This window comes from Astatotilapia calliptera, unplaced genomic scaffold (genome assembly GCF_900246225.1).
Source record: "Astatotilapia calliptera unplaced genomic scaffold, fAstCal1.2 U_scaffold_11, whole genome shotgun sequence".
Taxonomy (NCBI): domain Eukaryota; kingdom Metazoa; phylum Chordata; class Actinopteri; order Cichliformes; family Cichlidae; genus Astatotilapia; species Astatotilapia calliptera.
Window position 1 is genome coordinate 397,763 of NW_020535630.1, and position 72,089 is coordinate 469,851.

Sequence of the window (72,089 nt, forward strand, 5' to 3'; positions counted from 1 at the left end):
GTTTTTTTACAGTAAAAAATACTGCTAGGATTTTAGGTTCTTTGTGTGATTTCAGATCAGTAATAGTTACATTAATAGTAATAGTAATACTAATGCAGTATGTCAGTGAAAAAACAACTAAATTCAGTTGAGCTGAAAAGATACCAAACAAAGCAAGAGGAGGAAAAAATAAAATTAAACAATCTGAGGGTGAAATACAAACGTAAACTCAAAGGAGTCACAAATGTCCGGTTGTATTTCAGACCTCAGAGGGTGAATCCAACAAATCATGAAAAATGAGGTTTACATGTTTGTTCATGACAGTGCAGATTTCTGACATTTTGTGTAATTTAAGCTGCAACAATGTGACTGTTTTCTAACAAAAACAGTGAAACTTAAGTTAGACTTGTGTTTGTAAATGAAGCGCCCCATGTTGTGTAGCTTTCTGGAGTTTATACTTATTGGGCTACATATGTATTTAATATACAGGCTGTACAGTACATAACATCAAAACTCACATGTTTCATGTAACTAAAGTGTGTAATCATGTGGGTACAGACAATAATTAAGTTATAGACTATATTTATATGAAAAACGTGCATACTTACTGCATTTGAATCATTTTAACCACATGTAACCACCTGCATATGTGTTTGGGGGAAAAAGGCTTTGATTTTGCCACCCTAAGAAAATTTCTCTAGAGCCGCCCCTGACCGTTTCACAGGATTTGCATTTAAAGATGCAACAAGACTAAAATGGTTAGGGTCAGGAGGTCAAAGGTCAGAGCTCCTGTGGGTCTGAGGGTGGCCTCACGCTGGAGAAGGATGAAGGAATCTGACCTGAGCCAGTGTTTGACATGAACACATCAGCACTGCTGTCAGTGAGCCTAACGACAGCCGTTAGCATCATTTCAGTGTTTCAGTCATAAAAACACTTCCTGTCACTGTGGTGGTTACAGTGACATCATGCAGTTTGTGCTTTGACCTCCAGAGGGCGACAAATCAGCACAGACAGAGAGCTCCATTCAAACTTTGCTGCCATCAGGAATAATTCTTCAAATATAATCATCAGTGTTTGAGCAGTTATGATATCAGGGACAATCTAGACATGTGTGACAATACTGAACATGTCACATGACACACCTCAAACATCATGTGATCCACTCTCAGTCTGCACTTTCATTCATGACTTCAACAGGTTGAAATGAGCTTTGAAGAAACATTCAGTGAAATAAATCTTTCATGGATTCATGTGAGCAGCAGATGAACTTTGTACCAACAACATCTTCAATAACAGAGTCTGAATGAAGCTCAGGTGTTGATGCTGCTCCCTGATTGGACGCTTGGTTTCAGCTCTGCTCTCAGTCTTTACTGCACAGGTGAAGGTAGAAAGTGTGACTGGATCTATAGACTGGAAACAGAGAAACATGCTGAACATTTGAAGCTTTGCAGCAGAAATGTTCATGTTACAAATACAGCAGAGCTGATCTGGGATCAGTGTGTTCACACCTGCAGCTACAACAAGGTTTCATGTCTCCACACGTCAGCATGTGAACTTTACTCTGACTCAGTCTGAGCAGTCAGACGGCATATTTTTAAAGTTAACACATCAGCACACACAGAGCTGAGCCCCTCCCACCTGTGCTGAGTTTCAGGTGGAGTCCCGCCTCCTTCCAGGAAGCAGCTCACCTGTGTGTCCGTGTTTAGTGTCCAGGTGTGGAGTGGAGCTTGTTGTTGGTGTGAAGAAACTGTAAGTTTGCTTTGTTTCCTCCTTTAACAGTTTGTCTTTAGGAACTTTACTGTTTGTTCAGCTCGTGTTTGATTTCTTCACACAACAAACTGTGTGTGTTTGTATTTCCGGTCTCTCCATTAAAGTCAGTGTGTAGTGTTTCCTGGCTAACATCAGCTGTGTGCAGCTTAGTTCAGCACAAATCTGCCGCTCCATAGTTCACGGTAACGGACTCACAGCTGGACCAACGAGGCCGAGTGTGTCCGCCACTCTGAGCTACGTTCGTGTTTGTGTACTTGTAGTTTGTACTTTGAGTTCAGTCAGAGCCCACAGAGGACGCAGCGTACGTGATGACGTCACAGCCCTTTACCTCCTTTACTGTCACTGTGATTAATATTTACACACGAGACACCTGCAGAGCTCTGACGCTAAGCTAGCCACACAGCATGTTAATGCTAAGCTAACGCTAAGCTAGCCAAGAACCCAGAGTGAGTTAAAGCTGAGTAAACACTGACCCCAGACCAGCACCGTGATAAAGTGAGCTGCTGCTGCTGAACTTGAACAGGTAACAAAGTGATGAGCAGTCAGGCTGCAGGTTTCTACCTGTTCATGTTTCTACAGTAGAATCACTTTGAAGTGTCTTTGTGCTGTTTCATCTTTGATTTGTGTTCATAAACACTCAGAGAAACATCACGTGACCTCATCAGGATCTGTGTTGGTGTGTGGGGCTGTACCTCAGCTTTATGTTGTTACATGCTCATTTGTTCATTTTAACATCAAAGTAATGTTATGAGGAGTAATGAAGTAACGTACTCCATTACTTTTAATCAAAGTGTTCTGTGTAATATGTGTAATAATGACTGTTTTGAGTAATGACCAACACTGATCACAACAAAGAGGAAATGCCTCCAACATGCACAAACATTTGAGCCACAACATGCAGTTAATGTGCACAAATGTCTTTGATATGCTGCTCAGTGATGGTGGTGACTGTCAGAGCAGAGCTACTGAGAATCAATAAGTAATATCAATGATGGGATCAGAATCACTAAATTCTTCTCATCCCTGTCAGTATCATACATGTGCTGTATAATGTGATAAATGTAGAGGTGCTGGCTGTTCTCTCACTCTGCTGTTTAGCTGTAAAGGACGCCTCCCTGCCTTTGTCTCATTCATGACCTTTAATAGTCTCTTCTAACATGCAGAGATCTGTATGATCTGTTTCATAGAGTCTAACCAGCCTGTACAGGTAACAACAACAGTCACTGCATCACTGACACACAAACGTCATCTCTGTCAATAACAACATTCATACATGGAATAAAAACACATCAGTGGATCATTGCTGGAGCTGATGTTTGTGCTCCTGGTGCAAAGGCTCTCAGTTTGCTCCTTGAAATAACATCAGTGGTGGGTCAGCGACATGCTTTCTTTCCCTCTCAGGTTTAAATATCTGGGACTCTCCACCGTTTGGTTTTAGAGCTGAAGAAGCTTCTCAGATGAAACGTCTTCCAGAAACTTAAAGACGTCTCTTTTCTCTCCAAGCTCCTTAGATCACATGACCTGGATGACTGAACCTACAGACACATTGACCTGGTTTCATGGTCACATGACAGGTCAGAGGTCAGCGACTGTAACTCAGTTCCTCCTGTTAATGTGAACTCACTCCAGGACAATGACAGAATGAAATTCCCTCTTATTGTTACATTGCGTTTCCACCGTTTCCCCAAAAATTGCAACAGTAAGCATGAACATATCATCACAACATGAAAACAGTGCCAACATGAATCGTAGAAAACTCAAACAACGGTCCTGTGACAACAGTAGACCACATGAAACACATCAGAAAGCAAGCAAGGTCACTTTATGTCAAATCTGTCAGTATGAAAAGGGTTGGTCCACCTATTGACCGACCAGTCAGCGGTGACCCTAGGAACTCGTCTTGGTCTGAGGTCATAAGAACCTCTAACAGCACACCCATCGGCAGCAGGAGGTGAACTGTTAACCTCTGTCTCCAGAGCAACATCAGCAGTCTCTTGGAAAGAGTTCTGGTCCATGACAAGCGGGGCAGCGTCAGCACAGTCAAAGTCAGTCTCAGCAGGGGCGTTGCTAAAGACCGCGGGAGTTGCGTCAACCGCGTCACAGTCAATGCGGCCCGGGACTGAAAGAGCAGGAGGCAAACTGCTGTCCGGGACACTGAGATCCAAAGCTGCTGTAGCATTTAGCTTCGCACGCTGGCTAGACAAAGCTGAGTCCCAGGTATGGAATGGTTGCATGTTCGCAACATGAAAAACTCCCACTCTCTCCCCAGTGTCCACTGTGGTGAGAGAGTAATTCACATCCGACATCCTCTTGGAGATGCAGTAGGGACCCGTGTAAAGCGGGGCCAACTTAGCAGAGAAGCTGGACGATGCATCTGATTTTGGGTGTGACTTTACCCTGACGAGGTCCCCAACTTCATAAGAAACCGTGCGACGTCTCAGATCATAGTAGCGCTTTTGCCTTTCATGACTCTCTCCGAGCACCAAGCGAGCATGTTCGTGAGCATCCCGAAGCGAAGCTCTCAGGTTATCTGAGTGGGATGTTTCCGGGTCGCTCAGTCCCTCCCAGGAGGGTTGAGTGACAAGGTCCAAGGGCGTGTCCAACTCTCGCCCATACAGCATCATGGACGGACTCAGGCCTGTGCTCTCGTGAGGCGCAGTGCGCAGTGCAAAACAGATCTGGGGAAGATACTTGTCCCAAGAGGTGTGTTTATCCCCAACATAGGCTCGAATGGCCGTTTTCAAAGTGCGATTTACACGCTCAGTTGCATTCGTTTGAGGATGGTATGCAGTTGTTAGTCTGTGTTCAGTCCCAAGAGTCAACAAAACATGCTCAAAGAGTTCACTGACGAAAGGCGTTCCCCTATCAGAAATAAGGTGTGAGGGAGAACCATGTCGGGCAAAAATGTCAGTAATGAAATTGTTCGCAGCAACTTGAGCAGTGGCTTCTCTCACAGCACTCACCTCGACCCATTTTGAGAAATAGTCCACAAAAACAAGGATATAAGCATTCCCCCTTTGTGTGCGGGGCAGTGGGCCAACATAGTCCACCCCTGCGTACTCCCATGGTCTTTGTGGCTGGATAGGGACCATAAGGCCTGCTGTTTTTCTTTGACTCGGCTTAGTGGTTTGACACAAACAACATGAGACCACATACTTTTTCACGTCAGAGTTCATGTGTGGCCAGAAGAATCTGAGACGCAAGCGTGCCAGCGTTTTTGCAATGCCCAGGTGTCCAGCTGTGGGATGATCGTGGTAATATTTGAGCAGATAACCACGGAGGGCAGTAGGAGCAAACAGTTTAAGCTGCTTGAGTGGGTGGAGACCACACTTTGTCTTTGGGTCGAGGAAATAGAGGAGACTGTCATGGACAACGTACTGTTCCAGATCTTGATTATTCTCCCCCGTTTGTTGGTCAGTTTCCAGTTGATTGAGCAACGGGCCTGTGACTGGGTCCTCAAGCTGCAGCTGACGAACATGCAGGCGGTCCGAAACAATCACAGAAGGTAGAGCACGAAGGTCCACGCTCCCAATCACGGCATAGGGAGGGAGAAGATCAATGGGGGCATCCACATCTGGTAGAGGATTACGGGAAAGGGCATCGGGCACCTTATTACGTTCTCCAGGTTTGTGGATGATGCTGAAGTCAAAGTCTTGAAGGCGCAGAGACCACCGAGCAAGCCTGCCAGAGGGATTCGGTCGAGACATCAACCACTTGAGGCTGCTGTGGTCGGTGTAAATGGTGACGTGCAAGCCTTCGACATAGGGTCGGAAATGTTCCAAGGCCCAGATCACGGCCAGACACTCCTTCTCTGGAGTTGAGTAGGGCTTTTCCGATTTGTGCATAGCCCGGCTAGCAAAAGCTACAGCAACGTCTTTGTCATCCTCATCTTTTTGCATTAATGCTGCCCCAAGACCAGCATCGCATGCATCAGTGTGAATGAAGAATGGACGCGAAAAATCTGGGAACCTGAGGACCGGCGCTGAGGTTATTGAATGTTTCAGAAAGTCCACAGCTGCCTGGCACTTGTCATCCCAGTGAAACTGTACGTCCTTTTTAGTGAGGGCGAAGAGTGGCTCTGCATGGCGGGCATAGTCCTGCACAAAGCGGCGATAGTAGCCAGTCAGGCCAAGGAACTGTCGCACCTGCTTTGTTGTGGTCGGCACTCTGAAGTCAGTCACAGCTCTCACCTTGTCAGGGTCAGGATGAATGCCAGCCGGCGTAACCCGATAACCAAGGAAGGTGAGTTCTGAAAGGCAGAATTGGCATTTGCTCAGCTTTAAAGAGAGGCCAGCGGACTGAAGCCTACCAAGGACCTCTTTTAAGTCAAGCAGGTGTTGCTCAAAGGTCGGTGATGCGACAACAATGTCATCTAGATACACCGCGCAGGACTTATAAATCAGGCCAGCTAGAACATTGTTCATAAGCCGCTGAAAAGTCGCAGGGGTGTTACACAGGCCGAAAGGAAGGACTCTGAACTGAAACAGGCCACAGTGCGTGATAAAAGCAGTCTTTGGTTTAGCTTCTTCAGCAATGGGGACCTGCCAGTAACCTCGAGCGAGGTCTAGTGTTGTGAGAAACTTCCCTCTCGACAGAAAGTCCAGTGATTCATCCACTCGCGGGAGTGGGTAAGAATCCTTCACGGTCAGCTGATTCAGACCACGGAAGTCAACACAGAACCGTGGTTCGCGGGGGGGTTTGTTCACAATGACCACGGGGGCTGCCCATGGTCCTGATGCAGGTTCGATGATGTTATCCTGTAGCATTTTTTCCACTTGCTCTTCTATGATCTGCTTTTTAGCTGGTGAGGTGCGGTATGGTGGCAAGTTAACAGGCTTTGCATCCCCAGTTACAATGACATGTTCTGCCAGAGAAGTGCGACCAAGGTGGCCATCAAACAGGTCACCAAAACTATTTAACAACTCCAACAGTTCTTCCCGTTCCTCAGAATCCAAGTTAGCTTCTCCAGCCTTATCATGGAGTTGCGGGGTGTTCTGCAGGGTCATAGTTCCACACTCAAGATCAGCTTCCACAAAGCCATTTTCACAGAGTTCATCAAGACATGGGGGATTATCATCCATAATTACAGTTCTTGTTGGGACATGTATTGTCAGTGAAGTGCGAGTCATGAAGTCCATCCCAAGAACAAAGGGGGATGACAGGTCCTGCACTATCACAAACCGCTGATAGACTCGCTTGCCCATAAATCCAATGGTCAGCCAGGTTATTCCTAATGGACTGCAGTTGGTGCCATTGGCCAGTCTTATTGGGGGAGAATCCCACGGATTCTCTAATGACTGGTTTCGGTGTCTCTTAGATAACAGGTCTGCATTTACTGCTGAAAGAGATGCTCCTGTATCTAGTGTGGCATCCAGAGCCGCCCCATTAAAGTTCACTTTAACTCTGAGAGGGGTGTTCCACGATGCTTGCGAAGGTCCATCTTCAACGTGATTGAGCACTGGTGGCACACTTTGATTTGACAAAGGCGATGAGGGCTGAGTTATTGGTTGGGGGGAGGGTTGCCCCTGTGAAACACTCTCCCCCCCCTGAAGTTTCCCGGCCTCCTGCCCGTTGCTCTCGTCTCCCTGACCCCGCCAGTTTCATCTGGATCGGCAGGCTGAGTTACTGGATGTTGGTCAGGAGACAGCGTTTGGGGAAGCTCCGGAGCCATCCTGGGAGAGTGTCGAGCTCCCTGAAAATCAGTGGAACAGTTAGGGCACGAACGAGAGGTAACACCAGGCATGGCACATTTGAAACAGCGGGGTCCTCCCTCAGCTCTGTTTTTTGGCTGAGCTCGGGAGGGCCGTGAAAGGTTAGTGCCAAGAACAGAATGCAGCTCGTGGGCACGCAGCACTAGATCAATTACTGACTTTACAGGCGTTCCGTACAGCGCTACTCTGTACTTCTCCACTGCGTGTTTACAGATGAGCTCAATTTGCTCCAGTTCAGATGGTGGGTTCCTCAGTCTCCTAAATTCACTGAGCATGTGGGCAACAAACGTTGGCAGAGGTTCTTCGGGGTGCTGGAAACAGTCCAGGATGCCTCTCAAAATCTGCTCCTGGTTGTCAGCAGGCAAGAAGACGGTTCTGAAAAGTTCACAAAACTTAGCCCATGTAGATACGTGAGGAATGAGCACATTAGACCACTTTCTTGGTTCCTTAGCTAGGAAGTGTGGCAGCTCTCTGAGGATTTGGGCATCTGTTAGGTCTAAGGAGGTTTTATAAGCAGCAACAGACTGCAGCCATTCTTCCGGGTGAAGGCTGCCGTCATTAGCGAACACCTTGGGCTCCAATTTAGCTTGGTGCAATGCCGCAGCAAGGACTCTGGTTGTATTAATTAGCTCCAGTGAATCTGAGTGAGATTGTGACAAGGCTCTGGCGGGCTGCGTGGGGCCAGGTGTTGAGATAGATTGCTGCGTTTCCCTGGTTGGCAGGCCTGGCACATATGGGGTAGAGGAGGCCTGAGGAAAAGGGTGAGTAATCTGGGCAGCTGGCACTTTTGGGACTGGTCGTTTTTGTTGAGTCCACTGCTCCAGAATATTCCTCTGGAGGTCCAAAGAGTCATGAAGACACTGCTGAAGCATATCAACCTCTGCTTGCAAACTTTGCACTTTATGCCCAAGGTCAGCAGTACTATGTCTGGCAGTAAGTCGGTTGGGGTGTAATATAAAGTCTATATCATCACACATGTCATTCAAGTCAGGATGAGTAGCCATAATACACACTTATCAAAGACCCAAATCTATACAAGGTAGCAGTTAAGCAGAAATCAACTTCAGTTCTGGTCACACAAAAGTATATGAAACATGTGAATTCTGAAGTTTAGCTACACATGTCTTATCTGACTTTGAAACGTGGAGGTGGAAGGAGCAAACACCCTGGATCAAAAGCATTTAGGTGTAAAATAGATCCAAACTTACGAGTAACTGAGTATGAGCAACACCTTTTCAAGTCAGATGCACTTAAAACAGCATTTCAATAAGGACAGATAAGCCAGTGAGAATCAATAGCAAATCAGTTTGAAATATAGACAGCGGTCTTTTTTTTTTTTTTTTTTAAATACACTCACTACATCAGTTCGGCGATTTTCCAGAGGACACCAGACTTGTCCAGTCCTGACGCGGTATAGAGGTTTGTCCCGTGGAAAAGTTCCCACTTGCAGAGACCATACGAACGAAGCAAAGTCTGCAGCGTGAGCTCAGCTGGCGAGGAAGAAAAAAAAATCCGGTGCGCTTTACTCCGCTTACGTGTACTTCAGAAACTATGAAGAAACGGCATCCATCTCGCGTCCAAGTAGCGTGAATCCACGTTAATCCAAAAATGTCGCAGTAAAGGCGTTCGGCAGATGACGATAATACATCCCGAAAACAGCGCTGCGGCGGCTCCACTCGTTGCCGTAGAAACACACTTCCGTGATCCGGCGAATCGGACGTCCGCGTCGAGGCCAGCCTGGTCTGTCTCCGCGAAGTATGGCAGGCTACTACTAGCTCTACTTTGCCGCTATGTACCTTTCAGTGTATCAATCATCCGCTGCTTGAAGATACTGCATACTGAGGTCCAAGAGAAGATGTTCGGGCGCCATTTTGTAACGTCGGGTTGCGTTTAGTGGTTGAGAGGAGGCGGCAAAACACCTAGCAGGGTAGCCAAAAGAATACACACTCACGCTGGCGTTGGGGATTCCACAGTGTGTTCTTTAATATACCTTCTCTTCATCAACCATATAAGCCCGGTTGAACGGCTGCAGCTTAACAAACATAGCGCACAGGGTTCGTACAACCCATAACGTTGCAAACAAAGGTGTCTGGAGAGGTAAAACATAAAATCCGTCCCTCCTCATGTACTAGCGTGCAAGCACATGTCCACACCATCACAGAGAGAGAGAGCAGAGAGCAGTGGCACAAACTGATGACACCATCAACCCTCGACTTGGGTGTCTTAAAGGGACACCACACCATAGTGGCTGTTACAAGCTCCATTCAAACTTTGCTGCCATCAGGAATAATTCTTCAAATATAATCATCAGTGTTTGAGCAGCTATGATATCAGGGACAATCTAGACATGTGTGACAATACTGAACATGTCACATGACACACCTCAAACATCATGTGATCCACTCTCAGTCTGCACTTTCATTCATGACTTCAACAGGTTGAAACGAGCTTTGAAGAAACATTCAGTGAAATAAATCTTTCATGGATTCATGTGAGCAGCAGATGAACTTTGTACCAACAACATCTTCAATAACAGAGTCTGAATGAAGCTCAGGTGTTGATGCTGCTCACTGATTGGACGCTTGGTTTCAGCTCTGCTCTCAGTCTTTACTGCACAGGTGAAGGTAGAAAGTGTGACTGGATCTATAGACTGGAAACAGAGAAACATGCTGAACATTTGAAGCTTTGCAGCAGAAATGTTCATGTTACAAATACAGCAGAGCTGATCTGGGATCAGTGTGTTCACACCTGCAGCTACAACAAGGTTTCATGTCTCCACACGTCAGCATGTGAACTTTACTCTGACTCAGTCTGAGCAGTCAGACGGCATATTTTTAAAGTTAACACATCAGCACACACAGAGCTGAGCCCCTCCCACCTGTGCTGAGTTTCAGGTGGAGTCCCGCCTCCTTCCAGGAAGCAGCTCACCTGTGTGTCCGTGTTTAGTGTCCAGGTGTGGAGTGGAGCTTGTTGTTGGTGTGAAGAAACTGTAAGTTTGCTTTGTTTCCTCCTTTAACAGTTTGTCTTTAGGAACTTTACTGTTTGTTCAGCTCGTGTTTGATTTCTTCACACAACAAACTGTGTGTGTTTGTATTTCCGGTCTCTCCATTAAAGTCAGTGTGTAATGTTTCCTGGCTAACATCAGCTGTGTGCAGCTTAGTTCAGCACAAATCTGCCGCTCCATAGTTCACGGTAACGGACTCACAGCTGGACCAACGAGGCCGAGTGTGTCCGCCACTCTGAGCTACGTTCGTGTTTGTGTACTTGTAGTTTGTACTTTGAGTTCACTCAGAGCCCACAGAGGACGCAGCGTACGTGATGACGTCACAGCCCTTTACCTCCTTTACTGTCACTGTGATTAATATTTACACACGAGACACCTGCAGAGCTCTGACGCTGAGCTAGCACACAGCATGCTAACACTAAGCTAACGCTAAGCTAACACTAAGCTAACGCTAAGCTAGCCAAGAACCCAGAGTGAGGTTAAAGCTGAGTAAACACTGACCCCAGACCAGCACCGTGATAAAGTGAGCTGCTGCTGCTGAACTTGAACAGGTAACAAAGTGATGAGCAGTCAGGCTGCAGGTTTCTACCTGTTCATGTTTCTACAGTAGAATCACTTTGAAGTGTCTTTGTGCTGTTTCATCTTTGATTTGTGTTCATAAACACTCAGAGAAACATCACGTGACCTCATCAGGATCTGTGTTGGTGTGTGGGGCTGTACCTCAGCTTTATGTTGTTACATGCTCATTTGTTCATTTTAACATCAAAGTAATGTTATGAGGAGTAATGAAGTAACGTACTCCATTACTTTTAATTAAAGTGTTCTGTGTAATATGTGTAATAATGACTGTTTTGAGTAATGACCAACACTGATCACAACAAAGAGGAAATGCCTCCAACATGCACAAACATTTGAGCCACAACATGCAGTTAATGTGCACAAATGTCTTTGATATGCTGCTCAGTGATGGTGGTGACTGTCAGAGCAGAGCTACTGAGAATCAATAAGTAATATCAATGATGGGATCAGAATCACTAAATTCTTCTCATCCCTGTCAGTATCATACATGTGCTGTATAATGTGATAAATGTAGAGGTGCTGGCTGTTCTCTCACTCTGCTGTTTAGCTGTAAAGGACGCCTCCCTGCCTTTGTCTCATTCATGACCTTTAATAGTCTCTTCTAACATGCAGAGATCTGTATGATCTGTTTCATAGAGTCTAACCAGCCTGTACAGGTAACAACAACAGTCACTGCATCACTGACACACAAACGTCATCTCTGTCAATAACAACATTCATACATGGAATAAAAACACATCAGTGGATCATTGCTGGAGCTGATGTTTGTGCTCCTGGTGCAAAGGCTCTCAGTTTGCTCCTTGAAATAACATCAGTGGTGGGTCAGCGACATGCTTTCTTTCCCTCTCAGGTTTAAATATCTGGGACTCTCCACCGTTTGGTTTTAGAGCTGAAGAAGCTTCTCAGATGAAACGTCTTCCAGAAACTTAAAGACGTCTCTTTTCTCTCCAAGCTCCTTAGATCACATGACCTGGATGACTGAACCTACAGATATATTGACCTGGTTTCATGGTCACATGACAGGTCAGAGGTCAGCGACTGTAACTCAGTTCCTCCTGTTAATGTGAACTCACTGAGTGTTTGTGGTTTACCTCTCAGACTGACTGAAGATGATGATGGAGGAAGAGGAGGACAGAGCAGAGTCTGCAGGGTCCAGCTGTCCGTCTGTGAGGAGTGACTGGTCCAAAGGTTATAATCCAGACTTCAGTGGTGAACCTGGAGCAACGAGGTCAGAGAGCTGAACTCACTGAGTAACAGAAATAATTCTGCACTGACATTATAATCAGTGTTGACTCTGGTTGATTGTCTGACTGTGTTTGTGAGCTGAGAGGAAATGAAAATGAGTTTGTAACAAAAATCAGTTTTGTCCAGTTTTCCTGTAAAAAGCTGAACTCTAATCTAAGAGGATGTTACTGACAGGAAACAGCTGCATTATCTGCAGTCTGTGTGATCACAGCTGCTTCAATCATGTTTGTGTCTGCAGAGGTCAGAGGTCACAGTCTGCAGGGTCCAGCTGTCCGTCTGTGAGGAGTGACCGGTCCAAAGATAGCAATCCAAACTTCAGTGGTGAACCTGGAGCAACGAGGTCAGAGAGCTGTGATGACTCCGTTACATGTTTGTGTTTCCTGGATAAATATGACCTGGAACATCCTCAGATTGTTACAAAGATTCATTAAAAAGAAAACAATGAAAGAGAAAAGATCCAAATGTTCGACTTGGTCATTTGCTGTTTGAGGACAGTGATGCTCATATCTGTGGGGAAAGTGTGACCTGAGTGGGTTCATGTTTGTCTTTAAAGAACAGAGCTGCTCTGATTCTCTTTGTGTCTGATCTGTTAAACAGTCTGAGAGGTCACACAGAGACCCAGCAGCTAAAGCCTGGATCATACTGGCTGCTGTTACTCCATCAGGACAACACTGAACCACAGTGGTGTGGATGTAGTGGATAAATCCCACCATACTGATGCTCAGAGTTAACCACAGGGAACAAAACCAGATGTTACCTTCAGATTGTGACCTTTGGAGTGGACGATGCAGATTTCAATAGAGAATAAATGTTGTTTTTTCAGCTGTGAAGAAAGAATCTAATTTTCTGAACTTAAGAATTTATGATGCTGGAAACAACATGGAGACTATAACACAACATTTCCACTGTGTTCATAGAATGAATGTAAAACTGTCAGACATTCATTAAATATGCAAAATGTCTACAGAAGCATCAGAGGGTCAGACGTGAAGCACTCAGTGATTTTGATCAAATGACTCATCAGTTATTGATCTGTACTACACTGATCTACCACGTTAGTAAAGCTGGTGTTCTGGTGGTGGAGGGAGACTCGGATCATGTTCTGGTTTTGGAGCAGTGATCTGCTGATGGTTCAGTTTGATGAGCTTCTTCAAAATCATCCCTGACATCACCACTGAAAGGACGTCCATGAAAACAGACTGAAAATTACTGATATGTTCACAATCTGAGAGTTTAAAACTTGACAGACTTGATTCAGATGAAGTTATTTGAGCAGAAACTCCTGGATCTTTATCCTGTGTTGATCTAATCCTTCATGGTTCCTCCACAGAGTGGACCAGCAGAGCTCAGAGGTTCCCAGTGGTCAGTCTGCCCAGCAGCATCAAACACAGCTGGACTCCATATTTATGGTCTGTACATGTACAACAACTACTGTTCCATCTGTTCTGTTCACAGTCATCTCCATGCTGCTCTTTGTAGACCAGTGGATCGTCAGTGTGTCCAACATGGATCTGATGTTTGGCTCCATGATTTCAGTCTGATTGGCTCATTCATAAATATTCTGTTTCAGCTGCTGGAGGACAACATCATCACTTTTGTGAAGAACGAGCTGAAGAAGATCCAGAAGGTTCTGAGTCCAGATTACCCAGAATGCTTAGAGAGTCAGAGGAGCAGCAGCAGAGAGGCATTTGTGAAGATCACAGTGGACTTCCTGAGGAGAATGAAGCAGGAGGAGCTGGCTGACCGTCTGCAGAGCAGTAAGAGGATTTATCTAAAGATTTAAGCTGCTGGATAAATGAACATTTTCCAGAGATGGAAGATGGATAACATAACATAACAACATAACAAAAAAATACTAAAGTTTTGAGAAAGTCTTAGCGACTTAAACTTATGTTAAATTATGTTAAGTTGTGTCGTTCGGGCCCATTTAATACAACATAATTTAACAGGTGTTAAATGAAAACAAATTCAAGTTCACGTGGTTCCTATGGGGCAAAGAGTTATTGTCTAAACCTGCTATGATCAAAACCGCTCAAGCTGAAATATTTAAGCATCATTATAGGTCAGAATTTGCCATTTAAAATACACATTCAAAGCCTGCATCCAAGCTAAAGCTTAAATGTTCTTTTTTAGGAGAAAATCTTTATTCCCTGTTTTCTGGAATGATCTACAGAAGGAGCTGAAATAGTCCGAACTGCTCACAATAGCAGGAGTTTAAATCCATTTTTCATACAAGACATGAGAAAATATTTATCTTGGTCAATGTGACTGCTTTTGATGTTACTCTTGTTATTGCATATGATTTAGACCTGTGTGTTCACTCCCCTCTGCTGAATGTCTTGTGATGTTTGTGGCAATTTCTTCTAACCTCTTGGCCAGATCTCTCTGGAAAGAGAGAGAAAGAGAGATCTGGCCAAACATCACAAACATCTCATCTCAATGAGACTTTAGTATATGTAAAATCAGCACAAAATTAACACAGAATCACAACATCATGATAAAAAACTAATGACACATCTGCATTAACTCCTGCATGAACTCACGATGATTCAGAATACTGGCCTTGTATTTACTAGGTATCTGATCTATACCAGTTATCGATTGATAATTTGCAATATTGCACAGTATTAGTGTAAGATGTAATGGCTGCAGCCACAAGATAAGTGGTGCATTTAGGTGCTCAATTCCTTAATGCAGTATATCAAAATGACAGTAGTTTATCTGCTTGTGTAAACTGGAGGAAGTGGACATCACTGCTTAACTTGGTGTTTCCATGGAGATGTTGACTAACTCTTTAACAAGCTGAAGCACCAAAACACAAGTAAGTGAGTAAGTGCTGTAGTGATTAATCTGAGTCCAAAAAACACATTAATATCCGTGAGGTGATCCGAAGCTATTAAGAGAAAAACATGGGGCTCAATGCAGAAGGAAGACCAATGTTATTTTTTTTAACCTCTATGTTAATTACAGAAGCATAAATGTGTTCGGCAACTGTTTTAAATAAGGATATTTAGCATGACAGAAGTTACAAACCTTATAAAACACACAAAGGTGCAACGTTTAGAAGACTACACAGGGCTAAACATGTCTCCTTGCAGTGGGTTTAATTAGCTCCTACCAAGATGGATGCTAATGACTGTAATTACCAGCAAAAAAGGGGGAAAGGGGAGCAAGCAACAAAGCCGGTGAAACATGCGGGACAACGTACCTTTAAGAGAGTTCAGTGGATAAAAGTGGAGGTGATAATGTCGTCCTGTTTGTCCTGCTGTCCGCTGAAAATTCACCTGGAGTAAATCACTTGGTTGGAGGGAAATATAAACAGAGACGGGTGAGAAAATGAGGGAGTACTGTAACGTGCATGTCTGGCAGAGGGGCGGGGCCATGGAGCTGCCTTCAGGTGCTTCACAGAAAGTCAAGCTTCTCGTAACTGTAACTTTGATTTCAAAACTGTGGCGCTGTCGTTTCAGAGGTATAGCCAATGTAACTGGTTGCAAAGTTCTTGAAGTAACAGGAAATCATTAGTAGAGCTCCATGATTATAAAAAGCAATTTCTGGATGTAACAGTTGGAGTGCGATATGTTCTATATATCCAATATGTACCTTTTGCTGATGAGTTGTACACCGGATGCCCTGACTTGTGTCTGGAAACAAACCAGACCTTTTACTTACCAAGCAAATGTGTGTTTTCTAGCCGGCTGGCAATGTATTAAATGCATTGTTGGATGTTGTTAATAATTAAATAACAATGGTTTTATAATTACTGGAACAAAGATTGAAATGGTGACTGAATCAAATTTCTTACTAGCAGATCATAAGCTCTCTTGAAAATATAAGATATGGTACTATGGTATGTAAAGGAATTAAATACTTAGAACATATATTAGAGGGAACAGAATTTATTCCATTTGACAGACTAGTTGCACAATATGGGATCAACAAGACAAGATTTTTAGAATATCAACAAATTAAATCCATAGTAAAAAAGAAATTTAACCTCAGTCAAGTTGAATTACAAACACCACTAAGTGCGGCACATTTTCTTACTCTTAAATCCCCCAAATTATTATCTAAAATATACAGAACACTTTCTAAATTAGATGAATCAATATCCCTTCCTATTGCAAAGTGGGAAGCAGATTTATCAGTCAGCTTAGACCAAAACTTCTGGTCTGAGATTTGCTTAAAAACCTTTAAATTAATTAAAAATCCCAGTCTGCAATTAATACAATACAAAATACTACATAGAGTGCACTATACAGGTCATCGGATGTTCAAGATGGGCTTTACATCCTCCAACAACTGCTCACACTGTCAAGGCAATACACCAGACAATTACATCCACGCTCTTTGGTTCTGTCCACCAGTGCAAAAGTTTTGGCGCGAGATATGTGAAGACTTATCAAAGTGTCTGAAATGTAACATTCCAACTTCCCCCTTAGTGTGTTTGTTGGGCAGCTTAGATAATGTCACTTCAGAAAAGAATATCGCCCATATGGTTTTCACTGCCCTATGCATAGCCAAGAAAACAGTCCTCATGAACTGGAAAAATAAAAATAATCTTAATTCTAACCAATATAGAAATTATCTATTAGATTACATTAGTCTTGATACAGCCTCTGCCACCACATCAGATCAATTGCTCTGGGCTCCTTTTATCAGCTCCATCACCTAGTGGGGGTGGGGGGTCATAGTTTGGTCCCGCCTTCACTGTTGTGATTGGTGTGGGGGTAGGGACAGGCTTAGGGCGTCGGGGGGTTCCCCGGAGGCATCTTCCTTGGGGGGCTCAACCCGGGGTAGCGGTCATGTCCGGTTGGGGGCTCTGTTGGCTCTCAGGTGACTGTTTCCTCGCGGCTGCGTGCAGCGGGGCTAGGGGAGGGTCTGTGCTGACGGACGTGGGTTACTGACCTGGTAGCTTGGCTGCCCCTGGGTGGGTCCGGGATGGGCGTGAGGTTCTGGGGGCGCTCCGTCTCCGGGCTGGGGCCCGGGCCGGGCCTCGGGGGCTTGGGTCCTGGTTGGTGTGTTGCCGGGGTTGTGGGCGGGTGGGTGCATGGGGGCCCAGCCCTGGAGCAGGGTGCCGCCGGTGCGTCGAGCCACCTGGGGGGCTCTTCAACTGGTGGGGGAGATGGTCACATCTGCAGAAGCTTTCCTCTCTTCAGGGACTCTCTCTGCAGGAGGGGGAGATACAGGAGAGGTGGAGGAAGATCTCAGCCTGGGCGTTTACTGTCTTATGTAGTCTGGAAGATGAGTGGATGGTGGGGTGGGTGCAGTTTTCTCTGTGGTGGGGTTGGGTGAACTGTCCCGGGCTCTGTGGGGCCGGGAGGCGCTGCTGCACTGGGCCCCGGTCTGGATGGGCCTGGGCCCTCTTTCCCTGGCGGGTCGCGGAGTGTGGGAGTGCCTACTGGGGTCAGCGGGGGAGCTGGCCCCAGGGAGGGGTTACCTGCCCCTCCCTTCCTTACCTCCCCATCTCCAGCTGCCTCCCTCTTCCCGCTCCACCACAACCACCCACACATGCAGGGCCTTGGAGTAGGGGTATGTCACCAGGGTGCAGAGGAGGCTACCCCCCCCCCCCCCCCCCTCTGTCCCCTTCCGGCTGCCTCTGCCTCAATTTTATCCCACAACTTAGACATTCACATTATTCACTCTCTCATTACACATACATATAGGATCTTGGGGGTGGGCACAATCACCGAGTCCATATTACCATCAGGGTGTACACCTCACCCCTGGCGTCGTTACCCACCTCTCAATTTTAAATACACTTAGACATTTAGGGCCATCAGGAGGGACTATGCGCTTACCTGCTGCTCTCTGGCAGGTAGCTCCATGCCCTCCTGGGTTTTAATTGCACCTCAGAACACACATGCATCAACACTACAATGAGCGGGTGGAGGGAGGTTTGGAGTCTTCTCCCACCCCCATTCTCTGCGGCCCGCTGCAGCGGGAGGGCTAGGAGGAGTTGGCCGTCTGACTGCGGTCTGGAGTGTGGGGCCTCCCTGCTGCTACGGAGTCGGGGCGGTCTGCCTCTCCCCACCGCAGGGAAAAGGGTAACACCACCTGGGTCTGGGTGCAGTTCCCCCCTCCAGGGGCAAGGGTACCTAGACCCGGTTTGTAGAGTACGCTTGGGGAGTGTGATCGTGTGTACAGCGTCTCTTTATGTCTGTCTCCACGTTGGTTGAGTGTGGAGTGAGTGCACATGAGAGCATGAGGGGGGGAATGGATGTTTGTGTCTGTGTGTGCCTGTATGTCTGTGTCTATATGTCAGGTTGGGTATCAGACACCACCTCTCTGGGGACACCTCAGGCCCTCTAAGGTTTGGAGGCCTATCTCCACCCACCACCACTTCCCCTGCCGGTGGCGGACTCCTTCAGGTGTCGGTGCGTTGGTGGTTCTTTGTGTCTGGGGGTGGGCGTCCAGGTACACACCGGCTCACTCCTTGGCGGCCGCTTATCGGGGCCTGGAACCTGGGGCTCGCTCGGACCACTTCGGAGGTGGGGTGCCCCCGGCCTCTCGGCCTGGGGCTCGGTCACTCAGGCACAGCTGGCTGCCGGCGGAGCTCACGGGCGCGTCACTGCAACTCCCCCTGGCTTCTGCTCCGCGGCTGCTGAGTGAACCCTCATCTGGGACTCTCCTCAGCTCTTGCTGGGACAGTGGCGCGGCTGCCCCTCTGTTGGTTTTCCATGGTCTCTTGTGTTCTGGGGGCCTCTGGATGTCTGGAGTTTTGATCTCCTCCATACCTGCTTCATACCCTGGAGGACGGGGCTGTGGCCCCCCCCACACTCCCTAGCAGATCGTTACATGGAGAAACCTTTGGAATACAAGCACGCTGATCCACACAGGTGTGCACACGGGTGTTCACTGCTCGTAGAATTAAATTACACCCTTCTTGGCTACTACTTCGAAGCACATCTGTCCTGCGTGCTGCACAACAACATTGAATATTTAGTATTTACTGCTGTTTACACTAAGCTAGATTAATGCGATGGTGTTGTGTTTAGTATGTTGCTTTGTTTTTTTTGTTTTTTTTGCTTGTCTTCTATTCCTCTCTCAACAGGCGATCCAGGAGATTTTAATTTTTTTTCTCCCCCCCTTTCTCACTGTCCCTCTCCCCTTCTGTTTTTCCTTTCCTTCCTCTTTCTTTCTCCCTTTCCTATCCCTCACTGATGTCTGTCCCGTCTGTAACATCTGAAAATAAAATAAAATAAATAATAAAAACAAAGATCGACCAAATGGACCAATACGGCAATGCCACGAAGATCCATTTGGCAAAGTAAATCCATTGGGTATCCTTGTTGGTCTTCAGACAACAATTCTGATGGCTAAAGAACCAAATGGGACAGGCAAAAAAAAAAAAAAAAAAAGAAAATATAAGATATGGTAAATCAAATCTCAAAAAGCATTTTCTTTTTTGAATCTTGCTTTATCTCAGTTATTGTTCTGAGCTATGGGATAAAGTATATGACCTTAATTTGAAAACCTTAAAAACATTATAGAAAGAGCAACTAGGATAATAGCCAAGATGGGTTCAGGAGATCACACCAACAAATTGTTTTTGAGTTTGTAAAACTTTAAGATGTGATTGTGATACGATATCCAGAGCTAAAAAGTCGAACTTTAAATCATTAAAAATAATCTTTGGATAGTTTCTCCCTTTCAAAAGGTCTTCACATAGTTCTTGCAAAGCTTTGATGTGTGTCTGGGCTCATTATTCATCTCCATGATGATGCAACAACAATGACACAACAATCATGGCTGCTTTCACTGTTGCAAAAGTTGTCTGTTGCAAATGCCAATCACCCATGATCTTCTTTCCCCCAGAAATGACTGCAAATGTGTTTCTAAATATTTAAACTTTCTAATAATACTATGGAAAATTGTTTTTAAACTCTTTCACACCATCACCAGAGTAGGTACTTTAAGTGCAGAACTAGAATAGGAAATAATATTTATTCATGTTTGACATTATTTCTTGTGCATCTTTGCTGATTTTATGAAGGCCAAGTTAGGATAACCACATGTTTTAAGAGTTGTTTTTTGTTTTGTTTTCCAAGTGTGCATTTCTTTTCTTTTCCATTTTCCACAGAGAGAATTTTCTCTGGCTAGTGTTGTATGGTTCTGATCACCCCAAATTTATGTTCCAGTGTGAGTCAAAGAGTAGGTACTTGTCTGTGTCTGGGGTTTCTGGTAAATTTCATTACTGAGGCTTCCATCTTCCTCAGTGCACACAACAATAGTAACCTTCTTTCTTTGGTTTTTATTTTTTTTTATCCACTGAGTTAATGTGTTTGTTAAGTTACAACAAATATTCTTACAATCTCAAAGATATTTTGAGGCTAATAAAAGAAAGCTCAACACTTACCTCCCAACTTGGTTAACTGTGTCCTTTACATGTGAACATTTCCCATTTTGATTTCCTAAATTAAATTCCATTTACATGCTGTTACCATATTTCCCACTGTCCTCGAAAGCAGCAAAGGGGTGGTGACAAACTTGAAGATGGGGTCTCCTTTCACGGAACATAAAATGATAGTAAGCCTTTTCCCATTCAGTGTAACATGTTCAGTGTTCATGTTCCAGGCCATTTGGATTACTGAGGTATGAATAAAGTCAGACATGATGACATTAAAGGAAACTTTATTAGCAGTAAGACTAAAATTCTTTGGCTATATAGAAGCTAATAAGCAGGCTGATGCTGTGACTATCTCATGTGCTGTAAGTCATTTGAGTATTTTTTTGCAATATGTTTATAATAGTGGTCACTCATAAGAATAAATCTCAGCTGCCATTAACGGACACATAAATGACACAGACATCAGATTCTCCACATGTTAAAAATCAACCTGAACATCACAATCAGATTTCTTTTCACACACCCTCTGGTCTATTCTAAGCAGTATGCTAAATAATGCTATAAGTATGTTATGTTTTAAAGATTAGTTCTTTTTGGAATTAAGTGTTTATTTTTCTTCTCATTCAGAACTTCAAGCTGCAGTTTGTCATCGTAACCTTAAATCCACCCTGAAGAAGAAGTTCCAGTGTGTGTTTGAGGGCATCGCTAAAGCAGGAAACCCAACCCTCCTGAATCAGATCTACACAGAGCTCTACATCACAGAGGGAGGGACTGCAGAGGTCAATGATGAACATGAGGTCAGACAGATTGAAACAGCATCCAGGAAACCAGACAGACCAGAAACAACAATCAGACAAGAAGACATCTTTAAAGCCTCACCTGGAAGAGATGAACCAATCAGAACAGTGCTGACAAAGGGAGTGGCTGGCATTGGGAAAACAGTCTTAACACAGAAATACAGCCTGGACTGGGCTGAAGACAAAGCCAACCAGGACATCCAGTTCATATTTCCATTCACTTTCAGAGAGCTGAATGTGCTGAAAGAGGAAAAGTTCAGCTTGGTGGGACTTGTTCATCACTTCTTTACAGAAACCAAAGAAGCAGGAATCTGCAGCTTTGAAGACTTCCAGGTTGTGTTCATCTTTGATGGTCTGGATGAGTGTCGACTTCCTCTGGACTTCCACAAAACTACAATCCTAACTGACCCTAGAAAGTCCACCTCAGTGGATGTGCTGCTGATAAACCTCATCAGGGGGAAACTGCTTCCCTCTGCTTGCCTCTGGATAACCACACGACCTGCAGCAGCCAATCAGATCCCTCCTGACTGTGTTGGCATGGTGACAGAGGTCAGAGGGTTCACTGACCCACAGAAGGAGGAGTACTTCAGGAAGAGATTCAGAGATGAGGAGCAGGCCAGCAGGATCATCTCCCACATCAAGAAAGCTCGAAGCCTCCACATCATGTGCCACATCCCAGTCTTCTGCTGGATCACTGCTACAGTTCTGGAGGATGTGCTGGAAACCAGAGAGGGAGGACAGCTGCCCAAGACCCTGACTGAGATGTACATCCACTTCCTGGTGGTTCAGGCCAAAGTGAAGAAGGTCAAGTATGATGGAGGAGCTGAGACAGATCCACACTGGGGTCCAGAGAGCAGGAAGATGATGGAGTCTCTGGGAAAACTGGCTTTTGATCAGCTGCAGAAAGGAAACCTGATCTTCTATGAATCAGACCTGACAGAGTGTGGCATCGATATCAGAGCAGCCTCAGTGTACTCAGGAGTGTTCACACAGATCTTTAAAGAGGAGAGAGGACTGTACCAGGACAAGGTGTTCTGCTTCATCCATCTGAGTGTTCAGGAGTTTCTGGCTGCTCTTCATGTCCATCTGACCTTCATCAACTCTGGACTCAATCTGATGGAACAACAACAAACAACCTCTACATGGTCTAAACTATTTAACAAACCAAACCTTCAATCTCTCCACCAGAGTGCTGTGAACAAGGCCTTACAGAGTCCAAATGGACACCTGGACTTGTTCCTCCGCTTCCTCCTGGGTCTTTCACTGCAGACCAATCAGACTCTCCTACGAGGTCTGCTGACACAGACAGGAAGTAGCTCACAGACCAATCAGGAAACAGTCCAGTACATCAAGAAGAAGCTCAGTGAGAATCTGTCTGCAGAGAAAAGCATCAATCTGATCCACTGTCTGAATGAACTGGATGATCGTTCTCTAGTGGAGGAGATCCAACAGTCCCTGAGATCAGGACGTCTCTCCACAGGTGAACTGTCTCCTGCTCAGTGGTCAGCTCTGACCTTCATTTTACTGTCATCAGAAGAAGATCTGGATGTGTTTGACCTGAAGAAATACTCTGCTTCAGAGGAGGCTCTTCTGAGGCTGCTGCCAGTGGTCAAAGCCTCCAACAAAGCTCTGTAAGTAAATCTGTGATCATGTTTATTTTTAAAATGTTGATTAAAAGTGGTCATAGATTTCTTCCATGACAGATCCATGTCCTAAAACCATGAGCCAGCGTAGTTGTATAGTATAAAAGAAAAAAGGAGAACTTTTGACCACAATATTGTAACTTGAATGAACTTTTGATACAGCCTTTAAACATAAAATTTATGAACAGAATCGGTGACAAAGGGCAGCCCTGGTGGAGCCCATCACCCACCGGACTTATTACTATCCAACGTATTGCCGGCTATGCCAACCAAGCTCTTGCAATGGTTGTAAAAGGATCGAATGGCCTGTAGCAATGGCCATGAAATGTTTCTCAGTTTTATTATTTTCAGTCACATCTGTTTTTGATTATTAACTGAATATTTTAAAATTCAGGCTTTTTATGTTATACAAAACATCATATTTTCTTATGTCTTGTATTGATTCTGAAGGAATAGTTTTCATCAGTATCGCAGATACCAGCCTGAATTTTACTTTGTATTGGATCAGAAAGGAAATCAGTGGCATCACACATCACTTACAGCAACTTCAGTACCTCTTCATTTTAATAAACTGGGGGGAGGTGCACCAAGATTCAGTATGAGATAAAGAATTATTTTTAACTGTAAGGTTGGAGAAATCTGTTGTTGGAAATTGGAAGAACAGGTCATCTTAAAAATCACTGCATTGTAGTTTTATTCAGGCCCCTTCAATCTGTGATCGCTGTTGCTTTGCATTGTAAATGCTACTATTACAAAAGTCACAAATATTAGTGTATGTGTGTGTTGTTGGGTAATAAACCAAAAGAACAGAATCTACCAGCACCTCACTGATTTCTGCTTAAAAACAATAAAAAAGCAATAAAGCTCTGATTTGTTTGGTTGATCTTGTCTCCCTTCCACCTTGATTTCAGACTGAGTGGCTGTAACCTGTCAGACAGAAGCTGTGAAGCTCTGTCCTCAGTCCTGAGCTCCCAGTCCTCCCGTCTGACAGAGCTGGACCTGGGTAACAACAACCTGCAGGATTCAGGAGTGAAGCTTCTGTCTGCTGGGATGAAGAGTCAATACTGCAAACTGGAAACGCTGAGGTCAGATCAAGCAATATCGATTTTTTTTTCATCAATTAACATCATTTAATCAATTTCATTTGGAAAAAATTAACAGTGTTTATGTTTTGTTTTTTTTAATGAATCCATCCAAATCACACTAAACTGCCACATTTGTCTTTTGTAACATGAGGCAATAAGGATTCCAGCATGTCCTGAAACAGTGTTGAAATATTGTAAATGTAGTAGCTCCTCATGGCACCATGAATATACTTTAACACAAGTGTTTCATGTCTTCTTGTCATCCTTTCTTCAGACTGAGTGGCTGTAACCTGTCAGACAGAAGCTGTGAAGCTCTGTCCTCAGTCCTGAGCTCCCAGTCCTCCCGTCTGACAGAGCTGGATCTGGGTAACAACAACCTGCAGGATTCAGGACTGAAGCTTCTATTTTCTGCAGTGGAGAGTCCAAAGTGTACACTTGGGATTCTCAGGTCAGGATTCAGTCTTTTCTGATGATGATTTAAAACCTGAGTCAGGTCGATAAATGGCTTACTCATTTACAACAGACATGATTTGTCAAATCACCTTATATCTAACCCAAAGGTCCTGTGTTTTACTACTTTGATTTTTTAGTAAAACACAGGACCTCTTAATATTTATCTAAGAGACCATATATAATTTTTTTCCCTGGATCATGTGTGTACCCTCCTGGTTGGAGCTCCAGCAGCCTGTATCAGTGAATGGGACTTTAAATGAAATTGCTGCCCCTGTCAGGAAGAGGTCTGAGTGACACACAAAACAGAAAATATGAGCACTGCATGTGTCTGAGGCTACTCAGATACAGACCTGAATGAGACACTAACTTTGTCTCTGAGAGATAACTTTTATTATTAAATACACTTCATTTCTCATCTGTGTAGAGAATGTAGAGTTTGACATGCTAATATTACAAAATGAAAAATCACACTGAGTCACAAAGAAATTGTTTTGGAGTATTTATGGTTCAGCTGATGAAATTGTTCAAACAAACCAGTAATTTACACCGAAACAGCACAAGTGAAACTTTTTCGAGGGACTTACACTAAGCTTGTCCTGGTACACCTGTAGAGCCCAGCTTCTATGGACCATGAGCTTAAGTTCTGTGCTGCTCTGATTTATTGCCTGTGCTGTCTTTCAGTTCAGCTTTGTCGAGTCTCTGGTAGGATTTCTTTTACATGACCTGTGTAAAAACAAAACAGGAAACACATTAAGCTGAAGTAAGATGCACAATTTGAAAAATGGGGCACAAAAAATGTTGCTGCTTTCTGGAAAGTGCGTCTAAGAAGACCCAATGGAGAAAGTGAAGAGAAAAATCAAAGATTAAGAAGAAGAAAATGGCAGAGGCAGTTTCTCTTGGACTGCCTGCAGATGGGGTGAGACTCTAGAAACAGGGATGATTGGAGAAAATGCAAAGAGGCCATAGGATAAACCAGGAGATGAATACTCTGGTGTTCTGGGGATAGTGGGAGTGAGAGGGAGAGATGCCAGTAAATGATTTCAAGGATAAATTTGAGAGAATCAGAGCTAAGAAACCAAAGCAAGTGGGGAACTACAAACATATGGACAGACTCATAATTAGGCCAAAGACACATTAAAGCAATTATTACAGGTTTAGAAACAGGGATGGATATGAAGGAGCTTAGCATGAATTTGCATTGAGGAAAGAATAGCAACGAGCATCAGAGGAAACAGTTAGGAAAACTAAGAGGATGTACTGGCAGGAATACTGCAGTACTTTAGGAAGAACTACACCAGTTCAGAATGTGTGGAGTACAGTTAAGAACATGAATGCAGACAGGAAGTAAATTCAAACTCCTTCATTAAATGCAGCTGGTTGAGTTGAAAACAATGGAGAATGATTGTGTTAAACTGTTTATTCTCTATAGAAATGGAGCAGAAGGAGTGCATGCAGAGCTGGACGTGGGCTGTATATACATGCGTGTATCTGTTTTGTCTGTGAGCAGAGAAAACAAAGCGCTGGAAAAGTCCAGTGTATCATAAGCCAGCCAGTCCTGTTACTGCAATTCACTTCTTCACCCGATAGTGTCACCATCAGGCTTCAACAGCAGTTTCCAGTATTAATAGTGTTAATGAGCTACAGGTAGTATGGATGGGAAAATGTAGAGATGCTGGGCAAACAATATGATCAAATCCACAGTGGGAATAATTGAAGTGATGACGGCAGGTGTAGAGAACAAAAATGAATCATATTGAAATATTAAATCAGGAAAATCCTGGAGAAGAGGATAGTTCTAATGTTCAGTTTGTAATGTTGAATTCAACACAGCTCTTAAATGCATAAAAATGACTTCACCTGACGTCAGACTGAGCAATCGGATTAGCTACTGATATTGATTTAACCCGTTTAGACCTACCATAGAACCAAGTCCGCCAGAGCTTATATTATATTTTTACATGCTGTAGAGCCATTTTTGGGAGCATTTCAAGTTGCTATACATCAATACAACCATTACAGCCTAAATTTTAATAATATGTATGTATTAAGTGCATAGTAATTACATAAATTGCAAAAAAGTGCAATAAACTACAAAAAAATTGAAAATCGTTTTTGTTTTTTTAACATATATTTCTAGTTAGAGAAATTTAAGAGGCTTATCCCTCAAAACTGTAAATACAAAAAAGTTGCACAAAATAGTTTCCCACCTCAGGAAATTTATTTTGAGTGCCTTCATAGTTTTATTTTTGAAATACACCAATTTTTATATACTGCAGGAAAAACGAAAATAAATATTATACTGCAAATTTGCAAAATAACAGCATATGCATCAAAATAAACTATTTCCAGCAGAGCAATATGAGTCCTAAGCATATGTGGAAGGAAACTGTAACCTAGGACAAGCTGATGGCATAAGATGTAAATACAACTCCTCAGGTTTCATATGCAAAAAAAATTATTGCGCTAGCTCACGTGATTACAGTGCTACCGGGATTTAAAAATAGTTGCGCAAAACGGAGTGTGCCCACTCTGACCAGTTTTAAAGGGTTAAAGCAAGAAAATATGGTATTAGCATTAGATGCCAATTCCTATTAACCTTAAATTAGCATTACCTGCTAATGGCAGTCTACTTAGCATTAACTCCTCACTAATGTAATGCTAATTCACATCAAATTATCTTTAGCTTTAGCATTAGCTGCTAGCTTCAGCCTACCTACCACTATCTGCTCACATTGTTAAAAGGGAACAGAAAACGATATTAGCATTAGCTTGTAATAATTATTCACCCCTATTAATTAGCCACTAATGGCAGCATACTTAGCATTAACTCCTCACGTCGTTATAATGCAAATGATGCTAACTTGCATTAAATTAGACTGCTGTTATTAGCTAATGCTATTTAGCAGTAGCTGCTCACATTGCTATAAAGCAAAGGAAAACGATATGAGCATTAGGTTCTAATGCATATTTGCCTTAAATTAGACGTAGGTCCTAATGGCAGCCTACCTAGCATTAGCAGCTCAGATGTTGTAATGCTAGGAAAAAGAGTGTTCGCATTAGTCGTTCACATTGTTATAAAGTTAAGGGAAATAGTGTTAGCATTAGCTACTCACATTGTTAAAAAGTGTTAGCATTAGTGCATAATGCTAATTCACATCAAATTAGCATTAGTTAATAACGGCAACCTATTTAGCATTAGCAGATAATGTTGACCTTGGCCCACTGGAAAAGTTAAGAACTAAAGATTTAGGAGTGTTTCTCTTTAGCTCTTTCTCATTTGGGAAACAAATGAATTCTGTTATTAAAACCAGCTGTAAGGTTTATATTGTTGATTGTCATTTATGCTTAGAAATATTTACTCATATATGCTTAGAGTTTTATAATCGATTGCATAATGATAGAGGTTTGATCCTTAGTAGTCTGTAAAGACTCTGTGTGCCTTCCAGAGTGCTCTGGCATGCACACACCACTTGGGGCCATGAGAGAGGTCGTACCCTCTCTTACTGATTTATGGTGTAGGACAGGGGTCTCAAACTCAATTTAGCTGGGGGCCGCTGCAGGCAGAGTCTGGGTGAGGCTGGGCCGCATTAGGTTTTCCACAAGAAAGGCATGGTTAAAAAATTCCAATCTTCTCAAATCTCTTTATTTTTATTTTTTAACACAAAATATGAAAAATAAATAAACAAATTAAGAATTAATAAGAAAATAAATCAATCTGTAATACATAAATAAAATAATAATAAGATATTTTTAGTCAGTGAACTTGTGTTTTTCTTTCAGTCTTCTATATCTGCTGTATTTAGATTGAAATGTCTGTATTAACAGTTCTATAACCTTCTTCTGAACATGAATGGAACACTGTAGAAAATGAACTGTTCTTCTGAACATGGCTTCTCTTGCCTACTCCTTGCTGCTAGAGACCTGGCAGCGTTTCCTCTCGCATAGCCGAGCCAGATTTGGCCTGAGGGAGGAAGCAGTTGCGACCCTCAGTATGTCTTGAAGATGATCATCCGTAAGTCTGGACCTGTACTTGGACTTATTGAAGTTCAAAGTGGAGAAGAGCTTTTGGCACAAGTATGTGCTACCAAAAAGGCACATGGTCCGCTTGAACATTCGGGAAAGCCGAGGGAAACTAGGGCTCAAGTCTCTCAAAAATTGTCCAAGCTTGTCTGCTTTTCCACTCACCTCCCTGAACTTTGCTTTGAGTTCAGAGTTGCACTGCAGCTCAATGAGCTCCATTTGAAGCACAGAAGGGGCATCTTGCACATCAAAGGAGAAGGGGTCCGCAAAAATGTGAAAGGTGGCTCTGTGTGTCTTGAAGTCAGCAAATCTGTGATCAAATTCCTCCTGTAGCCTCAAAATGACATCAACATACTCGTCAGCACTGAATGGTGTGCCTGCATCCACGAGTGCCTTGCATGCTGGGAAATGGCAAAGGTTTGTCTGAGAGAGCTGAGCTTTCCAGAGCGCCAGTTTTGTGGAGAATGCTCTCACGTTGTCATAGGCAGCACTGACAAGTTGCCCCTGGCCTTGTAACGTCTTGTTCAGTACATTAAGCTCATGTGTCATATCAACAAGAAAAGCTGAGTCCATGAGCCATTTGGGATCAGTTAGCACAGGAACACTAACTCCATCCTTCTCCATGAAGGCTTCACTTCTGCTCTCAACTCAAAAAGTCTCTTTAATACATTTCCCCTGCTGAGCCAACGTACCTCAGTGAAGTCGAGCACATCCCCATATTCTGACTCCATTTCCTCTAAAAAAGCACAGAACCTTCGGTGCTTTAAGCCCCTGGATCTGATTTGGTTGATGCATTTCACAACAATAGACATCACATTGTCAAACTTCAGGCATTTGCTGCAAAGGACCTGCTGATGGATGATGCAGTGCAGAGCAATGGCCTCCTCCACGCCTTCCTCTTCCAGTTTGTTTTGTGCCACCAGTCCATGTTTCCTCCCTGTCATTGATGGCGCTCCATCTGTTGTTATTCCAACAAACCTCTTCCATGGCAAACCAACATTCTCAATGGCATCACACAGCTTGTAAATATCTGCTGAGCGGTGGTCTGGCCATGCATTGGAATTACTGTGAGCAGCTCCTCCATCACTTCAAAACTGTCATCAACACCACGGACATACATTGGGAGCTGGGCAGTGTCGGTGATGTCTGTGGTCTCATCAAGAGCGACTGAGTATACACTGAAACATTTGGCTTTCTCACACAGTTGGTCATAAATGTCACTTGACAGGTCAGAAATGCGATCTGCTGCGGTGTTGGCAGAAAGGCTGATGTTGCTAAACTGACCTTTCTTTCCCGGACAGACTATATTTGCAGCCTGCAATATGCACTTTTAGACAAATGCACCTTCTGTGAATGGCTTCCCTGCTTTAGCAATCATCTCACTAACCACGTGGCTCCGACTGCTGCATTATTCTCTTTGGTTGCTTTCTTGGAGAAATCTTGCTGCCTCAGTAGATCTGTTTTAAGACTGGCAACCCGGTTCGCTCTCTCGTCTCCCTGGTATTTTGCATCCAGCTCAGCATGTCTAGTTGTGTAATGACGTTTCAAATTGTATTCCTTGTGCAGCGCAACTTTCTCTGTGCAAATAAGACAGGTCGGGGTGCCCCTGTGCTCAACAAAGAAATATTGCATTTCCCACTTTTCCTGAAATTGTCGGTGCTCATCACCAACCTTTCTCTTCACCGCAGGCTTTGAAAAAGACATGTTTGGGGCTATGTGACATTTATAATTCTACTTGGTGTCACTGTCGCATTGAAGTTTCAATCAAGCGTTTAGCCGACGGACGGGGAACGTCTCAACGCGTAGAGAACGTCATTTCTGCTTCTTTTTCTTGCAACCGTAGCACGGCGATCGGCAGATAAAAAGCCGGTAGCAGTCTCCTTTGTTTTTACGCTCGATGTTCATGTCTTTCATGACGACACGAACACCGTGGCGTTTGCAGATGGTAGAAAGTGCAGGGATAGCGAGCGCAAAAAAGGCGACTGCTCACGGCGCCGGGCTGTTGTTACAGGAGAAAGAAGCGGAAATGACACCGTGACATATAACAAATAACATCAGCTGTTTCTGATGTTAGTTGTTTTGACTGCTTTTACATTATATTGAAATATATGTAATGTTCATGTTTGCTGCAATGCAAACGCAGTGATGCAAATAAAAACATGGAGCCACAAATGACGGTGCGACCCTATAATTAGTCCGGGTTACCGGGGACTGTTGTTGCCGATGAACAGGTGTCGCTATGTGACTGCAGACTAAATTGGGCTGCATTGAGTTCATGACTTTTCTTTTATCCCGCCGCCTACGCATCACTGTGAGAGTTAATATGAGATCTCTCTCTGTGGAAAAATAACTTTAAATCCCACTGACGTGTGTATAAATCTATATACGTATAATGTCCCGCTGGGCAGCAACTTAAAAAAACAACTTTTTTTGAAGTGTTGTGAACGCAGCGCGCTGGGGCGAATGTCGGCGTTTGCCCAATAGAAAGGAGGAAGCCAGCCAGGCACAGGAAAGAAACACTCCAGGGCAACGCTGCTGGAACTTTGACTCATTGAGAAATGTTTCCCTGCTTGCATCAAGCCCGGCTGGTGTCCCCTGAGATCCATATCCCACCCTGATTGGTGGGTTAATTCAGCTCCGCCCACAACACTGTAAAGTGTCATACATTATCAAACTAACATTACATTTTCATATTAAGGTGGGGCCAAAAACTATCGTCCTGCGGGCCGCAATTGGCCCGCGGGACACACACACACACAAACACAGACACTATGCACAGACTGGTACTCTTTGTTCATACCTGTGTAAGACGTCATAATGTTAATAAACTTGTGCATATTCATGTAAGCTCAATAAAGAGCAGTGTTACGAGGGAGCAGACGAGAGCGACTGAGGTCAAGTGAAGGAACGGCGCTGTCACAGTTCTCTCCCTCATCAATTGTCTGGTTCCAGCGGTGGGTCTGTGCTAGACGACCCATCACCAGCTTTTTCCACTGGTTACCAGTACGTGGTAGAATCCACTTCCAGATCTGGTTGTCTTTAAATCTGTGAATGGATTGGCTCCATCTTATCTCTGTTTAACAAAAGAATCCAAGTGGAGCCCTCAGGTCTGCAGATAAGCAGCTTCTGACCAGAACTAGACGTAAAAACAGAGGTGAGCTTTATCGATGGCTGCAGCCAAACTCTGGAACAGTCGCCCTTCACATCAGGTCGTCACCAACACTGGACATTTTTAAAAGCCGGTTGGAAACACATTTGTACTCTGTAGCTTTCAATCCTGACCAGTCTTTATAGTCATTACTGTGTATGTTTCCTATTTTCTCTCTACTCTGTGCAGCACTTTGGCTCAAGCTGTTTTTAAATGTGCTGATAAATAAATGTAGATTTCTTTGAATAAAACAGTGGAGCCGAGCTTTGAGCTCAGTGTGTAACAGTGTGTGTGTGAGAGCCATGTAATGTCCATGTGTGCATGCTGACTGTGCTGCTCTGACCCCCCTCCTCCTTTCAGGGTGGAGCCTGCTGGAGTCCGATGGTTGAGACCAGGTCTGAGGAAGTGTAAGTGTGTTTTTAATGGGATTCATGAAAACAAAGCAGCACACATTCAACCATCTTCATCATGTCAGGAGTCATCATCAAAGTGTCAATCAATGAACAGATGATGGATCAATAACTGCAGCTGGATTGTGTTTGTTCTCTCCATCAGATTCCTGTCAACTCACAATCGACACAAACACAGTGAACACAAAGCTCCAACTGTCTGACAACAACAGGAAGGTGACACATGTGGAGGAGGTTCAGTCATATCCTGATCATCCAGACAGATTTGATGTTTATCAGCTGCTGTGTAGAAATGGTCTGACTGGTCGCTGTTACTGGGAGGTCGAGTGGAGAGGAGGGGTTTATATATCAGTGAGTTACAGAAGCATCAGAAGGAAAGGAGACAGTGACTGTGTGTTTGGATGGAATGATCAGTCCTGGAGTCTGGTCTGCTCTGATGATGGTCCTCGTTCTGTCTGGCACAATAAAATAAAAACATCCATCTCCTCCTCCTCCTCCTCCTCTGTCTCTAACAGAGCAGCAGTGTATGTGGACTGTCCTGCTGGCACTCTGTCCTTCTACAGAGTCTCCTCTGACACTCTGATCCACCTCCACACCTTCAACACCACATTCACTCAAACTCTTTATCCTGGGTTTAGTGTCTGGTCTCTGGTTCTTCAGTGTCCCTGTGCTGAGTGGAGTGTAAAGAGTGTCTCCTGTTACAGAAACACTCTGACTGTTGAACAGATAGTTCAGTCTGTACATGTCTGTCTCTTTCACTCACAAACACGTTTTCAGATTCATGGATTCAATCAGTTGATGTTTGAAACTCTTCTAAATGATTCCTTGTAAACTTCTTCAGTCACAAACAAACAGGAAGTGATGTCACATGTGTTCCTGTCCACACAGCAGAATGAGTCTATTGCTGACAGTGATGTACAAACAGAGTGAGCATTTCTGAGGCCCAAAATAAACTGAGTAGTTCACTGAATGAACAATGGACTGTGAGCTCAGTTCCTTCATCATTAGTATGGATTATATATGTATATGTATTATATTAGTATCATATATATCAGGTGCTGCTGCTTTCAGTCATTGTGCAAATGTGCTGTTTGTAAGCTTGTAAAGCTGCAGTCAGCTGAGACTGAAGAAGTCACCTGATCAGTGAGCAAATGTTACAGGTACCGGGTGGCAGCACCTGTAGACAGCTATATATGTGTCCTGTAAACAGGAAAGAAATGATCAGACAGGGAGACGTGGCTTGCCGTTTCCTGAATACTCCGCCATTATTTATTCAAATTCACAATTATGCACTCCTTTCATTACTTTTACAGTATTACAACTGTGTATTTACTTATTCTTAACATAGCTCACACACACATTCTCCATATGTGTTACCAACTGTTACAATCTAGACTAAAGGGAATTAACACATTCCAAATCTAATAAACATGACCAATTTTCTTGTAAGACTTGGTTCAAAATGAATTCCAACAGGACAAATCTAGAAATCTCAAATAGCTTGAAAGAATGGTGTAATCAGCACCATCTTGACATGTGCACTGAATTCACGGAAACACTTTATGGCAGAAACAAGATACTAAAACAATACAGAATAATAGTGGAGCCGATCACTAACATCACAGAGCATAGGAGGTGTGCGACCCAAACTAACATGCTAACCTTAGCATGCTGCTAAAGCCGTAAACAAATACTTGCAAAAGTCTAATTTACTGTATTTCACAATGTTGTACGCTTTCACTTTCTAACTGTAATGGTTAATCTATGCTATATAATCGATGTGCTTGCTATTATATTCTATTTCGGGCATGATACGAACCTGTAAACAGGAAAGAAATGATCAGACAGGGAGACGTGGCTTGCCGTTTCCTGAATACTCCGCCATTATGAGAAAACAGCGCGGAGCATGCGCTTCAGGCTGCTAACAACAGGCCAAACCATGGTCTCACACTGCCACCTACTGGTACAAAAATGGAGCGTCCACTACAAATATCCCAGGGTAATTACCAAGTTTCCTGTTAAAATTACTGTAGTTATTTAGGGCATTCCCAAATGGAAATATCACTTACATTGAAAGTGAAATTACTTAAATTAATTCACATAAATGTGATCACACATTAGTGGGTATCACACACTCCCTGACAAAAATAAAATGGCTCCCAACATTCACACAATCATGACATTTTTAACTTTTGCTTCTCAAATTCTTATTAACTCTTATCAGTCCAAGAACTAGTTATGAAACAAGCAGTCAGGTGGGGGGTGGTGTGTATGCAGATGGGGTCAGTGATGCGTGATACTGGTATGGTGAGTATGGTATTGGGGTGCAGTACATTGGTGACTGTGACATACACACGGGCGGCACAATTGCCAATGGTGGGTATGGAAATACAGTGTATGATGGTATGGTTGTGGCAGGTAACTGTGGTGCTGTGCGTTCCCCAACTAGATTAACTGCCGCATGTGACTGCACTGAGGGTTTACCCAGTGATTCATAAGTCAGAAACTGTCGTGGCTTCCTGTGACGGGTAGATCGTCTAATGTCCGTACAAGTATGTCCCGGTGGTTGAACCTGTACGTTAGACTGTGAATGAGTTTCACACTCCTCACCAGACCCTCTGGGTTCAGATAGGTTGTCACTACCCACTTGCATTTCTTCCATCTCCTCTCTCAGAGAACATGGCAGGTGTGAGCGTTCTCTCCCAGTTTCCTCTTCGAATTGTTCAATGCTGACAGATGGTGAATGCTCAGGCATAGTCAGTATGTCTTCCATCGTCTGCATAGGTGAATGTCCATTTTTTGTGTTTGTTGTCACTCTAATAGGTTCTTTGGTCTGGTATGACTGAGATGCAGGGTGTTGCTCATGATCCAGGTTCCTTCTCACAGTCCTTTCAACAGGTGCTCTTAGCCAGTACCCCGAGCAATCACTCTCAGAACTGCTGTCAGAGTTATCCCACATGCCTGTTTGTCTTTGTGCATCTGCAGATCTTTCCATCCTTCGTCTGTTGCGTGTTGTCTTTCCAATCGCAGGCTTTGCCAGGGGGGGAGTGACTTGAACAGGTAAGTCATTTACAAGTAACAGCAGATTGCGATGCAATGTTCGGGTTCTTTTTGGGTCTCCAGCTTCAGGGTGGACTACGTAAACTGGGCTATCTGCTAGCTGCTCTTTTACTATATAAATAGTCCTCTCCCAATATGATCTCAACTTGCCAGGTCCTCCCCGCTCACTGAGGTTTCTGACCAGAACTCTGTCTCCTGGCTGAAGCATGACTCCTTTTGCCTTTTTATCATATGTTATTTTACCTCTTGCACTAGACTTCTTGCTATTTTCACTAGCAATCCTATAAGCTTCCGACATTCTTTCGGCCCATTTCTTGGCGTATCCTGTAGGTGAGTATGTTTCATTCTCCCCGTTCAATCCAAACAGCAGATCAACTGGTAGATGCGGGTGTCGTCCATAGAGGAGATAGAATGGTGAGTAGCCGGTGGACTCATGTCGAGTACAGTTGTACGCATGTACAAGATCTGGGAGGTGGTCTTTCCACTGTACTTTTTCCTTTTCTGTTAATGTTCTCAACATCTGGAGTATTGTCCTGTTGAGACGTTCTGAAGGATTACTTTGAGGATGGTAAGGTGATGTTCTGGAATGTCCGACACCAGATAATTTCTGTAGTGTCCTGAACAGTTCATTCTCAAATTCACGACCCTGGTCGTGCTGTAGTTTGGATGGGTATCCAAATCTGGGTATGAAATCCTGGAAAATCCGTTCAGCAGCTGTTTTCCCACTCTTGTTCCTCGTGGGGTATGCTTGAGCAAATCTAGTGAAATGGTCAATTACCACTAGAATATACTCATACCCTCCACGGCTGGCTTCCAAATGCAAAAAGTCAATACACACCAGTTCTAAAGGGTAGTCCGATCTTATACTACCCATGGGAGCCCTGACGTGTGTTACTGGTTTCTTGGACATGATACAGGGACACTTCTGGGTCACATAGGCTTCAATGTCCTTAGCCATAAAGGGCCAATAGAATCTGTCCCTTGCGAGATGTAGCACTCGATCTGTCCCAACATGACCCATCGTGTCATGTAAATGTCTTAATGCTAAAGTCCTGTACTTGGCAGGAAGCACTAATTGTCTTCTGTCACTGGTACATCTATACAAGAGGTCATTTTCAAGGTGTAACTTACCCCACTCATGGAGGAGTTTATGGGCAGTTCCTCTTACCATCTTGCGTATTTCATCTGTCAGTTTTGCTCCATCTAGTTTCAGCTTGAAGATTTGGCCAATGGCTGGATCCTCTCTTTGAGCTTTAACCAGATCATCATGGCTGATGCTCAGCGAGTTGATATGAGGCTGCTGATGGGGGTCCAGAGAAGAGATATTGAGCATGGCTACCCAAGCAACATCTTTCTGTCTGGCCACCTGGCTTCCATCCCAGACTGCCTGCACTGCCTCATCTGGAAATCCCTCTGTACAAGCAGTTTCATATTTCTCTATATCCAAGGGGAGACGAGAAAGAGTGTCTGCGTCTACATTTGACTTTCCTGGCCTGTATCTGATGTCGAACCGGAAATCTGAGAGCTCTCCAACCCACCTATGTCCCACAGCGTTTAACTTTGCGGTACTCATTACATAGGTTAGGGGGTTGTTATCTGTATAAACTGTGAAGTGTGGGGCATAGTACAGGTAGTCACGGAATTTTTCACATACAGCCCATTTCAACGCAAGGAACTCTAATTTTCCACTATGCAGGTGGTAGTTGCGTTCTGCTTGTGTCAGAGTCCTAGATCCATAGCCAATTACTCTCAGTTTCCCATGTTGACGCTGATACAGGACAGCTCCTAAGCCCTGGTCAGATGCATCTGTATGCAATGTGAAAGGCAGGCTAAAATCAGGACATGTCAGAACAGGGAGGTTGGTGAGGAGGGTTACCAACTGTTCTAATGCTCTCTGGTGTTTCAGGGTCCACTTAACGTGCTCTCGGGAGGACAGCTGTGAGTGTTTGCTGTTTCTCACAGATTTTGGACACTGAGTTTTGCCTGGCTTGGTCTGAAGGAGTTCATAGATTGGTTTAGCTATCCGGGAAAAATCCTGGATATACGAGCGGTAGTAGCTTAGAAAGCCTGCCAGCTTCCTCACATCACCAACTGTTTGGGGTGTCTTAGATGTCAGGGTTTTGACAGCCTCCAGGTCTGCCGGGTCTATTTTGACTCCTTCAGCAGACACAAGCCGACCCACGTATCTGACTTCTTGTTTGAAGAGGTCACATTTCTCCGGCCTCAATTTTACTCCATGTTCTTGGAGTGCCTGGAGAACCTTGCGGAGGGTCTCAACATGGTCGTCAAATGTTTTTGCATAGCAAAGTACATCGTCGAGGTATGGGATGCAACATTCATCTCTAAGAGAGCCAAGCATCTCTTCCATGCTCCGCTGAAAAGCAGCTGGGGCATTTGTGAGACCAAATGGGATGCGAACCCATTCATAAAGACCCCATGGTGTTATGAAGGCAGTGAGGTGGCGAGAGCCCTCAGCTACAAAACCCTGGTGGTAAGCTTTTCCTTGGTCTAAGATGCTAAACCACGAGTACCCACCCAGAGTATCAATCAGATCCTGTATCCTGGGCAGTGGGTGTCGATCGGGAACAGTCTTTTTATTCAGAAGGTGTTAAGATTCAGTATTGAGGAAGGGTACAAGAGGTGATCGAAGAATAACCACACCGATCCGGCCGGGTGAAGTCAAACGATGATTTTAATGAACACACGTGTGGGAAGACAACTCTGTACGCAGACAGGAAGTAGTCTTCGACTTAATCAAAGCATGAACAGATATTTTATAGCATCAGGGTTTATTTACTGACGCCCCTTCGTACGTCACAGATACATTTTATACATAGATCAGATCAACATCATGACTTTTCACCTAGAAAATCATCTTCTATTTTCATGGCTTGGTACTTTCCGTTCTTATCTTAAAATGAATTGTTCCTCTTTCTTGCCGAGACAACAAGAAACGGTTCCTCTTTTACCAAGACAATTTTGCAGTTACAGCCAAACATAACTAACCTCTTCCTCTAAATAAATCTAATTTAAAGTGTGTGTGTGTGTGTGTGTGTGTTGACCTCACATGCTCTTTGTGTCACCTCTTACACTTCTGACCTTTTACCAGACCAGAAGCTCACTGAGACTATGTGTATGTCTTCTACTAAATAAATGTTTTAATCAAGAACCTCTACTAAAACCTTAATATAAAATGATAAAGCTATCTGTTACATTGTTAAAGCCTCGTCTTAGCCTGCGGCTCAAAATAACTTCCTGGTTTCACTTCTGCATACAACTTCCTGTCAGCCTGCAACTCAGTCTTTCTGAAAGAGACACTGTTTAAACCTTGGAATGCAATATCCATGCTGCAGATTATATTATTAATGCAATGACAATTATTTGACAATAGCAGTAAAATAATTTCCCTCCTCGACACTCCCCCTTTTGACCTCTGGAACACCAGAGGTCACAATACATTGTGTCCTCACGCAGACCCCTCTCTGGTGGTCTCGAACCTCGAGATCTCCAGGATCCTCGCCCCTCCTGTGGTCGCCGAGATCTTCTGCAAAGGAAACAAAACACCTTTTCTTGCATCTCCCTAACTTATCCTATCTGGGACTCTTTAATCAAAAGCCTGATCCTAATTATCTTCTTAACTTATTGACTTGTATTTATGTATACTCTTCAACGTTACTCATCCCTTTAGAACTCTTTAAGCCCTGCTTTCACGTCCGATTGCTCGCTCTATTTTCCCTTATCTGATCATCAACATCCTGTACACAAGTTGTCGCTGCTGCAAGTTAATCTACTCCAAAAGAAAACAACCACTTTAATCAATTAAGTTTAAGCATATAAGCAATTACTCCTGTATACATTTCATCATAGCTAAATGCTGCCTTGAAACAACTCCTATGTGTTAACTTCATTTTAACCTCACATTTCCTATGTTATAACCCATTTTGGTATAGCCTTTTTATTTCATTTTGCTCCTTTTAATGTAACAATACCTCCTAATTCTAGTTTATCAGACTTAACCAAAATATATGCTTTCCTTCCTCTTTGGTCCTTCTTTAAGTTCAGTTAAAAGCTAAATGAATTTAAGGCCTTTTGCCTGGAATCAATACTGTCATGTGTGTTTCTTAACTCTGTGTCTGTAAGCGTGTGCAATCCTTCATGAACTCATATTATCCTCACAGTAGATTGGCTAATCATAGCGCTAGCCAAAGGCTCATGACCCTCCAGAGACAAATTTGAGCCACAACTCCTTTAAAAGCACAAAATGCAATATGTATAAAAATCATTTCTATTTATAAGCTCCCCCTTTTATCCTAAAAATACCTCCTATATAATATCTGTATGTGTAAGCCTACATTATAACCACTACTTCTAGAAATCAAAAAGAAATCAAAGCTGTTCTACCCCTTCAACCCTCACTAATTTTCCCTCTAAGAATTATTCACAGCTTTGAAAAACCGGCATTGTATCTTCTAAACAGGATTCAGTTCTGTCATGGTCCTGGGCCATGTTGGCCCAGTATTCTTGGTTCCTTGTATTTTCGCTCCTTATTTAGGCCAGGTTTTCTGAGGTGTCCTGTTGTGGTGTTCCCTAAGTATTTTCCCTTTGTGACTCTTACCCCTTTGTGCCCCTCTGTGTATTTATGAGCTCTCGTCTCTCTTTGTATTTATTCCATGTTTCCCCCAGCCTGTTATGTCTGTGTTCTCCCCGTGCTCTGGGTGTATTTAAGTTGTGTCTTCTGTTATGGTAGTTGCTGATTCGTCTGTGTTGTTTCCCCTCGGTCTCCCTGCGTCTCTTGTGTATTTCCCCGGACCTCCCTGCATCCTCGTTTCTGGTTTGTGTTATTAGCTTACCCAGTTTAGGTTGTTTTTCCACCAGTGCTGTTTTGTGCCCACCGTTGTAAATAAATATTCACCTGCACCAGAGCTGCCGCCTTTTGGGTCCTTTTCTACAACTCCACACGGCTTGGCTCGCAAACCGTGACAAGTTCACTTTTAATCTTTTAACCTTAACTTAAAAATAACAGTTTCAGTTTTACCATATCCAAATGATCAAAAACCCAAAAGGTCCTGAAATGATCCTAAATTATTAAACAATTAAATTATTAAACCCTAAACCCCCCTTTATCTTGATACATTTCATGTGTCAAGATACTATACAAAACTTAAAAATGCTCAGTTTTCCCCACTCATGATCCAATCTATGTCATAAAATAAACCTAAAACAGAACAGTTATCAGTCACGTGTTTCTACAATTAATGGTAACTGAGTTACATCAAAAAATATTTCCCCTTTAGCATTTGGCATTCTCCCAACAATATACTATAATCCCATAATCTAACCCCAGTCAACAAAACAAAAATTTTTCTGGTAAAAGCAAATTGTTTGTCCACATTAATTCATCCTCACATTCACTCACATTCACTCAAACCATCTATTTGCTGATAGTTGAGCTTCCCGCACGATCAGGGACTCCACCCTCAGCAAAATGAGCTCAGTCATTTTTTATTTTCCATAGGAAAATATTTCTTTATGCTTTTGGACTGGATTGACTCGCATAAAATCCTTTTTACAGGGACTTACGACGTTGATCAGTCCCCACAGGTAGCTCTCCTCAGCCAATTATAATCTGGGAAGCCCACCTTATATTTGCTCTTCCCGATAATTTTCAGCGCCGTTATTCACTGTTACAGGCCTGCTTAAAACAGAAATGAAAAATAGAGCTGATTGTTAGCTCCTAAAAACAAAACAAAATCACCTGACAGGTTTTCTTTAAGTGCACTGTTACAAAATAATGGGCCCAATTTTAGACATGTCCATGTTTCCTAAAACTCCCCCTATTAAAAACAAAAACAACAACAACAACCTACCTGACAGAATCAACCCATCACCACAACAACCTTAAACACACCAGTCTTGCCACCACATAATTTCACCTCCTCAATACACCGAAAGTCTCATTAAAACCACACAATTTGCAAACAAAAATCACCCCCTTATACTCTTAAATTCAGCATAAGACCCCTTACGACATCATATAATCACCAAACTATAAATTCCCTACCCCAATCTGCACTTCTCGTCTCTGCTATGCTTCCTCTTCCTGAAAGTCACAGTCACACACACACTCCAGCTAATTTGCATACTGAGTCATCTCTCAAGAAGCTGTAACAACAGAAACATATGTTTAAACATTCCCAACTCATTAAATCATTTTATTTCTTCCAACAGTGATCACTAGTGTTGATCACTCAGTACGAGAGCACTCCTAAGTCACTCTTTTTTAAAACTACTTTAATCCCTTTTTCGTTTTCATAACTCCCTTCGTCATATGGCTTATCCTATTCCTCAATTACAAACTCAAATGTATTTTATTAAGCATTCACACCCTTGTATCATTCATACAAAATAGCAAGCTGTTCTTCATTGCCTATGTTTGTGTTCTTAGCCAGGTTTAATCAGTGTCTATGCATTAAACTCCATGAGCTTGTCTTGTCTTTATAAGTTTAATGCATTTCCCGTTTGTGTGTGTGAATTTGCATATGGTGCTTTTACAGTGTGTCAGACTCCTTCATAATTTTGCCTTTAAACAGTCAATTTTCTCCTCCCCAAATTTACGAACCCAAATTCTGATTTCCTACCTTAAATAGCAGCATTCCTTGTCCTCAGCCAGAAGGTAGGGCTCCACTTGCCACTTTCCACCTCCACCCTAGCCCAGCGGTCTTACCCGTCAGGTCCGAGAGTAATCGTGACTGTGCCTGCCTTAGGTTGTCCCAGGGTTTCGAGGTGGGATCTTACCCGTCATGGGCTATCCAGCCTTCCATACTCGCCTGATACGGGGCCCAAGTGGGCAGGGGAGGGAACACACTGGCTCTGAGAATTAAAGGAATGTAAGCTGCTTCCTTCATTGCATCTTATGTTAAACTATCTCTATAATAAGCTATCTCAATTCTGACTCCTTCCCAGAATAATTTCACATATGGCACTTTGTGTATGTGTGTTTTCTATTCATTAATGTAATTGTCAGTTATTTTCTCTCTTTATTTTATTTTATTTATCTGTTTGTTTGTGACGTTCTACTTTAGCTCTACTAAGCCTTGATGTAAAAACAATACTCCCTTCTTTCACGCACACACTCTGCCTTTTGCCTACACACACACTTCTCTCTCAGACTTCCTCTGTTCACACATCACCTTATATGAGCATGCAAACTTCCTGTCACCCACACCATTTCCTGTTACACACACACCGCACGCAGCTGCTCAGAGCAGCTCAAGCTGCTTTGCTGTTTCTCCAGGCTAATCAAACTTATTTTGTATTTACAATCTACAAACCCTCTGTAATTCTACTAACTTTTGACCTAAAATGTAGCATCATTCACACAATGATTTCATAATCCTCTCACACACACCTTTTAAATAAACTAAACTCTTATAACATCACTCATGCCTCTCTCAAATTAAAAACACTTTCAAAGTTTAAAACGTCCTACTTTACATCACCCAAGAAATACCTCTCACACCTTTATTCATCATGTCAAAGCTTCTAGTCACCGCATTCACACTTAAACTGTGACTAGAGTTAAGGAATATAACTCAACACACTTTCCTAAGAGTATTTTAGACATGCTTGTCATAATCAAAAAGAGCAAGTAAACACAAACAAACAAAAATTGAAACCTCCATTAATTCTCACCGCACACACAAGAAATTGAAAAAATAAAACCCACCAGCAACTAATGCTGGAGAAAAGTTACTACTGAAAGTGATGTGTTAGTCTTAAGTATATACAGTGCACTCAATATATTTATATATCTACATCCAAACTCAGTCAGTTACTATGCATCCCCTACGGCAACTCAAAACTTTATTTATAGTCCTTTGCTAAACATAAATGGCATTTTAAACACACTCTACAATGTTTGCAGCAGTATTTGTAAAACCAACTGTGGCTTAAACAGTTCACTGCTTACTCATTTGCATTTTCACTATGCATAAGCGTAAACTGCCATCTTTCTTTCTGACACAGACGACTGGGGCGGCGTACGGGGACTGAGACTTTACTATCCAGCCTTTTACCAAAAGTTCTTGTATGTACTCTTTAACCTCTTTAAAAAGTGGCTTAGGGATGGATGAGTAGGTTTTCTGAACAGGGATATCATCTTTCAAGTTGATTGCCATTTGCAAACTGGGTATGCATCCTATATCACTACTGTCACGAGCAAAAGCCCCAGCTTCCTCGCAAAGCATTTTGTTAACTTTTGCCTGTTGTTCCTCATTAAGATGGCTGATGTTGACAGGAGGCTGCCATAGGGGTAAGTTGGTATGAGTAGATGTAGAGGTGGCACTATTGGCTGTCACTGTGGGCTTAGATTCTCCTAGTGAGTCCATTGTAATCACCTTCTCAACAGAATGAATACTGCCAAGGGCTGTTTTCCTTGGTAGTGTGATATTATGTTTTGTGTTGTTACCCACAGGTACCTCTATAAAGGGCCTCTTGGTGCTTTGCACTTCAAGCAGTCCTTCACAGACACCTAGCTCAGCAAGCTGTGTGTTGTTATCATCAGGCTCAAAGAGGAAAACAGATCCGGACAGGTTCATGGCAGGTGAGACTGGACACTTAACCCAAATCACCTGACCCACTGGAATGAGGGTGTCATACCTGCCAGTCCGCAGACGTCCACATTGTGCAGGGGCTTCATCAGCCTTGATGAGGTTTACCAGGAGCTCTGCCTTTTCTGTTGGTATTGACATGGCATTGCAAAGCAGGGTGACGAGAGTTGGCATGAACCGTCCTGGTTGTTCCTGCACAAGTTCCTCCATCACATTGAAACCCAGCAGCGGTCTCTCCAAAACAAAACTGCTTACAAGAAAAGGCACAGTTATTGAAAAATTAGGGTCTTCATTCCCTCTCAAATTACCTGTGATTGGCACCCAGCCATCAAATGGGAGAGTGTCACCATTCACAGCACAGACTTTTAACTCTTCTTCATTATCAATGACTTCATCAAGTGACCTTACAGGTGTATCTGGTAGATATTTATTTTTCCACTCTCTGTCAATCATGCTCACTTGAGCTCCCGCGTCCAACAAAGCACTAACCGCTAAACCATTTAGATGACAGTGGGTGAGAGCTTTTTTTCCAATTAGTTTGGCTAATTTTTCACTTTTACTGTTGGGTGAACTGCCAAGAAGTATAGCAGATTTATTTTCTCGGTTATTCTGTCTCTGGGTTGGCACTACATTATGTTTGGTGTCAGCGTCACATTTTGCCAAAATTACAGCAACAATCTCACTAGTACTACATAGGTCAGATTGGGACGGAGAGTGGGACACGGTCACTGTGTGTCCCGTGACAGGGACCGGCTCCCGTTTCCCTGACGTATTGTTTTCTTCATGCAGCCAACTGCGCGGTGGCCTTCCTCACCACAGTGAAAACAGTGGGGACAGTCGGGGCGGTCTTGTTCTATGCACTTTTCACAGCAATACTTTCTTTCTCTGTGGTGATCGGTTTTGATTTTCTTGTACTGGCTGCTCTGTTCAGCTGTTATTTGTAGTGACTGTGTCATTTGTTCAACAATGCTTGCAAGTTTTTCCACTTTCTCTGACAGCTGCTGGATCATATCCACCTTAGGTCTTTTTCCTGCATTTTCCTCTTTCAATATAGGACACTGCGTACCGTTAATCTCAACTTGTGTGCTGTGCACATTGGTGTTTCTCTGACGGGTGACTGATCCTAGACGACGCTGTCTTTCACTTTCATCAGTCATTACTTTCTTCATTTGCTTAAGGATAGCCTCATCTGTGACATTGGCATCTGCAAGGAGTGGCTTTAACTCTCACGAATGTCACTATGTTTGTGGCCCAGTCCTTGATACACAGTATGAAGAAATACATCCTGAACTGTACTGGCTGAGTACTTTACATCTGAGTTGGTATGCTTCGAGGTGAGCAAGATCTTTTGTTTGAGACCTATGACTCGATACAGAAACTGTTGTGGTGTCTCACTGTCACTTTGTTTGGTGCACATGAGTTCCTGGAAGAGTTCTGTGTTGTTTTGCTCACCAAGGTGAGAATGGAGGAAGTCTTTAAGCTCCTCTACTGTCAGTTCATCCTTGTTCATTAGCATGTCTTTGAAATTACCAGGTTTGATAACTCTCATGACAGCCCTCACAATTTCGGCATCATTAAACGGTTCTTTGAGACCCTCTTCAATCTGGCGGCAGATGCTGTTATAACTGATGTCTGATCCCTGGTCTCCAATCTGGCCCCCGTGAATCTTAAACTCCCTGCGATGGAGGTAAGGCAAGTCTCTTAGGGGCACCACCTTGTCATGTCTCATGGGTGCTTGAGTTTCAACTAAGCTGTCATTGTGTGGTGTGCTTCTACAATGAGCCTGTAATGGTGTCTGAGAGGTGAGTTGAGAACCTGATGTGGGCATGTACTGCTTAATTTTCTTAGAGAGCTCTTCGTAACTGAAGAGTATTTTTTGTAGTTCTATATCACGTTGGGAAACAGCAGTAGAGCTGGTATTCTGGGTCACACTGTCAGTTACTTCTGTACCACTATTATGACCATCTTCTAAAAACATGGCATTAGTTGGACTCACTTCAACACTGACATCATGAGGCTGAGCATTTGGACATAGATCACATGAATCATTACCAGTGGCAGCCTGTATCTGTAAATCAGAAACATGACCCTGGGTAACAGCATCAACAACATCTTTCAGTGACAATAAGTGTGACATGCCCTGATCTTCTGACTCTAATAAAGCCTTACTGCACATGAAACCACTGATGTACTCGAAGCAGCTGTCTTCATCCCCTGACTTAAGGCAAGACTGATCCACTCCTGGCACTGGACCCAGAGACTTGGCAATCTGGAACAGTTCATCAGCAGAGAGGGTGAGAAGGTCTTTCTTGATGGCCCACATCAAGCTCCTCCTCTCACCATCCGCCATGGTTGCTTCCCTATCCCTTGCAGTGGGTCACACAATGTCAGCTTTCGTACAGTTTTTGCCTTGATGGGCGATGGTCCGAGCACCAAGCAGCACCAAGCAGTCCTTATTTGTCTTTTTCCTTACTTCTTGTCCATTGCGCTAGTTGTGACACATGGCCAATGCATTTCCTGCACAATCAGTAGCATCTATTCTCCATCAGGCAGCAGCAGGAGGTGTAGGTAACAACCAGCAGATGGGAGTTATTGGTGTTTTCTTGCCACTCTTGGCCCAAAGTACCGGTATTACTGGATCAGCTCCCAGCCTCAAAGGCAGGACTGATCCCGGACGAGCCCCCAGAAAACTGTTACAGGTACCGGGTGGCAGCACCTGTAGACAGCTATATATGTGTCCTGTAAACAGGAAAGAAATGATCAGACAGAGAGACGTGGCTTGCCGTTTCCTGAATACTCCGCCATTATTTATTCAAATTCACAATTATGCACTCCTTTCATTACTTTTACAGTATTACAACTGTGTATTTACTTATTCTTAACATAGCTCACACACACATTCTCCATATGTGTTACCAGCTGTTACAATCTAGACTAAAGGGAATTAACACATTCCAAATCTAATAAACATGACCAATTTTCTTGTAAGACTTGGTTCAAAATGAATTCCAACAGGACAAATCTAGAAATCTCAAATAGCTTGAAAGAATGGTGTAATCAGCACCATCTTGACATGTGCACTGAATTCACGGAAACACTTTATGGCAGAAACAAGATACTAAAACAATACAGAATAACGGTGGAGCCGATCACTAACATCACAGAGCATAGGAGGTGTGCGACCCAAACTAACATGCTAACCTTAGCATGCTGCTAAAGCCGTAAACAAATACTTGCAAAAGTCTAATTTACTGTATTTCACAATGTTGTACGCTTTCACTTTCTAACCGTAATGGTTAATCTATGCTATATAATCGATGTGCTTGCTATTATATTCTATTTCGGGCATGATACGAACCTGTAAACAGGAAAGAAATGATCAGACAGGGAGACGTGGCTTGCCGTTTCCTGAATACTCCGCCATTATGAGAAAACAGCGCGGAGCATGCGCTTCAGACTGCTAACAACAGGCCAAACCATGGTCTTACACTGCCACCTACTGGTACAAAAATGGAGCGTCCGCTACAAATATCCCAGGGTAGTTACCAAGTTTCCTGTTAAAATTACTGTAGTTATTTAGGGCATTCCCAAATGGAAATATCACTTACATTGAAAGTGAAATTACTTAAATTAATTCACATAAATGTGATCACACATTAGTGGGTATCACACAAACGTTTCTGAAAACGTCCAGATGAACAGAATCAACCTTTTGGGATCAGCCAGCAATGCAGCATCATTGTTGTTCAGCTTCAGAGGTTTGCAGGAATGAACTGATGACCAGAAACAGCTGCAAAGTCCAAGAAAATACCAGCTGGAGTTCAGCTGCATTTGAAGAAGTCAAAGAAAAGTAAGGATGGCAAAGGGCGACGTTTTCTTCCAAAGAGCTGCAAACATGGTCGACGCCTCATTAGAAGAATCATCTGGACATTTGTGAGGAACTCTAACCAAGAAAGCAACGTCACACAGATCCAACAGACAGTTTCCATGACTGCAAGTGTTGAGTGGAAAAATGCTACATTGCATTATTGCATCCTCTCACCACAGGAGGCGCTGTTGGCACCACTGATTGCTGATCAGCTGTTCTCTGATGATCTGATTGATACTGTGAATAACGGGACTCACTGAACTCTGTGACACAGTGAAGATTACAGAGTTTAACTTCAACATCTGACTGACGTCACACAGACAGAAGGATGAACCAGTGAGGCACAGAACACAGTTACTGGAGATACTGGATCAGCTCCATGTGAACCTCTGATGGAGAAGCTGCTGAGCCAGAGAAACATCAGGACATGACAGCAGCTGCACTTATCTAACAACATGTAGCAGAGCTGATCTATGTTAGAGGATCTATCACAGCAGCTGAAGCCAAAGTCCAACACTGGATACCAGCTGAGCCTGTGCTGAGTGTAGTGTTACAGGAAAAGGGCAGAAACACTGGTAGCTCCCAGTGATGCTGACTGGGGCACAGAGCTGAATGATGCAGCATCAGGACACTGTTTCAGTCTGACTGACAGAGAAACCTGTAGCTGTATCTACATGTGAGGCAGAGGCCACACAAGCAGCTTTCTATGTTTCACAGTGACTGAGATCTTCAGTGGGGGTGGACATGCTCCTGTACAGACCTCTGAGGAGAACCAAGGTGCAGTCAAAGAGTCCAGTCTGTCCTCACAGATGTGAACATGTGCTTTCATCAGGTCTGCTGTCAGCTAGCAGGCTCACATCAGAATCACTGTTCCTGAAAAACACAGTCTGTGTGACATCATCAGTCAGCTGATGGTCCCAGATCTGAATGGTTTCTGTCTCTACTGAGGAAGTCAGAGAATATCACTGAGGTGTGGATCAGGTCTGAGTGAGCTGTGGAGGGACAGCTTTAAACAGTCCACAGGTCTCACGTCCTGCTCAGTCTGGTAGCAGATACCTCGTATTGTTCCAGATGTGCTGACATCAGCAGCAGCACAGCTGTGTGATACCATGAATCTCAGTTATTGATCCAACACACAGTAAATACAAAGATCAGGATTTCTGAGAGTAATCATTATGAGTCTGAACACATGATCACTGAATGTTAGTCTCCACAATAATAAGCTAACACAAGCAAACACAGCTTTCAGCTCTTATTTTGAAACTGGCTTATTTAGAGAGCTGTGATGTGAGCGTGCCTGGCTCTGAGGCACTTGGGTCAGCCTCTGTTGTTTAGAAGTGTTACAGACTGTGAATGACACAGACCTGTCAGTTTCCATGTTTGTCTGTAACACAGCTCAGGGCTCCATGCTGAACGCATCCATCCAGTGTTATTGATCCAGGACTGATACCAGCATTGGGATCAATACTACAACACACAATCACATGTGTCCACGTGATGCAGTTTGAAGAGCAATCAGATGTCTCTGTATGAGGAGGCGGGGTCACAGGAGGTTCACAGAAACTCTGCAGCAGCATCATCAGCTCACATGGAAACTTTGATGATTCACTTCTGTGGTGTTTTTACAGAAACACGTCACAAAATTAGCTCCACCTGTTTTGTGAGCTTTGAGTTTCTTGTCTTCATCCTGGATTCTTGTGTTGCTGTTTTTACACACAGCAGATATTTCCTGGTTGCTTCCTTGATGACCACATGAAGCTTTCTGAAGCTTGGATTGAAAACGCTTCATTACTCAAAGCTTTCCAACACAGGCCTCTGTGCTGCCATCTGGTGGACAAACATGTGAAGTGCAGCGTGAAGCTACAAATGAAACTGCTTCAGCTACGTTTATATATAACATACTATAACCTATATAATGTGGAGATCAGGGAAATTATTTTGTTGCTACTGTTAATAATCATCATCATTACCATTGCATTAATAATATAATCTACAGCATTGATATTGCATTCAGATGTTTAAACATTTTGGTACCCAATTAGCCTTTACTACAGGTGCAGTTATAACCACTTTAAACTGTTGAGTTGAATCTATGATCTTAAATGCTTTTGAATGCTTGTTATAATCTTAAGTGTGTATGGGCTGATTCTGTTGATTCTGAGGACACTCTGTGCAAAGTCTTGACAGGAAACTGCAGGTTTGCAGAGCGTGCTTTTGCAAAAGTGAAACTAAAAGCAGAGTGTAAGTGCAGCTGATTCTGAGGAGCTGTTTGGATGATGCTATTTGAATAACCAGGTTGTTCATTATTATCTTTTATACTTTTATATTCTTTTATTAAGCTTCTAGTAGAGGTTCTTGATTAAAACATTTATTCAATATACTACATATATAGTTTTAGTAAACTGCTAACACATGTGAGAGTGGCCTCTGTTTGACTGCGAGCGTTAGTAGGTGAGAGGTGACACAGAGTGCCAAGTGAGGTCGTGACACACACACACATAGTAGATACATTCAGTTATAGGTGAGAGGTTAATCATGTTTGCTTGCAACTGCGGGCGTGCAGAAGTGGTATCTTACTGCAGAGCATGGTCTGTGGTTTTGGAGAAGCGGCAGTCAAAAGGTTGACAGGAAACATCTGCCATGAAGATAGAGATAATGTTCTTTTCAAACTGTGTTAAAAGTCATTGTGGTTTTGATTTGACGTATGTATGTATGTATCTGTGTGACGTTGAAGGGGCGTCATTAAATCCAAACCCCGATGGTATAAAATATCTGTTTATGCTTTGATTAGTCGGAGATCAGCGCTGTCTGCGTACGGCGCTGGTCCCCCCACGCCTGTGTTCATTAAAATCAATTGTTTGACCAAGCTCTTCTGGACCTGGTTGTTTGTACTCTCCTTCCTCAATATTTGAACCTTAACAATAACTATATGTATAGTGTATTATGTAGGTTTTAGAGCTGGGGGTAGAACTGCTGATGGCCTGGTTGTTATTTATGTTCCCCATGGTTCACCAGCTCTCACACAACATCAGCACCAATGATCCACGTCCTCATAAACCTCTGAATCAGGTCCTGAAGCTGTGACGTCCTGAGTGAAGACCTCACTGATCACATGACTCTGGTCACCTGGACTCAGTGTTTCTGAAGCAGTGTGCTGGGTTTTTAAAAATACGTGGCTGCTGCCTGATGTTGGGCCCACAGAGGAAGACGACTCACTCGCTCTTCTTCACTTCCTCCTTAAACATGTGGAAGGAGAGCAAAGTGCTGCCAGACTCTTATTTCTGACAGGAACAGAAGAAACCACAGCAAACTGGTTCCAGTTCTTCATCTTCATCACAATCTGTTTATTTCTGATGGTGTCTTCAGTCTGAGGTTTGAAGTTTCCATGTCTGTGTGATGTGTGGTGTGAAGGCTGCTGGTTAAACTGGGACTCACTGTTTAAAGCACTGAGTGCTCATAGAGAGATGCTCCATGAGTCCCAGTACAGACTACAAACATGGTGGAAACTTAGCTTTGATATCCACACACTCTGCACGTCTGTGAGTAACTGTGATGAAGATGTGCAGAGATCTGTGTCCAAACAGGAGAAAGACTGTAAAGACTCTGTGCTTCTAACAGCCTCTGTTAACATATGTGAGGCTGTTTGTTGTTGTTGCCATGGAGCTTTGCACTGTTTGGGTCAGCAGGTCATGTGATCAGGTTTGTTCTGCTGGACGATGGTTCAGTGTCAGGTTTGTTTGCATTCATCAATAAATATCTAAATAAATCAAAGACTCCATGTTTGTTCTTTCATCATGTGACCTCTGCTCATCCATCTCTGTGTGTATCAGGATACATTTGGTTCATAATACACAGAAAAATCAGAGTTATTACCTGTAATAAATGTGAAAGATTCCTGCAGTGATAACCAGGCAGGACTGAAACACATCCAAGCTGTCACCACGGTAACAGCACCGCCCATCCACAGGTGAGGGGAGGAGCAAAAAGAGGGACTTTGACCATTTTATACTAAAAACACTCAACTAATGTTTCTAATATGAAACAAATAAGCCCACATTAATGTGAGCGTTTATTAAATAATAATAATGATGATTTCCTCCTGATCTCATTTCCACAGCAGAGAAAACTGTGGTGTATATTGAGGTGGAGGGTGTGGTCTGTGGCTCAGGTGTAGAGTGAGGGTGGGGTGCACCACAGCAGCATGCTGGGACTGCTGAGGGTGGAGGAGGGAGTGATGATGACATCAGAGCTGCAGCACAGAGACCAGTGAACACACAGTCTGTTCATCTTTGCATAGATACAATATACAGCACAATATTGAATGACAGACACGCTGTGGGAGCTTCCACAGATACACTGACGTCAGCATCCAGAGTCCTCCTGCTGCTCCCCCCTCAGAGCCCCGTGATCAGCACCAACACATTCAGTTAGATGACAGAGTCCAGCTGCAGCTAGAATCAGCTCCCCTCTGTGAACAACAGCACAGCGTCAGTGTTTCACACTCAGTGAAAGGAGGAAACAGCAGAAGAACACCATGTGTGCTACGTTTCCCAGGACACACTACAAACTGCACAAATACAGAGCAGCACGTGGAAGGACCTGGAGCTGCATTTACAGAGCTGCAGACAGCGTGATGTCCTGTATGGACAGGTGGAAGGAAGCAAGTCCTCAGCTGGAACACTCGTGTTTGTCCACAGACAGGAAACACAGCAGGAAACTTCCTCACAGAAGTGCAGCTCATGGATAACACACTTCCTGTCAGTCAGAATGAGGCTGCAGCCAAACACAGAAAGGTGTTTTTGTCCAGATGAGCCCAGAGAAGAAACACGAGTGTTCACAGACATCAGAAGCTCAGAGAGGTGAAACATGAGGTTGGAGTCCTCGTCAGCATCCAGAAGAGCTGCTGTGAAACCCTGAGTACTCATGACAGACTCTGATGGCACAAACACATCATGATTCAAACAGAAAGACAAACATGGAGCTCCTGATCCTCCTGCATGAGAACAAGCTGACATGAGCGCTGTGTCTGAGAGTGTCTCCCTGTCACAGTGACAATAACACAGCTGCTGCTCACAGTCATTAAACTGACCTGAGGTCAGCTGTGCTCCTTACATATGAACCATGTGACCTCACATCAGTGCTGTGGATGACTGTAGTCATAGAAGAGTAGAGCTGTAGCAGGTGGTGTGAGGAGGAGGTGGTGTATTCTAGTTAACGCAGTACTGAAACACTCCAGCAGAGGGCGCTGTTAAGTCCTTATTGTAACACAGTTACTGTGTGCAGTTAGACTTCATACATAATCTGCACTTATTTCCATCAGACATGCTGTCAGGAAATGATTGGTTTCTATTGATTCTACTTCCTGTTGACTCGTTTGATGACAGTGAAACAATCACAGCTGATTGTGTGATGATGTAAACTGTCACTGTTACATTCAGTGTGTGTGACATAATGTTAGTGCAGGCTGATAACAGCCTGGTTCTGTTAGAAACACATGAACGTGTCCATAGATCAGTGTGTGTTTAACATGAGAGCTTCAGCCCTGCTGATGTGTTAAATAAAGACATGCAGGAAAACTGATGAGACTCTGAAATAACTCTTTATATTTATAATGTAACTCTGCATCAAAAGAACAACAAAGGATCCCAGACAGGTTTCTGTGAACAAAGACCATTCTGATGTTTCTGTGTTTCTAACACTTTGACATTATTAGTAAACAGACTGCAGTGAGCAGCATTTATAAAGAGCTTCTATATAAAGATATGACAGCTGTTTGACAAGTTTATCACTCTGTGTTTGGACCTGATCAGTCCAGCTGTTTACTTGAAACATGTTCATTTACCTGTTCTGTTATATTCATGTTCTTGTCTCTGTTGAAAACACATTTTAATGTCCCTCAGATTTTTCTCCCAGATGAATAAATATAAAAATGACACAAACTGACTGCAGCTACTTTTTGTCCTTTCTGTCAAAAACCTTCATGTGACTCATGAGAGACACGTTTCAGCTGTTTGTGACAGATCAGAGGCCAACAAGTCATTTATAACACTTTCCATCATTGTTTAAAGTTCTCAGTGTTTCTGTGTTGCTGCGTATAGGATCTCCCAGCATCATCACTGTGCTGTCCAATCATTGTGTGCGAGGTTACCCTTATAGTGCGATGTGTGTTTGCACAAAGAGAAGCATGTGTGTCAAATATAAATAAGCACAGAACAGAAACAGCTGCTCGTTTCTTCTGTTTAGAGTCAAGTTAGTGTTTTGTGTCTTTGTTTGAGGCCTGATGTCGAGCAGAGGTGTGTGTAACTGCACTGCTCTGTTATATGTGTGAAGTGTGTGCTTCTCTTCAGCATCATCTTTGTCACTGCTGATTCCTTTGTGTCATCATGTGTTGAGAAGAGAGAACAGTTATAACGGAGGAGCAAAAGGAAGCCCTGAAATCTGCATCAACAAGGAAGTGTTGGCTCACCAGTGATCCCAGCAGAGCCACTGGTTTGGCTCCAGTTGTTCTAGATTCAATGATGTTGCTGCTACAGATACATGTCAGCATCTTTATTGAATTTAATATGAAGCAGAAATGGTGTCATTAGGAGAAGAAGAGGAGAACAAGTCCGGCGAGGAGGCAGCAGCTCTTAAAGATGAAACAGCAGCTCAGCCCTGAGCTCAGAGAGCTGCACATGAAAAAGCTCCTCAAGCAGATCCTGTCAGAGGTTTGTCATCAACAGGAGGAACTGTTCACATCATAGGATGAAGATGCTGTCAGCTGGATGAAGAAGGTTATTTAATGCAAACGTTCACACTGAAGTCAAATTGTTGTCGTGTTGAACAGATTCATGTACTGATCGTCTCCAGAATGTTAGAAGAGCTTCAATGAATCATTAGAAACAACTTACAGCTGCACAGCTGTGTCAAACACATCTGTGTGTCATTGTGGGATTGTTGTGTTTCTACATGTGACACACGTCTAAAACATGCACACAATCTGAACACAAACAGGGACTCATGTGTTCCCACAGCCAGATGCTGAGAGCCATTTCCTTGTAGTCCTGTGTCTACATACATGAACCATTAGATGTTATTGGAATGATTGTCAGCTCTGATAGTTTCATGTGTGTTTAGCTGGACGCTGTTTGATCCTCGACATGTTTAAAGGTGTCCAGTCCTGAGACACTGGGGCTGGAAACAGCTGTGATGTCATTGGACTGTCACACAGACAGAAGTGCATGAAGTGAGCAGCCGAGGAGCCGCTGATGTTTTGGATTCAACAGCATTTGAAAGGTCGACACAGACACATTTGCACACAGAAAGCTGAATCTGTCATATGCCACAGTGAACTCACTGTTCAGTGTTTTTCAGGAAGCTTCTTAACTGCCTCTGCTGCCAAACAAGCAGCTGATGTCCTTGAGAAGAAGCTGAAGAAGTCTTCAACAACAAATACAGGAAGTGGACTTTCAAATACTAGATTCACTTTAGACTCACAGAGAAATGACTCAACCAGCTGTGTTTGACTATATGAAAGGTCAGTGTGTGTCTGCACACAGACTGTTGTGTTGGACTGTTATTCAGTTGTCTGCTGAATGTTTTCAAATGTCTGCATCTCAGCTGTGATGAGGCTGGGGGTCATGGGAGGCCACCGTAGCAGCCTCTTCAACATCATGACATCATCATAAATGCTGCTGGACTGTCTGATGGGCTGACGGTGAAAAAGCCGTCGGGAAGGAAACAGAAGACATTTCAGAGGCTGCAGCAGATTTCTTTGATTCGGGGCCTTTTTCAGCTTTATTGGACAGAGCAGTGAAGATAAGTGACAGCAAAGCAGAGAGAAAGGGGGCGTGGCCCGGGTCAAAGCCAGGCCAGCTGCTCTCCACCTCGTGGTCACCTGCTCATCCTAGTGAGCTCCACCAGCAGCCCTTTCACACACTTTACACTGTCAAACACTGTGTGTGGACCTCAGCTAACAACAGGCTACATTTAAGTCTGGACTACATGCTTTTATATTGTTTTTATTCCATCAGCAGCTCAACATCATGAGCAGCTTTGACATAAAGACATCAAACTCAAGCTGACTTTAAACTACTTTTAATACAGGGGCTCAAAAACAACAACATCTTTATTATATATCAGGACACAAAGTCATTTCATCTCAAAGGGAAACAGCTTTATTTGGAATAACCAGCACTATCAACTGGTTTGGGATCTCCACCAGTTTCATGTCTTTGCAGCTTCTCCAACAAAGTTCCTGTAAAATCAGCATGTTTGTCTTTATTGGTTTGATAGTGATTGATTATTCAGTCCCAATCTGCTGTCATCTAAAGAACAAAATGATGTTTCTATGAGTCACAAAGCTCCAGATGTTGTCGGCTTCACAAAGAAAACAAAGAACTTAAACACAAAGTGTTTGGAGCCAAAATGTTCCCAAGCTGCTCTTTTTGAAATGGCAGAGGTACAGTGGTGTCTAACAGCACACTGTGGAAGGCAAACATGTTATTGTTGGATGAAACTTCATGAATCCTTTGTAGATTTGAGCTGTTGGAGCCTTTCTTTTCTCTTCAGGTGTACAGATGCTGAGGAGGCAGGTGAAGCAGGTGGAGCTGTTGTGATGCTGGCAGAGGGTGTGTCTTAGTAACTCTGTGAGGCAGAACTGGATCCAACATTGTGGATGTGTTGATGTTGGAGCCATTAAGAGTCTCTGGCCACACTGTAGGATTTCCCTTTGATCCACTGTGGGGGCATTTTGGAGTCTGTCAGTGAAACTCTTCATGTTTGTGTTTGACTCCAGTTTATAGAAACAGAGAAATGTGTCATGCTTTTGTTCGGCCTCCACAAATACACACATTTGTTCATTGGTTGGACTTTTTGGAAGGAGACACATTGAAAACCATGTTAATAAGATCTTGTTGTTTCCTGTGGATCCGACACAGAGAGTGGACTTCAGACAGAAAGCGTGGAAGAGATTTTAGAGGCCGTGTGTGGCAACAGGAAGTTTCTGTGTGTTTGCTGATCTTACATGTGGAAAACAACACGTGATGTTTGTGAAGTCCTACAATGATCATTGTTCTCACAGCATTTTGAGTGGGAACAGTTCAAACTGGGAGTAGTGGGAGTTATTTACTGATTGAAACAAGCTGAATGTTTCTGTGACGATGAAGATCAGCAGCTCAGCTGATCAATGAACTGACATCTATCAGTCGTTTCATGAGATGAAGTCATCAGCAGACATTTGTTCTGACTGTGTGATGAATGTCAGAAGGTCAGGGCTCTGCTTTAGTCACTGCTTGATGATCATTGGCTCATTGTTGAATCCAGGGCCCAGTCTGACCTCTGACCTTTGCTGCAGGTCTTCTGTGTTATCTCCACTTTCATGTCTGATCTTCTACTTGTAGTCCTGTGTCTACATATACAGTGGCTTTCAAAAGTATTCGGCCCCCTTGAACTTTCCCACATTTTGTCACATTACAGCCACAAACATGAATCAATGTTATTGGACTTCCAGGTGAAAGACCAACACAAAGTGGTGCACACGTGAGAAGTGGAACGAAAATCATACATGATTCCAAACATTTTTTACAAATAAATAACTGCAAAGTGGGGTGTGCGTAATTATTCAGCCCCCTGAGTCAACACTTTGTAGAACCAGCTTTTGCTGCAGTTCCAGCTGCCAGTCTTTTAGGGTCTGTCTCTGCCAGCTTTGCACATCTACAGACTGAAATCTTTGCCCATTCTTCTTTGCAAAACAGCTCCAGCTCAGTCAGATTAGATGGACAGCGTTTGTGAACAGCAGAAATTGAAATTGAAATTGCAGTGAAGTCAGCTAGAAACTTACAGTGACGTGGACATCATGCAAAGACTGCCAGACTCTGTAATACTGCAAATGATCAGTGACTCAGGTTAACACTAAACTTTAAACGGCACCTCTGTGTCTCTGTGTGCTGAACATCTAGGATTGAGTCAGGCTGCATCAGCTGAAGCTGTTATTTGTATATATCAGTATTTTTTATTCAGGTGTGGGGAAAATACGTAAGACTGCAGTGAAGCGATGCACCAGATGAATCCCTGGCCAAAGGTATCGTACTCAAATCAGACTACTGATCCAGCCACATCAGCCTTTTGTGAGGTCTGTTTAAAGTAGACTAAAAGTGAACTGCAGGTTCCTGAGAGGTGGACTGTGAGCACAGAAACACATGTTCATACATACAGCTGCAGCAAACTTACATTAATTTTAAATAGATTTGTTACTCTGATGTCTGTCTCTGTGTTAGTCCTCTGACAGACTGGTGACCTGTCCAGGTGTGCTCTACCTACTACTGGGACAGGTTCCAGCCTCTGTAATAGAAATGTTCTGTTATTCTCATTTAAAGTGTTTAAGTGCTTATGCATATGCTTAGTTGTGACACTGTTACTGTTCAGTGAAAGTTGCTAAAACTAGATGAACTTACTTCAGCAGTTTGAGAAAACAACTCCCTTTACAGGTGCTGATAAGGCCAAGGGCACAAAACAGCACAACCATTGATGCGTTAGGTTTCATAGCGAGACACGTGAAGTGTGGTAGGATCAGTTTGTAACTTCCTCCCTCTTCCTTGGAAGGCGTAAAGGAGGAGGAGCACGACCTCTGTGGCAGCGCTGACATGACTGAACTGTGATGTTTGATGTGTGTTGGCGCAGTAATAAATAGCTTGATCACAGCTCTTTCTGTGTTGCAGACTTTATTTAAAAAATTCCACGAACCCCCCCCCCCCACTGTGAACCTGAATTGAATATTCAGAAGACATTTGTTTAAATAGTTCTACAAATCTGAGCTGTTGGTGTGTCCTTGGATTGTGTGGTAATAATATTAGAGCCTGCAATCTTTCTTACTGGATCTCTACTATGAGTCATGTTACCTGAGATTAGTTCTATGTTTACCTGTCAGCCTGGACGAATGTGCTGTGTGAAGAATGTAAATGACATCAGATCTGAACTGCTTACATCTAAGGAGCCTGTTCATATTTAATTGTAATATGAACCAATGATTTTCTGATTGATTGCTGATATATACAGTGGGGCAAAAAAGTATTTAGTCAGCCACCGATTGTCATCATTTTAGGTGGGGGAACTTGCACAGAGGTCAGTAATTTGCACCAGAGGTACACTTCAACTGTGAGAGACAGAATGTGAAAAAAAAATCCATGAATCCACATGGTAGGATTTGTAAAGAATTTATTGGTAAATCAGGGTGGAAAATAAGTATTTGGTCAATAACAAAAATACAACTCAATACTTTGTAACATAACCTTTGTTGGCAATAACAGAGGTCAAACGTTTACTATAGGTCTTTACCAGGTTTGCACACACAGTAGCTGGTATTTTGGCCCATTCCTCCATGCAGATCTTCTCGAGAGCAGTGATGTTTTGGGGCTGTCGCCGAGCAACACGGACTTTCAACTCCCGCCACAGATTTTCTATGGGGTTGAGGTCTGGAGACTGGCTAGGCCACTCCAGGACTTTCAAATGCTTCTTACGGAGCCACTCCTTTGTTGCCCGGGCGGTGTGTTTTGGATCATTGTCATGTTGGAAGACCCAGCCTCGTTTCATCTTCAAAGTTCTCACTGATGGAAGGAGGTTTTGGCTCAAAATCTCACGATACATGGCCCCATTCATTCTGTCCTTAACACGGATCAGTCGTCCTGTCCCCTTGGCAGAAAAACAGCCCCATAGCATGATGTTTCCACCCCCATGCTTCACAGTAGGTATGGTGTTCTTGGGATGCAACTCAGTATTCTTCTTCCTCCAAACACGACGAGTTGAGTTTATACCAAAAAGTTCTACTTTGGTTTCATCTGACCACATGACATTCTCCCAATCCTCTGCTGTATCATCCATGTGCTCTCTGGCAAACTTCAGACGGGCCTGGACATGCACTGGCTTCAGCAGCGGAACACGTCTGGCACTGCGGGATTTGATTCCCTGCCGTTGTAGTGTGTTACTGATGGTGACCTTTGTTACTTTGGTCCCAGCTCTCTGCAGGTCATTCACCAGGTCCCCCCGTGTGGTTCTGGGATCTTTGCTCACCGTTCTCATGATCATTTTGACCCCACGGGATGAGATCTTGCGTGGAGCCCCAGATCTTGGGAGATTATCAGTGGTCTTGTATGTCTTCCATTTTCTGATGATTGCTCCCACAGTTGATTTTTTCACACCAAGCTGCTTGCCTATTGTAGATTCACTCTTCCCAGTCTGGTGCAGGTCTACAATACTTTTCCTGGTGTCCTTCGAGAGCTCTTTGGTCTTGGCCATGGCGGAGTTTGGAGTCTGACTGTTTGAGGCTGTGGACAGGTGTCTTTTATACAGATGATGAGTTCAAACAGGTGCCATTCATACAGGTAACGAGTGGGGGACAGAAAAGCTTCTTACAGAAGACGTTACAGGTCTGTGAGAGCCAGAGATTTTCCATGTTTGAGGTGACCAAATACTTATTTTCCACCCTGATTTACAAATAAATTCTTTACAAATCCTACCATGTGGATTCATGGATTTTTTTTTCACATTCTGTCTCTCACAGTTGAAGTGTACCTCTGGTGCAAATTACTGACCTCTGTCATCATTTTAAGTGGGGGAACTTGCACAATCGGTGGCTGACTAAATACTTTTTTGCCCCACTGTATGTAGGTATGTATATATATATATATATATATATATATATATATATATATATATATATATATATATATATATATATATATATATATATATTTTTTTTTTTTTTTTTTTTTTTTACATACATAGTTTTTTGTTGCCTTATGGTTCCAAGCGCTGTCACCAATCTTTGCATTTTGTTATTATCTCATGACACTTGTTTAATCAGCTACCATCTCTCCTGTGGACTTTTTAATGTCTACAGTCTCAGATCAACACAGCCCTGCCCTTCCCATATTAGATTCTTGATGAATGTGTGTTGTTGTTATAGAGATTGACAATGTGACGTCATTCAAGGGGAAAACCGCAAAGGATTGTGGGAACTCGTGGTAAGAGCTACTAGCGCACACAGGCTTTCAATTGAAATCAGTTACACAGCGATAAAAAGAAACCAAAAATGGCAAGAAGCTGTTGTATTATTAACTGCACAAGCCGGGCGAGCAACAGTGAAGCCGACGGGTAAAGCGATTGGTTTTTATCGGATTCCGGCGTGGAGCAGAAATTGTCCCAGCCATGTCTCCGAAGTCAAGAAGAGGCGACGGATGGCCTGGATTGCCGCTATCCGAAGACCTAATATAACGTTCTGTGATATTATTCTGTTATTATATGTTACCATTTATATGTAATCAAAATAGTTGAATAATGATATTGCTGTAGATCATATTAGACCCTTTAATATAGAGTGTGTGATCAGTATGTAGTTTTAGTTTGCATTATACTTCTGACTTAAAAGAGTGTGAAAATCATTCGATCTATTTGTTTGACCTGTATTACTCAACACTGTTGAATGTATTACATTGTTTCTTGACATGTTTTACTGCGGAAATCATATGAAGAAGGTTGTGAGCAGGAGACTTGGTGTCTGTGGAGAAAGAGATAAAACCACATTCCTTACCCCCCCTTCCTACTTCACACAGAAAGACAGGGAGCCGAGGTCATAATTTAGGCGCCGTGAGTGAAAGAATGTGAATGTTTGGACTTTTATGACCAGGTGGGGGCTACCAGAGAGTATAAAAAGCTGTGTAACCCGTCACCACTTTGAGACTTGCTGTGACCCTCTTCGGGCAGCTCTCCCCATCATGATGGTTCAAATGCTCATAAGTGTTGAATTATATGGAAATAAATGATTGTTGATTGAGCATAAATACACCGAGTACTGTCCTTCCTTCAGCCCAAAGATTCAAAGAATTGGGAGATTTCAACAACTTGGTGCCGTGTGACCCGGATCTTTGGTGTGCTGAGGAAGTGCAGATTTGGCCTTTGGTGAGATCGTGAGGCGAGGTGAACAGAGGACCGGTCCAAAAATAAAAAGGTAAGCACAGCCTGTTGTATTATAAATACCAAATGTGCATATTGGGCTTTCCAAATTAATCTGTTCACTGAGTTACACGTATTTTCACAGTAAATTTGTCGGTGTCTGGTTTTTGGCGCAAGATACTAACAACAAAAGTTGAGGCTAAATTCCAGTGTGTTAAATAAACTGCTTCTACCGAGAAACTAATAAGACACTACGTTGAGCTAGTTGCAGCCCACTTTACCTTCCACATTTAATTTTGTCTAAAACTGGCTTCTGTAGCAATAATACATTAGAATTTCTTCTGGAGACGCGGCCATAAGTTCAGTACATTTGAAGTCGAGGTTTTGAAGTTTGTTTATGTTGTCGGTTAAGTCCTTGCTCATGCGGCTATGAAATAGAAATTGATTTAAGGTAAAGCAGATGCTGGCTCACGGTGCGGTTGAACGCTGGCAACGCGAAAGCGCAACACGTACGTAGGCTTTGGTTTATGATACGGGCGTGTTCCGGTGGTGCGGCCGTGAGTGCAGCACTGAGGGGCTGCTGGTTTCAGCACATTGAATAGAGGTTTGACGGTGGTTTGTGGTGTCTGTCGAGTTTTAAGGGCTGCGCTCATGAAATAAAGTAAAATTTTACTTGCCAAGAAGTACAAAGAGCAGAACCTGGTTTATGGTATCAGTAATAACTTCTGGGGACGCAGGCATCACTTTTATGATGCGACTTTGCCCCGTTGTGGCGGTCATAAGCGCAGAGAAAAGGGTATTTTGATCTTTGGTTGTTGTGCTCCAGAAGAGTTTTAACAGTTGAGCTCAGAGGTTTCTGTGCAAATTTCTGCTGATGAAGAGCGCTCTCTGTGTGTCTCACTGTGGGTGAGTGCGTGCGAAGCTTCGAAGCGCGCTCTGGGTGCTGTTTTGAGTGTGAGTGAGGCGCGCTCTGAGGGTGTTTTTTGTGAGTGTGAAGTGTGAATACAGTGACAGTGACGATTGATGTGTTTGAATAGGAGGACATTAGTGCGAAGAGAATGCTTTAAGATCAAAGGTTGACGCCTAGTGTACCTGTGGAAACTATTTTGTTCATGGTTTGGCAACCCCCCTGTCTGTAGACGTGCAGGCAGGTTAAGTGCCGAGGTGGCGACTTGGGAACTGAGGACTCCCGCATAGCCCCAGAATAAATCACTGAATCGGCCGTGTAACCACGGGTTCACATTTAATCTGGAATAGAACAAGAGAATGCTTTTACATCTAAGGTTGAGTTCTATCATAGGTGAAATATAAAAAGGTTGAATTCCTCGTTTCAGTGGTTGAAATTGTTGTGTGCCTGTCCCCTGACGAGTGTGAAATTAAAATAATGAGGGAAGTTGGAGCCACATAGAGATAGACGGGCTAAATTGGGTGTATGACTCTGTGGTGTAATAAAAATAAAAAGGAGAGATAGTAAGAGGTGTGTAGTGGAGAATTATGGAGGAGTAGAGAGAGGAATGTGTTGGGAGACTGGCGTGCAGTTTACGCTGTCAAGGTAGGCGTGTTGCCTGCTTATCTGTTTAACATGTGATGAAAATGAAATTAAAATAAATCTCTTAGTGTGTTAATACAGGAAGCTGCGGACCTGGACCAACTGCCCCCACAAGCACAGTGGCCGAAGTAAAATTATAGGTAATGGGAACCACACCCAGCATGAATCAGCAGCTGTGAAACAGACAGCAGCGAGGAGAGAATTAGAGGAGGAATTAAGAGAAGTTTTTAACTCATAAAATTGGGGCCAACGAACTTGTGGAGGTTGGGAAAGGCGTCCGGAGCATCACAACAAAAGGTGAAACAAAAACACACACAAGCAGAGAAATGTGAGAGAAAGGCTCCTTTTAAGGTAACGCCTAGTTTGAGAAAAAGTTAAAATTAACCTGCTTTTATACAAATGCACATACACGCAATGAAGAAACAGCTTACACTCATGAACATGTGAAGATTTTCCAGCAAGGTTAAAGAAAAAATTAACATACTTAAATAATAAAGTTTATACATTACTGACAAAGAAACCCTCTGGGTTGCAGGACAACAATTTAAATTAAAAAAAAAAAAGGAACACTGGTCTAACCAACCAGGCAAGACACAACAAATTTAGTGGTTAAAAGATTCAAATTGTGACATGTTTTCTGTTGATTGATTAATAAAAGTGATTACTGAATGAAAGAAAATTCCATTTTTGGGCTTTTAAACATGATCTTAAGAATTTTAATATGTACCTGTGTTGTCCTGTCAGCTTGGTGGGTCATGAGTGGATTATATGGTGAGAAAAAACAAAACAAAAAAAAAAAGGGGGGAGAGAAGGCTGGCACAGGGCCTGGCCCCGTTGTGTCTCCCCTCTGAATAACACAGCCAACACAACATCATTTTCCTGTTCGTTTGTTTTGTTTTTCGTTTGTTTTTGTTTTGTTTTGTTTTTTCTCTTTATGTTTAATTACAGGCTGCTTTGCCGGCCCTGAAAGCCGAGGCGTACTGGACTCCTGCTCTCCCCCATACGTGACACTGACCAAATGCTGCAACAGCTGGACCCACAACAACGACCTGAGAATGTCAACAGACCTGCAGGAATGTGATCTCATGCAGCCGAGACGGAGAGCACTAAACCTAAGGCCCGTTTCACTACACGGGGGAAAATTCTCAGACTACGTCAGCTGACAGAGCTGTGACGAGACGCCCGCCAAGCCCAGATGAAAAGTAAGGCCGAGCGAAAGAATGCTGACCTTGATAACTCTGCATTAACACTGTGCAGGACAGTGATGGACCAACACGGAGGATTGGGCGGCGAAAAGGGCGTGACTGAGACAGGAGGAGTAACTGAGGACAGAAGGCACCTCAGAATGGACAAAAAACACAGAAGAAGATGCAGGTTTTCACCTGCGGTGAGCATGGACACTGGAGAAAGGACTGCCCCAATTGGGGTCAGAACCAGGACGGACGGAACTTTGAGCAGCAGCAACAGCAATGGTCGCAAACAAACTGAAAAGGAGGGGGGCAGGACCCCAGGGCATGCTTCAGGCAGTGGTTTACCCAGAACACCAGAACAGGAAAGTGATGAACACAAACACCCACACAAACACACACATCTACATGCACTGACTCAGAATGAAGAGAAACACACATATGAACACACACAAAACACACACGTCTACAAACACACAGATTCAGAAGGAAGTGAAATACACACATGAACACATGTGCACTCATTGATTGAGTGAGAAATGACACACACACACACACACACACACACACACATACATACATTAGAATGCTGATTCAGTGAGAAATGATGCACACACATACACATGCACACGCTTGTGCAATGAAGAATGCTTTGCTTATGCTGATATGCAAAATGCGGCACACAAACATCCCAATACATAATTTTTATGAGGAGCCATTGATTACCATTGATAACTTGAAATGTGTTATATGTCACCTAGAGGGCATTTATGTAGAGTTAATAAGGTCTAAAACGGTTTGGTTATGAAAACAATGTCTGTGCGTGATGTCTGTTTATGGCTCAAGGCCTTGACTGAATTCTTTGCTGTGCTTCACACAGCCCTGATGAGGAACAGTGGCACAGAGTGAAGATGATGAATTAATAGTGTAAGTTTAGGTTGGAGTACGGCATTTTCTGTGATTGAGTTTTAATACAAGGAGGAACAAAAGGTGTTACGGCACCTGAGGTTCTCATTCCCCCACAATATTGTCTCGGCAGGAAGCAAAACGTTCCTGTGAATTTCTGGTTGATTGTTTGGTTTTGCTTAGCGCTAGCTTGATTTTATCAGTGAGCTTTGGCTTGTGTTCTTTCTCGTAAGCGAGAGAGGATAGTTTGATGCTTGGACATGTCTGCAACGGGCCCTAGTTGGTGTTATTTTTATTAGTATTTTGTTTGTTACGTCTGTTTTTGTTTTTGTTACAGTGCACAGAGAAAAAAAACACATATGAGATCCACCGGTGGTGATGTGGTGAGGTGGTGATGTGGTGATGTGGTGATATTTTGTGAGTTCATGATTTAACAATCAGCTCTTGAAACCAGGCCTGAAAGATTGAGATTTAAAGCGCTATAAAATATTATTACTGTAAACAGTTGCAAAGTGTGCTTCTCCATGATTGTAATTGGCTTGGGAGAAATTCACTTATAGGGAACACTGAGAAGTTCTGAGTCTAAAAGGATTGCACCGAGTCAATCCGGTCCAAAAAACAACAAGGAATTGTTTTCCTTTAAAAATGATGACGTCATCTTGCTGGTGATGGAGGCTCGAATAGGTTGCGCGGGAGACTCCATTATCAGCAACATCTGGTATGAATGTGTGTGAATGAATGCATGTGACTGGACTGTGATGGACGGACTAAAAGTTTTGACTGACTTGAGACTGAGACAATGACTGTACCAACTTTAAGGATTAGTAAATGCCAACAAATAATTCACCCAGCCGGCAAGAGAAGGGTGGATGCTTCGCTTTGTTTTGTTTTATTTTTGCAGGAGCAGGACGATAAGAGAGACTGAAGAGGAGAATTTCTGATGCTTTTTGAGATATGATGTCACTAACCTTTTCTTTTAAGCTTCTAGCTTTTTTGACACACATGGGAGTGTGTCAAAAAAGGCGGAAGTGGAAGTTGAGTTTGAACATCAAACAATGGTGACATGAAAATTTCTATGAGTTTATTTTTGTGTTTAATAATTTAGCTATGGTAAAACTTAAGCTTATAATGTGTTAGACTTAGATGGTTCATTAATTTTTGATTACTTTTACACACATAGATTATAATTAGAATAAGTCCTGAACATAATATTTTGAACCAAATTTGAATCATTAGAAGAACAATGGATAACAATATTAGATTATCAAGGCTAGGGAGAGAGGTGTTTTGGTTTTCTGTCTCTTGCAGAGAAAGGAACAGACACCAGACGGGGACACGGAGATGTGAGGACCCTTCACAGCAGAGACAGATGTAGGGACTGCCGAGACAGCAACTGGGGTCAAGTGTCATGACGGTTGGGCTCCTTGAGAAGATGGATCCCATAAACACAGCAATAACCATGAAGGGGTTGGCGGACATCCGGGAACACCAGACCAACGAGGTTCGAGAGGCTCTTGGCGAAAAAGGGGGACACGGCGGTGAACCCAAAACACACAGATCTTTGTTTGAAATCAGGGCAGAATAATCCCCAGAACTGTGCAATGACTAAAGGGTGGTCTAACCCCGGAGGTCGAAGAAAGAAGCTGAGAATCACCCAACTGGAAGACACTGGTAGCTGCAGCAATAAAAATGAAGGTTAAAAGCTCCTTAGACAGAGGTTCTAGTCTAAGTACATTTGAAAGGTATAAGGGGGCATCAAAATGGGGTGGAAAACTGGAGCACCAAAATAAAGCTGTGGGAAAATTGGGAGTGATGGGAGTGTCATCTGTAACTGCTGTTATGGTTGTAAATCTAACTTTGCTTGCATCTGAACTGCGTGAACACAGAGGTCATCCCACATATGGTCCACCCGTTAAAGGGGGACAGAGGGCCTCAGGATCAAGAAGACCTGGACCTTGCAAATGCTGGAGTGTATGTAGTAAGTGATCTCTTTTTTAAGAGATCAAAAGGGGGTATTGTGAGATTATTCTGTTATTATATGTTACCTTATATATGTAATCAAAATAGTTGAATTATGTTAACTGCTGTAGATCATATTATACCTTTTAATATAGAGTGTGTGATTAGTATGTAGTTTTAGTTTGCATTATACTTCTGACCTAAAAGAGTGGGAAAATCATTCGATCTATTTGTTTGACCTATATTACTCAACACTGTTGAATGTATTACATTGTTTCTTGACATGTTTTACTGCTGAATCATATGAAGAAGGTTGTAAGCAGAAGACTTGATGTCTGTGGAGAAAGAGATAAAACCACATTCCTTAACCCCCCTTCCTACTTCACACAGAAAGACAGAGAGCCGAGGTCATAATTTAGGCGCCGTGAGAGAAAGAATGTGAATGCTTGGGCTTTTATGACAAGGAGGGGGGCTGTTACTAGCTATAAAAGCCTGTGAAAGTTGCTACCATTTTGAGAGTTGCTGTGACCCTCTTCAGGCATATCTCCCCATCATGATGGTTCAAATGCTCATAAGTGTTGAATTGTATGGAAATAAATGATTGTTGATTGAGCATTTATACACCGAGTATTGTCCTTCCTTCAGCCCAAAGATTCAAAGAATTGGGAGATTTCAACAGGATATGTAACAGCCACAGTCTGTAGAGATGATGTCACCATGGAGTGGTGATGTCACTGGAGCTGCCAATATGTGCTCCAGCCAAAGCTACACCAGAGGGTTGTGCTGTGTAACAGGTTGGTGCAGGTGGTGTTATCTACATTTGAACATTAGGCAACAGTCTCATGAAGACACTTTCTATTGTTCACTAAAGACCAACAATAACAGAGACAAAGGGAGAGCAGCAGAACTAGTGCTAACAATTAGCACTGCTAGCCTGCCCACCAACACCAGCTAATGTTCTAAAAACGATGATCAATGATTTTGCTGTAACGGCTCCAGCTGTCTGTGTCAGGGACACGTTGGAGATGAAGTGAGTGATCCAGTGACAAAGGTTTGGAAACCTGCAGTCAGCTGAGACTAAAGGAGTCACCTGACCGAGAGACCAAATGTTTCACTGAGAACGTCCAGATGAACAGAATCAACCTTTGGGATAATCTGTTCCACACATCCATGTTTCACTTACTGCATTATATTTCCTCATTGCTGTGCACACAGGCCTGTGGCTTATAACCAACTCCAAGTTCAGACTCAGAGGCTGCTGAAGCTGTTTTCTGGAACAGAGACGTGTTGGATATAAAACCAACTCTTCTTTATGTGTCAGCACTGAGGAAAGGAGCAGCTTCGTTTCTAAGTGTATGAAGGACTGTAGCAGTGTGTGTGTGAGCTTTATTTCACAGACAGAACCATGTCAAAAACACAACTTCAGGTAAAAACAATACAAAATCAAAGAGTCTGATCAGAAGGATTAAACAGAGGAGTGTGGGACTGTTTTTAACAGACAGCAGGTTAAGCCAGGCTGGAGGAGTAAACTGAGCCTCGGTGTGAGCAGCAGTGTGTTTGACAGGAAGCTGAGATAAACAGTCTGGAGCCCATTTAGTGCTTCATATGAAAGTGTGAGGATTTGAAAGCAAATCTAAAATCAAGCAGGAGTCAGTGTGAGAATGATTTGTGCTTTTCCTCAGTCAGATGCTGGGAGTTTCAGTTCATCCATGTTCAGCGTGCTGTGCTTTGTGTAACAGGAGAATATGACAGTATAAATCAAGTCTTCATGTCACTGAAAGCCTCCACAGTCTGCTATGGAGGTGCATCAGTTTGGATTTACAAGAAGAACATTTCTTAAACCTGCCACAAGATGGCGCTCCAACAGAAGGGATGTCCACAGTGTAACACAGACACACACATACTGTGTGAATGTGTGAGTGAATGGGCTTTCAACACAAGGCTTCTGCTGCTACCTTTAATGACATAATTAGCTAACAAGAACAAACTGTTAATTACCACCAAAGAACGGCTCCAGATTTTAGCTGCTGACCATTTTGTGAAACGTTGATTACATCAGCTTATTGTTGATTTTTCAACCTTAATATCAGCTGCTTTAAAGGAGCCTGGTTCTCTGGCAGTAACACTTTTCTTCACTAGATGCAGTGCAGGCACAGTCTGTGTTTCTAAACTACACACTAATGTTCATTGTTGTGCAGCTAAATCCTCCCTCTGGATGGGAAGAATCCCTGTCAGGCTTCAAACACCTGGCTTGGTGTTCTGGAGCTAATGTGTCACCTGTGAGGACTCTGAGATGAACACACAGCAGACACTTCAGTTCTCCGTCTGTGTGTCCTCAGTTTCCCAGCATGCCTTGGCTGTGGTGGTGGAGGTGAATGAGGGGGAACATGCTGCTCTGTCAGCACTCAGGTTTCATACCTGGTGATCTCAGAGGACAAAGCGGCGTTACAGCAGCGCACGTTGATGAGACCTGATGCTCTGAACAGTTCAGACTTCAGCCTCACTCTGAGAAAACAAACGACTGACTGTCAGCAGCAACTACACCTGCTCCATCAGTGACGGAGAGAAGAACTGAGACTGAGAGACATACAGCTGCAGGTCAAAGGTCAGAAACGCCCGCTCTTTGTACGGGTCAGGAGTTAGTACTGCAGAGGTCAGAGGTCAGCTTGCTGACAAACCATTTGAAACAGTTTGGAGCTAAAAGCACAACAGCAGAGGAAAGAAGAGACACTGCAGAGATGATGCAAAATATTGTGTTTTGTTCTCAGCTGTCAAAAAGTGTAACACACGTGTTCCAGCACAGCCTTTGTGTACTTTCACTTCTCCATACTGTCCATTGGAAATCCTGCTTGTTACTTTTTGATTTCAGTCCATGTGTCCAAAGCAAACTTCTGTCCCACACTTTCTCTGCTGACTCTTCACCGATGCTCAGATGATCTCAGATGATTTCACCAGAACTCATCAAAATTCGGGCTCCACAGAAACCCAGACGTCACTAAACAAGCGTAACAAGCAAAGTGAAAACTGGTCGTTCAGCTTTATTGACCAAAGATAAGCTCACATGTCACCTCATGACACAGACACTTATTTCCACAGCATGCACGAGGACTGACAATAAGTGTCTATAAAGCCACTTCTATCTGCCACACCTGTGCTTCTGTCATGGTTGCTCTCCTCTCACTCTGTCATTTATCCACAGTCTGCCTCCCTCTGCTCCGTCAGCTGACGTCCTCTCTACACCACCTGCTGTGTTTTATCCTGCAAAAACACATTTAAGAAGCGTTGCACCGAGTAACGGGAGGAACTGCTATAAAATCCATTTAAAGGAGGTGGTGCTGAGTGCTGTGACTGGGGTCCCACCACTGACATCACGGGTGGAGGACATGTTGGAAAACTGCTACAAAGTGCTGTGCAGCCAGCAGAGCTTACAGTCTGTCCTGTGTGTCATACAGGCTCTCACACTTAGTGTTTCTGTGACACATTGAAGAGAAGTTTGTGTTGTTCACAGTTGTGCTTGTACTGAGTGACAGCTGACATGACCTAACAGGAATAATGTGTCTGTGCTGAATGAGAAGTAACACACAATGAAGTCTTGATGCATCTCAATCATCCAGGAAAGTGAGTCTGTTGCTTCTGTTCATCTGGACGCAGCGTTTTGTGGGAGAAACGTGTCGTCATCATCAGGTGACGTCTTCAGTCTCAGCTGCAGGTTTCAGTCTTACAAACAGGACATTTGCATAAAGACTGAAAGCAGCTGCAGGAACGATGGGCTGGGAGCTCCGTTCCTTCATCTTAATTATGCAGATTCTCAGGACCATTGATCAACAACCACTGATCCATGTCCATGAGTCCCATTCACAGAGATGTGGGAATGGCTGCAGTCACAGCATGTAAGATGGAAATAAATGAGAAGTATTTAGCTGAAGTGGATTTGATTTATGTTACTTCTTTTTTAACTTGTAGTTCTACATTGGAAGATTATTGTGATATTGAAATATAAAAATACATTTATATTCTATTATTTTCTCAAAATAAGCGTCACACTCGTGGAAGCCGGTGTAGCCGCCGAAACGCCTGCATTTATGGAGACTTTCAGCCCCAGGTAGGCCAGTTATGGATCTTGGGATCCACATTATGTCAGCAGCTGTTCTCCACCGTGAACTGTGTTCAAACAAACACGCTCACGCCTCACAGACGACAGCTTACAGTCCTGTAGAGATAAAGTGACTTCGTACAGCCCCGACCTGCAGACGCTGTGCGCAGAGGTTCAGGAGCAGAAGTCCCGTTGTAAACATATCACGGCAGACCCGACGATGTTTGCATGAACGCGCTTTTCAGCATCTCTTTATTGACCACTTTACACACACGGTTGCTGTGCGCACACAGCCGGCTGTAGCTTTGCAGCTCACAGCCCGACACACACCAACAACAGCAGAGAGAGCACAGACGTTAAGGCGTGATTGCGGGTGCCGCTCAGGTGCGTCCGCCTCCCCTGCAGCGGCGCTGCAGACCACGCCCACCACACGCAGTAACCAGGTAAAATACATACTTGGGCAGAATTTTGCAAACATCTATTTTTCATTTTGTAGCAGCATAGAGCTTTTTTCCAATTATTTTTTAAAAGTCAGGTCAATGCTCCAAAAGCCCAAAGGCGATATCACAGTTTGTGTTTGCTACATGGATCCTTGTAGTTCAGCTGTTTGAGTGAGTTAGTGTTTGTGTGTCTCTGTGTGTGTGTGACTTCCAACTGTTTCTAACAGCATCCTTAGTCATAAAATGGTAATCTACCCCACACCCAATATATGGTTCACTTCCTGTATTGGTTCAGCGTGCA

The 72,089-nt window shown here is 43.3% G+C and overlaps 1 pseudogene; it reads left to right on the plus strand.

The window, feature by feature from the left end:
* Positions 1-10,432: 10,432 nt before the first annotated feature.
* LOC113017352 (NLR family CARD domain-containing protein 3-like) lies at positions 10,433-32,917 on the plus strand (annotated as a pseudogene).
* Positions 32,918-72,089: the final 39,172 nt, after the last annotated feature.